Source organism: Panicum virgatum, chromosome 1N (genome assembly GCF_016808335.1).
Source record: "Panicum virgatum strain AP13 chromosome 1N, P.virgatum_v5, whole genome shotgun sequence".
Classification (NCBI taxonomy): domain Eukaryota; kingdom Viridiplantae; phylum Streptophyta; class Magnoliopsida; order Poales; family Poaceae; genus Panicum; species Panicum virgatum.
In genome coordinates, this window is record NC_053145.1 from 44,882,948 (window position 1) to 44,952,801 (window position 69,854).

At 47.9% G+C, this 69,854-nt stretch overlaps 5 protein-coding genes, 1 long non-coding RNA gene, 1 other non-coding gene and 3 pseudogenes across 8 annotated transcripts; 4 read left to right on the forward strand and 6 right to left on the reverse strand.

The window, feature by feature from the left end:
* The first annotated feature begins 3,579 nt into the window (after positions 1-3,579).
* On the forward strand, positions 3,580-4,790 carry LOC120653564. The gene is made up of 2 exons (XM_039931282.1): positions 3,580-4,434; positions 4,542-4,790. Exons 1-2 carry the CDS (start codon positions 3,580-3,582, stop codon positions 4,788-4,790), a joined length of 1,104 nt encoding a protein of 367 aa, XP_039787216.1.
* An 8,688-nt stretch (positions 4,791-13,478) lies between these two features.
* LOC120656032 (serine/threonine-protein kinase SAPK7-like) lies at positions 13,479-18,594 on the reverse strand. The gene is made up of 9 exons (XM_039934016.1): positions 18,299-18,594; positions 18,130-18,204; positions 17,884-17,985; positions 17,721-17,774; positions 17,523-17,615; positions 17,060-17,152; positions 14,351-14,455; positions 14,163-14,261; positions 13,479-14,074 (listed from the first exon to the last, which is right to left on the reverse strand). The coding sequence occupies exons 1-9, from the start codon at positions 18,416-18,418 to the stop codon at positions 13,721-13,723; spliced, it is 1,095 nt and encodes a 364-aa protein (XP_039789950.1). The 5' UTR covers positions 18,419-18,594; the 3' UTR covers positions 13,479-13,720.
* Positions 18,595-20,627: 2,033 nt separating this feature from the next.
* LOC120653565 lies at positions 20,628-21,745 on the reverse strand (annotated as a pseudogene).
* Positions 21,746-22,177: 432 nt separating this feature from the next.
* LOC120653566 lies at positions 22,178-23,398 on the reverse strand (annotated as a pseudogene).
* Positions 23,399-26,400: 3,002 nt separating this feature from the next.
* On the reverse strand, positions 26,401-32,019 carry LOC120656033 (protein PRRC2C-like). Its single transcript, XM_039934017.1, has 6 exons — positions 31,839-32,019; positions 31,503-31,698; positions 31,209-31,295; positions 29,041-29,409; positions 28,490-28,655; positions 26,401-28,346 (listed from the first exon to the last, which is right to left on the reverse strand). The coding sequence occupies exons 1-6, from the start codon at positions 31,928-31,930 to the stop codon at positions 26,692-26,694; spliced, it is 2,565 nt and encodes an 854-aa protein (XP_039789951.1). The 5' UTR covers positions 31,931-32,019; the 3' UTR covers positions 26,401-26,691.
* A 260-nt stretch (positions 32,020-32,279) lies between these two features.
* TRNAQ-UUG lies at positions 32,280-32,351 on the forward strand. The gene has a single exon. It is a non-coding gene; the product is annotated as a tRNA-Gln (tRNA).
* Positions 32,352-33,981: 1,630 nt separating this feature from the next.
* On the reverse strand, positions 33,982-36,680 carry LOC120656034 (annotated as a pseudogene). The gene is made up of 5 exons (XR_005667802.1): positions 36,359-36,680; positions 35,756-35,859; positions 35,304-35,680; positions 34,793-35,097; positions 33,982-34,549 (listed from the first exon to the last, which is right to left on the reverse strand). The product of XR_005667802.1 is annotated as a protein disulfide isomerase-like 5-3 (transcript).
* A 681-nt stretch (positions 36,681-37,361) lies between these two features.
* Positions 37,362-38,851, reverse strand: LOC120656035. Its single transcript, XM_039934018.1, has 2 exons — positions 38,684-38,851; positions 37,362-37,777 (listed from the first exon to the last, which is right to left on the reverse strand). Exons 1-2 carry the CDS (start codon positions 38,751-38,753, stop codon positions 37,563-37,565), a joined length of 285 nt encoding a protein of 94 aa, XP_039789952.1. The 5' UTR covers positions 38,754-38,851; the 3' UTR covers positions 37,362-37,562.
* Positions 38,852-41,644: 2,793 nt separating this feature from the next.
* Positions 41,645-53,209, forward strand: LOC120656037. The gene is made up of 2 exons (XR_005667803.1): positions 41,645-42,089; positions 52,695-53,209. It is a non-coding gene; the product is annotated as an uncharacterized LOC120656037 (long non-coding RNA).
* A 25-nt stretch (positions 53,210-53,234) lies between these two features.
* Positions 53,235-55,282, forward strand: LOC120653567 (cysteine-rich receptor-like protein kinase 10). Its single transcript, XM_039931283.1, has 3 exons — positions 53,235-53,255; positions 54,422-54,896; positions 55,227-55,282. The coding sequence occupies exons 1-3, from the start codon at positions 53,235-53,237 to the stop codon at positions 55,280-55,282; spliced, it is 552 nt and encodes a 183-aa protein (XP_039787217.1).
* The last annotated feature ends 14,572 nt before the right edge of the window (positions 55,283-69,854 follow it).

Genomic DNA, 69,854 nt, shown 5'->3' on the forward strand with positions numbered 1-69,854 from the left:
AGACAAGGGCGGTGGCGAGCGGGAGCAGAAAGGAAGGTGAATGCTGAAAGACGGCGGAGGAGAGGAGTCGGAGCTTGGCAAACGAGGAGGCAAAACCCCTCGCTCCGCGTATAAAGAGGCCAAAGGTTTCTGCCTGGCGGGCCCCGCCGACCAACGGGGGGCCCGGAGTGACACAACATCACACACGCCCGGAACACACCCCCGTCAGACGAAAGGCAAGCCGGGCCCCCACGGGCTAGCCACCCGTTACACACTGCCAAAGCCCGACCCCTCCCGACCTGCCCCCGAGCGTTGACAGATCTCACGGATCTTCGAAACCCGGGGGCGGTGGACGGAACAATGACGAAGGCAACGACTTTTCCTTTAAACCCATCACCCATGATGAGGGTGATCCTCGCCCAAGGCGATGCACGTTGGTCTGTCGTCAATACGGGAGTAACCATGCCGAGTCTGGTCATATAGGACGAATATACACCAATATTGATTCATCAAAACAATTGGCCAAAAGCCATTACAACAAACGAAAGCTAGTTGTCCTCGACTCGAGAAAACAGCAAGTACAATAGATCAAATCCGCTACATCCCTCAGGCGGGAAACCAAAAGAAAAAAGGCGGGAAGGCGCCTCAAGGATGCCTTCTCCGGCTAAGGCCTTGCCCCTCAGCTGCAGAAGACAAAGGCAACGATTGCGCCAGGCCGGAGGCCGAGGACATGCTCAAGAGAACCCGCAGGGTGTCCTCTGGAGCTCTCGCCTCCTCTATCCCCTGGGGCTCGTTCCACCAGGAGGTCTGCAACGGCGCGGGAAGACTCCGAAGCCGACGCGAGGTAAGGCGCTCCAAGAGCGCCACCTTCTGCTTGCAGCACCAAGCCCCTGGCCGGGCCGGCACCGAGGAATACCAAGGGAGCCACAAGGGAGATATGGTCGCTTAACACGCCCCTTGGAAAGGGAGCCGGTGGTCCAACTTGCCCAATCTCAGCCCATGGCGCCCCGATTCCTCAACGTCGGCACACGACTAGCGGAAGGAGCACAATAGCAGGTGCGTGCCTGAGGAAGATTCTCCGCCGTTCGCAAGCATTCTTCTAGCACTAGTAAAACAAGCCACGCCCACTCTCATCTGGAGGACGGGTGAGGGGTGTGAGGAAGAGAACTACCAAAGGGATTTTCATGATCCGTTTACTTGTGTGGAACCATGTATCCACAATACCTCTATTTATAGGCAAACGTGGGCACTAACGGTCCCAGCAGTCAGTGGGTCGGCCAAATGGGGCACACCAAAGGCCCTCACCTAAACCGAACCCCCTCTTAAATGCTGACGGAATGGCGCCAGCACGCCAAACAACTGCCACGCCACTCGGGGCACGACCGCCGCATGACCCACCAATGGGAGGCGACCCCGAGCGGGAGAAAACGAGGCGTCCGCAGCCCAGCGATAAGACGCGACGACTGGCCTCGAGATTCCATGACCCGTCAGCCGGCCATCAAGACGGGCCAGACCCCGTCACGCCACTACTGGCGCACACCGAAAGCTGAGGGCGCGGGCAGTTGGACGGGATGCCCCGGTCAGGTGTCATCAAGACAAAGTCCAGCGGCTCCACAATTATTTAAAATCACAGAGCCGCTCGGGGGCCTCTGAGGGGGGTACAAACCCAGGACCCCTAACGGGCCCGACTCATGTAATAGAAGGCCCAGCAGGCCTATTGGGCCAAAAACAGGACGGCCCGCTATGAGCCTGACCTCCCAGGACACGTGGCGGCCCCCCGACCTGGCACCCCGGGTCAAAGCCATGCCGGCGACCAGGGACGTGCGCTCCAAGGGCGCTGCGCCTCCTGACAGGCGTGCCGGCCAAGACAGGCTCCGTGCGAGCCCCGAGACGTCAGCCATCCTTATCTTGCGGCAAGGGCTAAGCCAACAGGACTCCTTGACAAGGGGATAGCGCCGCTCGAGCGGGCCCCGCAACACAACAGGAGGGGGTGTCCGCAAACGCTGCCTCCTCTCGCCGTAATGATGATTGCCTCTGTGCCTCACCTCATTACGCCAGCGAGTGTGACCGGACGCCACAGGGCAGGCCTCGGTAAGACACCCCTCACCAGGCGCGCCGTCCGGTGACAGAACTACGTAAGATAGCCCCGCGGGTAAGGAACACGGGCTCCGGCGGACAAGACCGGAAGAGACCCCCGAACGACCGCCCGAGTGGTCGCGCCGCCCCGACTGAGCCAAGATTGGACAACACCAGGGGAACGCACAGAAGATCGCCAGGATCAAGCCTGCCCACTCCCGACCGATCGAGTGGGCCCCGACGACTGATAAGGACGAATTGCACCCCGGCGGTGTCAAGACACAGTGCTAGATATCTGTAAATGGGGGCCCCACCTTGGACTATAAAAGGGAAAGCCCCCCACATAGGAAAGGGTTGGACTCACACGGGTTCGACACTGCTTGACCAGCTTGTAAGCTCCCCTCTGAACTTTGAGCAGCCGGGCTCGAGAGCAATAGAGCGAAAATACCACCCACCATACTGGACGTAGGGCATTTCAGGCCCAAACCAGTCTAAATCCTCGAGTCTTTGCGTGCTAGACCATATCCGATCAAGCGCACAACAAACGAGCAATCGAGTAGTTTTGTAGTCGCCCATTTCCCGCAGCGACATAAAGTTTTTAATGAGATAAAATCAACACAAAATTATGTCATATCATCCATTTTTCTCATAGAGGTTTTTGGTGGATGATATTGGAACATTCGATACATTGTACTCTTTTCTTTATGTGAGTTTTTCCTGTTGAGGTTTCTCATATAAAGTTTTTGATGCGGCAATGTTAACACAAAGTTATATGCTATGGCATCTAGTTTTTCCCACCGGAGTTTTTGGAAGATGATATTTGAAGCATATTGACCATATGGTCAAGGTGTTATTAGACTAAGACTTTGGATTTATCTCAAGGGTCTACTAACATTGATAGTTGTGTATTATGGTGTTTCTCCTTATTTTTTCCACTGGGTTTTAAGGAGTTTTGCTTAGTATATCGGTATTACTTTGGTTTTTCCCACATGATTTTTCAAAAATTCTCCTCACATTTTTCCTAAAAAGTTTTTGGGGGAGTTATATACTATATCGCATCTCTTGATTTTTCCCATAGAGTTTTCAAGGAGTTATTCGATTGATTACAAGACTACAAAAATGACAAATTAATCAAGGGGGAGTGTTATGAAGGAATTAGAAATTAGTGATCAATTTTGTAATTAAGTAATTAATTAGATTAATGACATCATTATGATGTCACTAGGAAGTTACTATTCATTAAGGTGTCATCCCAAAAGAACATGTCCCTTGGGCCCTTATCTCTTAGTCTTGTATATAAACATAACCAATCAATAGAGAGAACAACCTTTCACTTTCATTCACAACAGATTTTACCCCCAATTGTTCACGATTTGAAGCATGGAGCGAACCCAAGCTTGCGCCGCACGCCGAACCCTTCAAAAACCCAGCACCGGCCCAACCAACTGCCATTCCTGATTCCTCCCCCCAAAATCCAACCAAATCTCTCTCTCTCTCTCTCTCTCTCTCTCTCTCTCTCTAGAAATGCCGTCGTCTTCCTCGTCCGTGGAGCTGCCGGTGCCGCGGCCATCGTGGACCATCCTGAGCCGCGTCGCCCGGCACGTCGGCGACGAGCTCTCCCTCCCGCTCGCCAAGCGGCCGCGCCTCTCCAGCCTCACCATCCCCACGAGATTCGAGCAGTACCCCACCTACTACGGCGACGCCGAGCACCCCTCCCCTACGTCGTCGCCGCCAACGACGCCGGCGGCCGGCCTCCTCCTCCACGTGTCCCCGAACCCCTACGTCGGCTTCAACCTGGACCCCAACCCGGAAGGCAACCTCGTCGTGGCGTGGGACTTCTACCCGGTCGACGGCACCGGGCGCAACGAGTTGTCCACCACCACCGTGCGCGTCGCCGACCGCGCCGCCGAGCTGTCCCACTTCTCCGGCATCAAGAGCGTCGGCCTCCTCCCCCTCTCCCGTCCCGCCGGGTTCGTGGTCGCCGAGCTCCAGGTCGTCGAGCACCCCGGCCGGCGCGCCGCCAACCTCATCTGGGTCCACTCGGTCCAGAACTCGTGGAACGAGGTCGAGCTCACCTGTCCCGACGTCACCCCCGGGGCCAGCGCGGAGTGGATGCCCCACGACGTGATCGCCTACGACAGCAAGCTCTGGTGGGTCGACCTCTCGCGGGGGTTCCTCGTCTGCAACCCGGCGGACCCCATGCCGCATCTGAGCTTCGTCAGCCTCCCAGATCTGACCGGGGAGATGTTCGTCGGCCTCGAGGACAGGCACGAGGGGCTGGAGGGAATCGACAGCCACCACATCGTGAGGGTGAGCGGCGGCGAGCTGCGGTTCGTGGACGTCGTCCGAAGGCACGGCGAACCCCCGGAAGCAACGCGGGTGGTCGTCTGGACGCTGGACACAATGTTCGATCCGTCGACGGGCAGAGCCAGGTGGGAGCACCACCAGTGCATGACAACCTTAGCGGCGATCTGGGATCACCCCAGCTACGTGGAGTCCGGGATGCCGCGGGGGTTCCCGCGCTCGCGTTCCTGCACCCCGACAAGCACGCCGTCGTCTACTTCTTCCTGGACGAGTACCTCTTCTCCGTCAACGTGTACGACAGCGCCGTCGTGCAGTTCGCCGGCGAGCCCCGAGGAGACGTGGTCGAGGTGATCGACGGGCCGCAGCCGATCAACTGGCGCTACGTCCTCGCATGGGTGCCTCGCTTCAAAATGGTACGGTACAATAGCTAGTTTATTGTGCTTGGCGTTGCATACTTGCATGATGTGTCCTTTTGCCATCTTGGTGTCCTCGCTTTACATGCATTTTTCTTGAGCTGCCTGATGCCTGACGCCATTCTGAACCTCTGATCAATGGAACTCATGGTTGCATTGCATCTTAATTTTGTACTTCTATAATGACAATGTAGAGTAGATGCGTGATCACTTATGATTCCTTTCTAATTAGTTACCACACCGATATTGCCTAATTTCGATCTTTCGGCAATTACATGGAGTACAATGTTCATCTTCAGTTGGGAACTTGGGAACAGGGGAAAGTTGAGGGTGAATGTGTTTTGGACTGATGAAAGATATGAATGCTAATTATTAGATAAAGAGGGTAAAACATGGAGATTGGTGACAGATATTGCAATCAATATCGAAACAAGTGAGTAAAATCCTAATTGAAACCATGAGTATTCTGTTTTGTGCACAAATATCGTGTAGTACTTAAAACTCCAGTTCAACAGAGGCAAAATGCAGGCTATAAATGCGACTGCAGATACAGATTACAGTACTTACAGAGAAGGATACTAAAGCATTTTTTTAGATAATGTCTGAATTTTACAACCTGTTTTAGAGAGCATTCCATTAGTTTGACAGTGTTTATTCTTCTAGAACTTCCTATTGTAATTAACGATTTTCTTGTATTTTCACTGCCATTATGCAACACTGATATTATCATATTATGTCTTGACTGACTTAGTACGGTGCGTTACTTCTCTGAAGGGCAAGATGTCGATCATATAGCACCTGAAGACTCTGACAGCGAGGATGTGTACTGTGTTTCCTTCTGAAGGAGATTAGCAGCCATCGGCCCCATCTCCTGACCTGAGTGGAGAGAATGAAGGCACTGCATGAAGTAACACTCTTTTCACGGTGAGCTTATACTGCTCTTGTTTTGAACGCCTAGCTATATATTTGAACTGTATGTTTTCTAGCAGCAGGTGCAACAAATCACTCACAAAACTGCCCATCTTTTGTGCAGATAGACGGATAGTATGTGAAGGTTATGCGTGACGCCTTTGCTGCTGTTTCCTGTGTTGGGTGTGAGCAGACAGGAGTTTAGAATTGTAGACAGGGATTCAAGTCTTTTTCTGGTCACGCATGGTATCCAATTTTGTTAGCTCTGTCCATGATTTCTCCTTCTCTGAAGGAATAGTATGCAATTTTGTGATGGGTTTGCAGCTCTTGTGGATTCAGAGCTTGTAATTGCTCATATGATTGATTGAGTAATAGAACTGTCGATGGGCAAAGGAATTCGCCAGCCCAAACAGGACCGATATGCAACCCACGGGTTGGATTTTGCTAAGTGCCTTCGTCGTTTAATCATTTTCCCTTTTTCCTTCCCCCAAAGATACTTTTGGGAGCCGTGGCAAATGGACATCAAACTGTCTTCTAGGGAAATATAAAATCTGAAGGATAAATTGTTCAATTTTCTTTTTGCGGGAAATATCTGAAGGATAAATTGTTCAATTAGAGAGATTGTTTGTACATGCATGCATGCTATATATAAAGGACAACAGTCCATGGATAAACATGAGCACGATCGATCACTTTGTCTGTGTTTAAGAACACCCAATCGGATACCAACTTATTCTTCTGGGTATGTTCGCCGGCATTATGATGTAACGATATGATCATATACAGTATAGCAACTCCTGACTGATTACCACTGCTGTCTGACTTCTCTGAAGAAGCGCCTGATGAGGAGCGCCAGCCATCTGAACTGGTCGATAGCCATCAGGACAGCAAGAAGGATGATGATGCGGCTCCTGCTGAAGGATGCCCACCGCCACCCATCAGCGACAGCTTCTTTGCTGATTGTCTTTATGGAGATGATTCAGACACATGAAGCAACACGTTCTTCAAGCGGTGACTTCACCTATCTCTTTGGACAACAGGTTGTGAATGAAGACATGAAGTGTCACGATCCTCTCGGAGATCTCAAGATAATCGGAGCAGAACAAGGGAGAAACGGAAGATTCAGAGAGAGAGAGGGAGAAGAACAGAGCCAGAGGTAGACGAAGAAGACAGCAGAACAGAGGAGATGAATTCGGTTATTTTCCAACTGTCTTCTACTGTGCCGATCGGTGGACTTATATCATTTGCCACCGTCCTATTACATGGGCCAAGCCCGATACAACAATCCTGGCCCAAGGCCCACAAATACATTTGAATAACTCCAGAGTCACATGACCCGCTCAGCCATGGTTCATGACATTGCACCCCCCCCCCCCCCCCCCCCCCCCCCCCCCCGCTCGAATGGCGGCTTGTCCCCAAGCCGGCGCTGAGGGAAAACGACGACGAAGGTCCTGCTCATCTTCCCATGTGGCCAACGCAGGTGATGAAGCGGACCACTGGATCAGAGAGCGTGACGACGTGCCAGCACCATGAGGCACCCAAGCTTTGTCCAGAACAAGCACTGGTTCCACAACAGCCATAGGATCAGTATGAACAACAGATAAATCCTCACTAACCTGATGACCCGGTGGAATGTGGCGCTTCAATTGAGAAACGTGCACCACAGGATGAATCAAGCAAGTTGGTGGCAGCTGAAGTTTGTAAGCCACGTTACCGACACGTTGTAGAATTTTGAATGGTCCGAAAAAACGGAAGGCCAATTTCTGATTACTGCACAGAGCCACCGATGATTGAACATGTGGTTGCAGCTTAAGATAGACCAACTCCCCAATCTCAAATTGTCGCTCTGATCTGTTCTTGTCTGCTTGAGCCTTCATCCGTTGCTGAGCACGACAGAGTTGCTGCTGAATCAACTTGGCTAACAAATCCCGCTCCTTCAACCATGTTTCCAAATCTGGAACATTACAGTCTTGCAGATTAGAGATGCCCAGATGGCGTGGAGGGTAGCCATACAAAACCTCAAATGGGGTGCGGCCTATGGAAGATTGGAAAGCCGTGTTATACCAATACTCTACAATTGGTAACCATTTGTTCCATTGTCGCGGACAAGAATGAACAGTGCATCTCAGAAATGTATACATGGCCAAACGGGTCGCCCGGGCACGGCACGGCCCTAGCACGGCGAGGCACGGCACGGCGCGGCACAGCACGGCGCGGCACGGCGGCGCTGCCGTGCCGTGCCGCGTAGTGCCGCCGTGCCGGCCTCCCGGCCCAGGCACGGCCCTACGAGGACGCCGGCGTGCCGTGCCGTGCCCCTGGGCACGGGGCACGGCAGCACGACAGCAGCAGCCGGAGAGGCGACGACGGCGGTTGGGGAGGCGGGGACGGCGCCGGTGGTCGGGGAGGCAGGGACGAAGGTGACAGCTGCGGCCGGGGAGGCCGGGACGACGGCGGTGGCCGGGGAGGCGGGGAAGACGACGACCGCGGCACGGCAGGGAGGCAGGGACGACGGCGACGATGGCGGCCGGGGAGGCGGGGACGACGGCGGTGGCCGGGAGGCGAGGAAGACGGCGACGACGACGGCCGGGGAGGCGGGGACGACTGAAGGCGGCAGCGGACGCAGGCAGAAGCAGCGGCGACGGCGACGCGACACAAGCAGCGGCGGCGCGTGAAGATTAGGCGGCGGCGGCGCTGCTGGCTCTCAGCCGTGCGCCCGTGCCGCCGCCTTTAACAGGCCGTGCCCGTGCTCGGGCCGCGTGCCGCAATCGCGGCCCAGGCACGGCACTGGGCTTGGCACGGCCCAGGCCGGACCGTTCTCGGGCCGTGCTTTTCCGGACCGGGCCAGTGCCGGCCCGTCGGGCCTGGCCCGTTTGGCCAACTATACAGAAATGCTTCTAGGCACTGATTGAGCCGTTCCGTTTGGCCATCGGTTTGAGGATGGTAAGATGAGCTCATGAGCAGCTTGGTGTCGGACGAAAGAGTTCACGCCAAAGAGCACTAGTGAAAATGGGATCTCGATCTGAAACAATGGCTTGTGGCAGACCATGCAATCTGTAGATGTTATCTAGAAATAGCTGTGCAATAGTCAAAGCTGAATATGGGTGAGCTAAAGGAAGGAAATGTCCATACTTTGTGAATTTGTCAATCACCACCAAAATGACCGTGTAACTGCCAGACTTGGGCAGTCCTTCAATAAAATCCAGACTGACAGTACACCAAGCTTGTTTTGGAATTTCTAGAGGTTGCAACAGACATGGTGTCTTGACATGTTCAGTCTTGGCCTGTTGGCAAATACCACAAGTTTGTACAAAATGTTTTACTGTATCCTTCATCTTGGGCCAAGCAAATAATGACTTGACTCTATGATAAGTGGCATGAAAACCTGAGTGACCACCAATCCCACTATTATGCAAAGCTTCCAAAATGTGTTGTTGAGCCAAGGAGTTAGAACCAACCCAAACTCGGCCTTTATATTTGATAATGCCATTTACCAGCTGGAAACCCTTATCATTCTGACTGGAAAGGCTGAGTTCCACTAGTAGTTGTTGTGCTTGAGCATCATCTGCATAACCAGACTGTAGATTTTCTAACCAGCTAGGAGTGTTGACAGAAATAGCCATGACTGAAGATGAGTCAGGATATCTTGATAGAGCATCAGCTGCATTATTGGTTGAACCTTTCTTGTACTGAATTTTGAACTTGAGGTCCATCAGCTTAAGTAAAGCTTTCTGTTGCAATTTAGTGGAAGCTCGCTGATCAGTAAGATATAAAAGACTCTTGTGATCAGTTCGAATAAAAAACTCTTGGTGTTGCAAATATGCTCGCCACTTATCCACAGCAAGTAAAATAGCCATGCATTCTTTCTCATAAGTAGATAGTGCCTTATTCTTCTCACTGAATGCTTTGCTGAGATATGATATTGGGTGGCCATCTTGCATAAGTACTGCACCAATTCCTTGATCACTAGCTTCAGTCTCAAGTATGAACTGTTTTGAAAAATTAGGAACTGCTAAAAGAGGAGCTTGAGTCAGGGCCTGTTTCAGAAGAAGAAAGGCATCCTGAGCAACAGATGTCCACTGGAATTGTATTCCTTTCTTTAATAACTGGGTGAGAGGCCTACTGAGCATGCCATAATGTCGAATAAAACGTCTGTAGTAGCCAGTGAGACCTAGGAATCCCCTCAAATCTTTCAAGTTGGATGGTGTGGGCCAATTGAGCACAGCCTGAATTTTAGTAGGGTCAGTAGCCACCCCACTAGCAGATATGATATGACCTAGGTACTCCAGCTCTTGCTGAGCAAAAACGCACTTGGATCTCTTAATGAAAAACTTGTGTTCTTGTAAGATACCGAAAACCTGGGATAAGTGATCCAGATGCTCCTCCAGTGTTTTGCTATAGACCAAGATATCATCCATAAACACCAACACACTTTTTCTCAGTAGAGGTGCAAAAATTTTGTTCATCACACTTTGAAAGGAAGCTGGAGCATTAGTCAACCCAAATGGCATGACCTTGAACTCATACAAGCCACTATGTGTTTTGAATGCAGTCTTAAACTCTTCACTAGGAGTCATTCTAATTTGGTGATATCCAGCCCTGAAATCAAGCTTTGTAAACCAGCATGCACCTGCTAATTCATCTAGCAATTCATCCACCACAGGCATTGGGTGCTTGTTCTTGACAGTGATGTTGTTTAACTGTCTATAATCCACACAAAAACGCCATGTTCCATCCTTCTTCTTAACCAACAGTACTGGTGATGCAAAGGGGCTGTGGCTATGCTGAATTACCCCAGTTTTCAGCATTTCTCTGATTTGGCGTTCAATTTCAGATTTCTGAATGGGAGCATAACGGTAAGGCCTTATGTTGACAGGTTGAGCTCTTGGGATCAATGGAATGGAATGATCATATTCCCTAAGAGGGGGCAGATCAACAGGTTCATGAAATAATTCACTGAACTTGTCCAGTAAGGACTGAATGGAAGGAGCCAGTGAATCCTCTTGAGCAATAGCTAATATGCTGTTTGTTTCATCAGGATCTGAAGGAATTGGAGTTAGCTGAATACAATAAGAGACAGCTTGCCTGTTCAGTAACCCACGCAGCTTGTGACCACTAATTTTTGTGCACTGTGATAATTCATCCCGAATACCTGTCAACTGAATACGTTTGCCATTATGGGGCAGCCTGATCTTTTTCTGACGCCAGTGTATCCACATTGGGCTATGATCTTCTAACCAGTTAGCCCCCAAAATCATATCATAATCTTGTGATGGCAATATTCTGGTATCATAAGTGAAGGTATGGCCCTGCATAAACCACTGAAAGTTTGGAATGTGTGTGTCAGACAACATAGATCCACCATCAGCAGTTGTGAACTGAATTGGGGAACAAGAAACCACAGGATGTTGGATCTGCTGAATCAACTTAGGACTGACAAAAGTTCCTACACTCCCAGAGTCCGGCAATATCAGTAATTCCTGCTTGCCAATAAACCCCCTGAATCTCATAGTTCTTCTTTTCTTTGTGGATCCTTGTGTGGTTGGTGTAGAGACAGCCATGACCATTCCATCAGTAGTTTCTTCTTCATCACTGACCGAATCAGCATCAGACGGAGAGGGGGGGCTTTATCACTGGACCAACATTCCCCCTACGGCGAGCGAGCCGCGCCGCGCCTGTGGCTGCTGGTCTCAGCGAACTCCGCAGGGAAAATCGCGCAGCGGAAGAAATGCGTGGCCGGTGGGTTTCGAACCCGGGACTTGGCTTTGATACTAACTTAGACCACCCCCTCTAGCCACTCCGACCCTAAAACCCAGGTATTATAGTGGGAGGGGTGGGGACTTTTATTCTCAGTCCAACATTCCCCCTACTGCGTGCGAGCCGGGCGAGCCGCGGGGCTGTGCCACCTGTCCGGTCTCAACACTTCGGTCTCAGCAAACGCAGCCAGGGAAATCGCGCAGCGGAAATGCGTGGCCGGGAGGGATCGAACCCAGGACCTCGGCTCTGGTACCAAGTTAGAGCGCCCCACCTAGCCAACCCGACCATAAAACCCATGTGTTATAGTGGGAGGGGTGGGGGCTTTTATCCTCAGTCCAACAGGTCCAACGCGGCGGCGCAGCCGCCGGGCGCAGTGGAGGTGGAGGCATCAGGTTGTTGACGCGAACCACCGTGTGCTCCGACTGGGTGAGCAGCTGGTCCATGGACGCGCTCGCTGTCGACTTACAAACTTCGAGCGCGGTGAGCTTATCCAGCACTTTCGTCAATGGCCGCGTCAAACCCGTCGAACTTCTTCGCCAAATCCTCCATGGAGGTAGTGATCTAGGTTTCAAACCTCGTAGGCTTGCGAGGCGCCAGATCGAAGACACCCGCACCGGAGGTGGTCCAAGAGCCGGATCAGGCAGCCCCAAATCTAGACCTAAGCGGTGCGGTGAGGAGGTGGAGATGGCGCCGTACTGGCTAACCGTCGTTTTGCGGTGGCCGCCGCCGACTGGGAGTCGGTGGGCAGGGCGAGGACGCTGGGCTCGGGTTTGAGCCGGCGGAGCAGACCGAGAACGCCGAGGCGGCGAACGTGGCCGGGGCAGAAATCACGGCGATGCGCGGCTGCGGATACAGCAACGGCGCGACAAGGACCCGAAAAAAAATTGCGGTGATCGGAACGGGGCTCTGGATACCAAATGTCACGATCCTCTCGGAGATCTCAAGATAATCGGAGCAGAACAAGGGAGAATCGGAAGATTCAGAGAGAGAGGGAGAAGAACAGAGCCAGAGGTAGCCGAAGAAGACAGCAGAACAGGGGAGATGAATTCTGTTATTTTCCAACTGTCTTCTACTGTGCCGATCGGTGGACTTATATCATTTGCCACCGTCCTATTACATGGGCCAAGCCCGATACAATAATTCTGGCCCAAGGCCCACGAATACATTTGAATTACTCCACAGTCACATGACCCGCTCAGCCACGGTTCATGACATGAAGTGCGTGCGTTGACGCCTCCGTCGACAGAGTGTTTAGTTGGTGAAATTTTTTGGTCCAAGTGTAGTCAATAGTTTGACCAGATGTCGAGAGGGCTTTTCAGACACTAATTAAAAAATTAATTTCAGAACTCACTTGGAAACCGCGAGACGAATCTTTTGAGGCTTTTGACCGCATCATTAGCAAATGTGGGTTACTGTAGCACTTATGGCTAATTATACACTAATTAGGCTTAAAAGATTCGTCTCGTCGTGTGCATCCAAACTGTGTAATTAGTTTTGTTATTTAGTTACATCTAGTGCTTCATACATGTGTTTAAAGGGGAGGTGAAAATTTTTGGGAACTAAACGGCCCCAGAGTAGACAAGAACTGAGGTTTGGTCCTCATGCTTGACTGTAGAGTAATAGGGAGTTCAAGCCTTTTGCTGATACAGGCTATCCAATCCTGTTAGCCGCTCCCTGATTTCTCTCTTTCTTTGTGACGAGTTGCATGCGTGTACTCAAGTGTAATGTAGTGATGTTTTCTGTCAGCTGATGTTGCCCGTATTGGGTCATCCTGGTAATGTAATTGGTGTCAGACTTGGGAAAAATCCCAGTCCAAACCGGGCCAATCCACAGGGATAAATCTTGGACTTCGCTCGTTTGAATCCAAAACCGATTAAAACTCATCTATTCCCACCTCTCTCTAAAACATGTGAATTATGAATGAAGGCCCGTGTTTGGGGTAGTCAGGGTGATGTGGCAAGTTCAGTCAGGTGCTGGATTTTTAGTCATCTGTACTGTTGCCATATACTTCATCCAACGTAGTGAAACCGTGAAAAGTTCTACTACAAGACAAGTTTATTCCATAGAAAAATTATATTTCACCTTCTAGCTTAATCACTCAACAGTTCGTTGCAATTACATAGGCATTGAGGACGGTTTGATAATTTACAGAGTTATAACACAATACCAGGAAAAAAGGAGGATCCAGACAGAAGGAAACTACAGGCAAACACCGAGGGTGCAGCATCTCAACACCACAAACTACAACAAATACATCAGCTGAGAACTTGGCCTTGCCAGAAGCTTCATTTTATCAGATGTTGGAAATCCCCGCTGGCATGTACTTGCTTCACCTGCTTGTCGTACTCGTCCTCACCATCATATTCTTCCTCCTCCCCATCCTGGTCTTCATCCTCGGGTTTCTTTCCATCTTCTTGCTCGTCTTCCTCAGCCCAACCAAAACCAGCCACCGGAGTAGACAATTGGGGTGGTGTGCGGGCCTCCTCAACGATCTTCATGATCTCATCGACAGTTTGATCAGAGAAGGTGGGGGCGCTATTGTCCTTCTTGTAGTACTTCGCTTGCACAGCTTCTGTAAGCTCTCTGGGCAAGTTCTTCAGGAACCAGGGGTGGTTCCTAATCTCCCTAATCGTTATTCTCTGAAACAAAAGAGATGAAATGGCATTAATGTAATGGTAAACAATAGTAAAAGATTGACGCTTTGCAGGGTTCACGGTCCAACAGTACCTTCACAGGATTCGCAACGAAGATTCTAGAGAGGAGCTGTCTGCAATCTTGGGATATGTGTACAAACTCTGGTATTTGGTATTGAATTGACACTATTCTCTGAAAAAGGACAAGGATGCATATAATATTTATCATTACAAGGTGCAAGAGCTCCGTATTTAGGGTCTGGTGAACGAGTAAAAAATTACCCCAATCGTCTTTCTAAAATTCTTAGGATCATCAGGGTCCTCAAAAGGGTATGCACCAACCAGCATCACGTAAAGAGTCACTCCACAAGACCAAACATCTGCCATCTGCAATACATGTTACAAAATATATATAACTCCATTGCGGGAAGAAGAACGCAGGCAACAACAATTTCAACAAAGCAGGTGTCCTTACAGTAAGTCTACAAATCAAAACATGAGCTCAAAAAAGGAAAAACAAAGGAAGCATGCTACAAGACAACTGGCAGCCACTAGTGGTTTATATGTTACAACATGAATAAACCTATGTTATCTGTACTGTATTATTGACTGCAGCCTTTATTATTAAACAAGAAAATATTGTAAGGAGATTTCTCCTAAGCATGTGCTAACATGAGTGAAAAGCATATTTGTTGGTGAAGATATTGCTACCAATTACTTCAGTTGTTCAACTATTATAGAAGCAGCAGAACAACCACACATCACTTGGGACCTGGTAATACAAACCTTGCACAGATACAATAATACCAACAGATCAATGAAATAGTAAAGTGTAGTTTTCAATTTTCTGTCAATTCATAAGATCAGGCATGACAAACCATCTACAACAATTTCTTGCCAAAGTAAGCATGGGCATATAGTAAGACACTCAGAAGATGCAAATAGATTGGAAACTGGATAGGTGAAGATAAAGTAAATTCCACTACTGGAGAATACTAGAATTCTGGAGTAGCCAAAAAGCAAATCAGAGAAATAGGCACCTTCGGAAAGTGGTGGGGCTATCGAATCTTCGACAAAGCTTTCTAGAAACCAACAATACAAAAATACTGCGCGATGTCCACCGCTTAAACTAATCTCAGTGACATCCTATGGTTTCACTGGCAAAACACCTGTGCTGTAATCGTTCTGACGGTCTTTTTGTTTGCATTAAGACCGGTGTGGGCTTTATAACTCCAAAAAACATTCTACGGTCTCTCTTTCACACACAAAGCCAACAATTTTGTGCATGCTGGAAAGGAAATTTTGCAAGCAGTTGGGTATGACATCCCAAAAAGTAAGAAACAATGTACATTAATCATTGGTTAAACAGTATCTATATTGGGCAGGACATGTGATAGGTGACAAAAAGAAAGCAGAGGACAAAGGAAAACAGCTCTGAAGGAACCACAGGCAACCAACGGGATATTCAGTCTAACATGGTTACATGAAAAGATAAGGTGTGAGGGGCCTGAGACCAACAAGGACGGTTAGCTTTGCTGATTGGTGGAAAAAAGCTGAGAGGAAACTTCAGATACAACACAGGAAGGGGTTTAATTCTTTGTGCATCCTCGGAGCCTGGACCATTTGGAAGCATAGGAATGCATGTGTTTTCAAGGGAGCGTCTCCAAACCTACAGGTCGCGGTGCAAGCCTTCAAGGAGGAATCACACCTTTGGCAATTCTCAGGGGCTAAGAGGCTCGCTGCCCTAAGCCTTGAGTTGGGGGAAAGGCATGCCCATTAGCTGGTTTGGATGTGGTCTGGTCCCAACTTTATGTGTTTTTTTGTAATAGTCTTTTTTAGATCTGCACGCTCCTCACTCTGGTCCAAGGTGTGGAGTGTTCTATGTATTTGGACCACTCTTATTCTCTCTTAATACAAAGATACGCAGCTCTCCTGCGTGTTCGAGAAAAAAAAAAAGGGGCCTGAGATCATTGTACACATGAACTAGAGCAGGAAAAATGACAGGAAAATGGTCATGAAAGGGACATAAAGTATGGCACATGGGAACAAAATATGACTCACTAAACATGCCCACGGGCCACGGGACATCTACACAACACGGAGATCATCATGAGCAAGGATTTCATTTCCTTCTAATGATTTTCCTTTCATACATCCTCTAGAGAGATGAAAACGATATTTTGGAGTTTTGCCTCTTTTTTGAGAAAAGATTGCTGGGTCAAGAATGCACCAGAATACGAAGTCCACAAGAACTCTTTTATTAATCCTCACTTTAAGCAGATTGTTTAAATTAAGCATTGCAATATGAGTCTGCATTGACAGAATCTCATGCCTTTTCTCGATCAAATCAAACTGTGATCATAGGTCATTACTACACCAATGCGACAAGGACAAGACCCCAACATGTAATCGAGTATGAATCTGATCACGATTAGAATCCATGCATGCAAGAAAAGCAGGCATAACCCACTAGGGCAAAGTTTAACATCAGACAAGTTACGTGAAAAAAAAAATGTCCCAGTGACATAGAATGAAGATTTCTTTAGACAAGCTGTCCCCCATGCCCCATGCTTCTTTGACAAAATTGTCAACACAAATAATTGTACTTGGAAGTTGGAATTTGGAATCTCCCTACAGAGATAGGGATAACACACCAATCCTGGCGTGTGGGGCCAGGACCACTCCCTGCCTACTAGAGTACTAGACCTAAGGACAAAATTCCAAAATTCCAAAACCACTGATTTGGAAGGGTTCCAGTCCACAAGGCAGAAACTTAAGCAGCACTGGGGCCACATGCCAATGCAAGTGGGCCACACTGGGACTACTTCGGTACAGTCAGCGCCAGAGCCAGAGGGTATCAGACAGCAGACTGGCACAACACACAAGCATAGTCGATGCAAACAAAAGGTTTAAGAAGAGAGTGCAATAGATAGTTAGGTACCCTAGCTGCAGTGCTATAATTAAAAGAGATGAACATATCAGAGCACTGACCTTGCCGTCATATTCCCCACGTGAGAGCACCTCTGGAGCAATGTACGCTGGAGTTCCGACCGTCGACTTGGGCTTCGAGTGCAGCAGTGATGACTGTGACAAAGAAACGTTTTCAAAGAAAGGTGTTACCGTGTTAGCAGCTGGTTACACTGCTACAGTGAAGAGCACTTGTTTGTTTAAGAGCTGCCTTCTTCCCTTGTTGCAACATGTGGATTGAGCGATTTTTGTACAAAGCTAGACAAAGGGTTCAATTTCACCTATCTTTATTTTTTGAAAATTTTCACCTACCTTTTTTTAAAGCAATAAAAGGCACAAGTTCAATACGCAGTGTTGGCGTGAGAAAAGGCAGCACAGTTTCGTGTCAAAATTTTGGTCTTCCCAGCATGGCAAGTTAAGCAAGAAAGCGCTCTTTCTGTGTCCCTTTCAAAAGAAATCACATAAGGGGGAATTAAAAAAATGGTACCTTGGAGTAACCAAAGTCACAGATCTTCAGGCGCGGCGCCGGGCTGCCATCCAGCAGCGTGTTCTCCAGCTTCAAGTCCCGGTGGCAAATTTGCTGGCGAATCCGAACAAAATTTGCAGTTGCGCACAGCTCATCAGCATTTATTTTTATTTTGTTGCATAAGAAAACGCTTCGCTTTTACTTGGCTGCTGTTCTCACCATGAAGTGGCAGTAGCTGACACCGCAGATGAGCTGCTGGAAGAAATACCGCGCCTAGAGAAAAGAAAAGCAATTATCACGTCAAGCCCAAACGGTTTTGGGGGAAAAGAAAAGCATAAGAGATTCTTCCGAGCCGCCTAAATTCGAGGAGACGGATGATCACCTCATCCTCGCTGAACCTGCCGGCGCTGCAGATCCGGTCGAAGAGCTCACCGCCGGCGGCGTACTCCATGACGATGGCGAGGTGCGTGGGCGTGAGCACGACCTAGAAAAAAAAAAGAGAACACGGCCCCCAAATGAATGATGAACAAGCAGGAGGAGAACAAGGCGGGGAGAAATCCTTGGCTGCCGCCTGGAGGCAGCATGAATATCGAGCTCCGGGAAAATTCCCCCCTCCGCCCCGGCTCACCTCCTTGAAGCGGATGATGTTGGAGTGCCGCAGCGAGCGGTGGTTTATGATCTCCCTCGCCACATTCTCGTCAATCTGCGAAGCACAGAAAAAAACCAACCCGGCTCAGACCGGGAATTCCGCGGTGGGGGGCACGCACCCAGAGAGGCCGAAATCCCGGCGCCCGCACCTTGAGCCCCCTGGGGATGTACTTCATGGCGACGAGCTCCCTGGTCTCCTTGTTCCGCATGAGCCGCGCCACCCCGAAGTTGCCGGAGCCGATGTCCTTGAGCAGCTCGTACCTCTCCATCGGATCCCTGGCGCGCGGGGGGGGGGGGGGGGGGGGGGCTGTGGAGAGGAAGGAGATGGGGGAAGGGGGAAGGGACGATTCGAAGCTTGACGAGGAGGCTTCTCCTTGGCGTTCGGTTACTCTAGTAGTCAGCTGCAGCCAGCGCGGCCGGTTTGCTCTGTGCTCTGCTCGGCTCCGCTTCGCTTGGCTCGTGCGGTGCCTTCTCTCCGCGCCTGGGTTTGCGCGTGATTTATTAGTATATTATTATATTACTACATAATCATTGTGTTCGGCGGACTGGAGCTAGAGTGGTGTGAGAGAAAAATACTATTAGCTAACTAGTGACTGGAGGCTAGTGCTGTAGCGATGTGAGAGAGAAATACTGTAGGACTAGAGGCTGGTGCACTAGCCGAACACAGTGAATAATAATGTTATTAGGAGATGGATTAGTGGTAGTTTATGCGGTGATTAGGCGATGTGGCGCGCTGTGTGTGCATGCGCGGGGATGATGATGCGTTGATGCTCCCCAGATCTCGGTGCTTTACTTTTGCTGCGAGGCCCTTGGGTTTGCCGGTATTTGCGTTTGGGTCCTCGTCGAACTTGCCTTGGGTGCAAGGCCAGGCCATCGACGCCGAGAGCGCAGACCAAACCGCGGAATCCCTCCCAGTATGCAAAAAATGAGAAAAAGAAGGCAATTTAGGTTGGTATATAGGAGAATGAATGGAATGACAGATGGGTCCAAGTGCTAGTTGTGGCAATCGGTGATGCCGCGCAAGCAAGAGGCGGCGGCAAAAACTGATCGAGTCCACTTTAAGCGGCGTCTTTTGAGGATTCTAATCCCACTCCATTTTCCAATCTCGCTATATAGTACTGTATCTCAAGAAATCAACATGGCGCATCATCCATGAAAGCTTTCTTTCCTAATGCGTATCAACTAGCTGCAATTTAGGAAAAGCTCAACTAGAAATTCGCTTGAATGGGTATCAATCGATCGCCTATTGATTATTGCTACCTGTATATCGCCGTGTGACTTGGGAGGGTTTTTTTTTTTGAAGTTACCTAGGAGATCATTGTCAATTTATGGCCTGATTGGTTGTCTTCTCCCGTCAGCCTGGCTCGCATCGGAGAGCCAGGCCCCCAGTAGCCAGGCTGTGTGCATGCAAGAGGTGGTTGTTTGGTTGCATGCTGAGTCCAGTCAGGCCAGCCAGAGATGCTGTTTGGTTACATGCATGCACAGCCAAGTTTGAATTCAGATGCAAGTGCATAGTTGTTTGGTTGGCTGGATACAAGTTGGTTGAATAACCTCTTGCATGAAGTGGTGAGGTTACCAACAAGCAGTTCATGAAGTGCATAGGCAGTTTGAACACAATATTACATCAATTTTTAATTTCTTAATTAAATACACAATGGCTAGAGCTTGAACTACCAACATTGCACACAGGACTACTAATACAACATCTCTACGTGACAAAGGCATCAAGTTGAGATTCTTTACAGCAGACGCCACATTTGTTCCTGGTTGCCCATAGAAAGCTGAGAAGGCTTCTTCTTTAGTTCTGTATTTTTTTGTAGCAAGCACCACTGAAACCATCCACTTGAGCATGGCAATCGCCCCAACTTGAGAACACACCAGTTTGACGACCAACATGAACTACATACCATACCATTGATGCAAGCTATGTTGTTGCAAAAAAGAAGAAACATCATCATTGGCAATGGGCATATGCTCAGATTCATTTAAGGAAATCAATATAATTGCACATATGATCAAATTAATAGAACATCATCATTGGCAATGGGCATAAGCTCAGTTCAACAAATGAACACATCAAATGGTACTGGTTGATCCAGCAAAGTGTCCAATCCACATCATCAGCAAACTCATAGATGAACTACTCATCTCTAAGAACTACAAGTAGCAGCTATGACACTACCATCTAATCAATCACTAACTATATGGTATAGTTAGTAAAGAGAGAAGGTTAGCTGCACAAAAAAGTGCAGGATCAGATCAACTGCACAAGTGAAGGCAGGAGGAGATATGCACAGAACCAGCCACCATGAGTGCATCATCCTCTATGCTCAAGTTTAGCCACCACCAGAGCTCAAGGCTCACTGCACAAAAGAAGGCACTTGCAAATCAGCAGGCTAACTGCACAAAAGAAGCCACCATCTGATCAGCAGGCTCACTGCACAAAAGATGGATCAACCAGATGTAGAGGACCACCCTCTACATGTAGTAGTGCTTGGCCAAGTAGCTCCTGAGCCACATAACACGGTGAGAGTCATTCATCTTGACAAATGCAGAAACATGAGCCTTGTTGTCAAGCAGATGGCTGTAGGCAACCAGCAGTGCTTCATTAGTGAAGCCAGGCATAAACATGACAGCATAATACAAAGCAGGGTGAGAATCCTCAACCTTGGTCTCACGAATAGCAGAGGCAACATTGTTCACTGCATATGTCATGCCAGTTAGGACAACAATATCCCCCTCACTAAGCATGCACCTCTTTCTCTTGTTGTTTGCATCAGATTGGGTCCCACAACCACCACCACCAACAGCACCAGTCATACCAGTAGCAGCCTGTTGTGTCTTGGTTTGCTCAGCACTCCCACCAGCAGCCATACCAACATCAGCATCCACATAATTAAGGTTGCTGTCAGCAAAGTCAGATGGGGATCCCAAAGGCTCACTAGACACCATGGCAAACTTGCCAGTTGCCTGCCCATTGGCAAAAATGATCTGCATCTGGTGGTAGTTGTCTATGGGTTTGTTAAGTAAGTCAGCATTCTTAGGGTGTGCCTAAAATGTATTTTGGACAAGTCAGTTTATGAAAAAAATCTTGAATGCAGCAAATAACTTCTAAAATCTTGAATGCAGCAAATAACTTCTATAAGTTTAACTGGTCAACACACCTTGACATGGCCCTTGTAGTGCTCATCCTCCAAAGTGATTGCACAGGTGTCCTCATTCCACAAAGCACCACTAAGTTCTCTAAGTTTAACAACCCTTACCCACCTCTGCCTCCACTTCCTCAGGTGGTTGTACACCTGAGTGCCAGTGATCTCATTGCCTGAATACTCTTGCATAGCCTTAGCAACTTGATTCAGGTGTACTTCCTTGAACCCTTTGTCAGTTCTCACCCCACTTGAGATCAACTAGCACATGCGGTGAAGCATGAAGCTAGACATGGCATTGGTCCACCTCAATGCATTCCTAGCAGCACCAGCAGTCTGGGCACTAGCAGCACCAGCAGGCTGGGCACCAGCACCAACAGCAGCCTAGGCAGCAGCTTCAGCAGCCTCAAGCTCCTCCACCAAATCAAACTGAGGAAACTCTCGAGCCATCTCTGGTACAACCCAACTAACAGACTATTCAATCAAAGAGTAGTTTGAAAACAAGATTGAATAGTGATAAACATCATTGCATCATGCCCATTGCCTCAGGTTATAAAATAAAAATATCATCATTGCATAATACCCATTGCCTTAGGTTATAAAATAAAAATATCATCATTGCATAATACCCATTGCCTCAGGTTATAAAACATGATGGATCATCATTTCATGTTGCCCAATGCCTCAGATATACAAGGAAGCTAGTATATAAAGTAGTTAATCAACACAACAACTTGTCCAATGCCTCAGGTAAAAAAGAATTAGAAGGGGTACATGAATTACTTAATCAACATAGCAACTTGTCCATGATTCAAACAACATAAAAGCAAACCACAAAGGGCATTGTTCAGAAAACAAATGAAAACAACCTAGTATAGAAATCTAAGTGCGTGAGTGACCCCTATTAGCCCACATGCTATTAGCCCATTCATCCCTCTTCTGGGCCCAAGCTGCATTGTCATCCATAGGAACACCATGCCCATGATCATAAAGTCTGTTGGGCTCCCAAGTAGACTCAACAGGTATAACCTCATCTCCCCCAAAACCAAGTATCCAGTTGTGTATAATGCAGCATGCAAGCACCAATTTGACTTGTGTCTTGAATGGGTGAAAGGGTTTGTTGTCAATAATACGGAATCGATTTTTCAAAGCCCCAAATGCCCTCTCAACAGTTACACGCAAACTTGAATGCCTCAAATTAAATAACTCTCTTGCATTGGTTGGATAGTGTCGACCACTATACTCATTAAGATGGTATCTAGTGCCCCTGTAAGGAGAAAGAAATCCAGGGCGACATGCATATCTAGCATCTACTAGATAGAAATTACCTAGAACAAGTATATATAAACATGCATTAGTCTTATTGTTATGCATATTCTGATTCAAGTAAGATAGCCAATTTAGTTATTTACCTTCTGCAACCCTTAACCCATCATCCCTCTCTAGTGCATCAGCAAGAATTGTAGCATCATGTGCAGATCCCTCCCAACCAGCCAGCACATATGTGAATTTCAAATCAAAGTCAACTGCAGCTAGCACATTCTGTGTGGGGTAGTTCTTCCTACCCTAAAGGATGCTTGCATCTTGGCTGGCACTCTAGCATGTATATGAGTTCCATCTATTGCCCCAACACAATCCTACATGGCACCCAATAATTTTTGTTACATGCTATGCACCAAATTATGCAAGATTTATTATTAATTCTACTAATTGTTCATTACCTTAAAATATGGATACCATCTGTGGCTGTTCCTGACCTTAAGTGGTGTCTCATTAGATGGAGGTTTAATCAGGTCATGCCTAAGTTCCCCTATAGCATAGAGCACCTCCTTAAAATATCTATGCACTGTCTCAACAGACCTCCTCCAATTTTGGTGTATCACTCTAAAACGTTGGTTGTGGCCGACAACATGCAAAAACATTGCAACTTGCTCTTCTACACTGCTATGTATGCTGTCTCTAAGCAGATTTTTTTCCCCTAAGCAAATTGCAAAGCTGAAAGAAAGGAGCTCTTCTCATGCGAAGCATGTTTACACACTCTACATCATTGCAGTTATAGATTTTGTCCAGGTTCTTTTGCCGTTCCTCATCCATAACACTCATTGGGGCATAAGTAATACTAGGTTGAGACAATTGACCCATTCTAATCCTACCGATGAAAAATGCATACATAGCAGTGACTAGAGCAGCTGCATGAACAATAAGCATTTTGTCTCTGGTCTTTCAGGGCCATATAAAAAATTAGAATAAGGAGCTTAAGTGTTTGCACAAAATATGAAGTCAAGTCTGCTCATATTACAACAGAGAGGCAACATTGGCATGGACAAGTGTACTCAGATTTGCAAAGAATGGATCATTAACATGGACAAGTTTACTCAGAATAATAAAAATGCATCATTGGCATGGACAAGTTTGCTCAGATAAACAAAACAAGCATTATTGGCATGGACAAATTTGCTCAGATTAACACAGTCTACATCATTGGCATTGACAAGTTTGCTCAGATTAACAAAACAAGCATCATTGGCATGGACAAGTTTGCTCAGATTAACACAGTCTACATCATTGACATGGACAACAATGCTCATATTCACAACATAAAGCACCACTAACATGATCAAATGCTCAGTTTCTTCGCACAAAAATTGCATCCATGGCACAGCAAAGCACAAAAGAAATTAGGAGGAGGGGTTTGTGCTTTCGTTATCACAACAGGAGTAGCAGCAAGCCAATCGACAACCAGATCAGAGGGAAGGAGAAGAAGGACCAGCAGATCTGAAGTCCTACACAAAAAGAAACTCGATTTCACCATGCAGCATACCAATCTTTATTGGAACATAACCAAAATCGAAATAAATGCAAGAAAGATAGATCTTTACTTCTACACAAGCAAAGAACTTAGATCTAGTGAGAGGCTGCACCTTTGAGATCACAATTTGGAGAATCTAGGGTTAGGAAAATCCAAGAAATCGGCACCAACCAGAAAAGAAATGGGCTAGGGTTTCGAAATCACTTGCCTCGCAGTTCGGATTCCTCACTAATCTCACCTACAAATCGAAGCACAGAGAAGAGAGGAGGGATTAGATCTGCTTGTGCAAGAGCAAGAGGGGAGCGGGAACAAATCTCAGAGGGCGGGGGGAGACGATGAACCTGCTGGACGGCGGTGAGGACCAGAGAAGCGAGTGGGAGGTAGGAGGATGAGCGGTGAAGAATGGCGCGAAATCGCGGCAGTAACCCTAGTCCTTCCCGCCTGCACGCGCACAGCCATTTTCGTCGCCCGCGCGCTCGCCCGTGCGCTCGCCGCCGCACCGAGCGAGCCTGGCTCCGGGGAAACGAGGGTTTCGGCCGTTTCCCGCGAGCCAGGCCCGGAGGCCCCTTTTGCATCTGCCGGCCTGGCCCAAGACCTAATGCAGGTAACCAAACAACCCAAGGTTGCACCCCGCGGGCCTGGATGAGGGGTCATGCGACCAACCAATCACGCCCTTAGGGGATTTTCTTTGTAGCAACATGAGTACTGACAGCAACATGAGTACTGGACATATCGTATGTGGAACTGTGGAAAGATGTAGACTTTTTCCAGGGGACAGTATCCATTGTACCTAAGTTTTTGAGATATTATGTTCCCTACAAGACAGGGGAAATTATCCAATGATAAAATAGCATCTCAGCTTGCAATAGGGCAAAAACTTAGCAGCTTCACTTCGCAATGTTTTATCTTCGCTGCGCCCAGATGGTGGAATGGAATGCACACCACCATCGACGACCGACGAGCAGCGGGCCTCAGCGGCGGAGCCCGCCGGAGGAGGGCTGGGAGTCCAATTCCAGTGAAGAACGAGGGGCCGTTCCGCAAGACGGGAGAGCGCGGGGTCACGTGGCCGTGGGGTGGGGGAGGACGGAGGAGCGCGTCGCGAGGGAGAGCGGCGTACGTACGATGTTTGCGTTGCTTGCACCCGCTGCCCGGCAATCGGCAGCTCTGACTTTTCCAGGCCGGGCTGACGGCGACGGCTGCTCGCCGGCCACTCTGATCTTGCATCTTCTTCTGTTCATTCCTCTTTTTTTTTGCTGTTTTTCTTCCTTGCGAGAATCCCATCTTCTTTGACGCATTTAATTTAGCTTGCGTACATAGCGAAGATGAAGTTTCAGGGAGGCAATTCGTTTCTTTTTGGGAGCCATGGAAAGAGGCAGTTCGTTTCTTTTTTTGTGACCGCATCTGTTTCGGTATTTGAAAACACTTGCTGATCAATTTTCATGATAGTGATTTAGTGAAACTTGGAAAGAGTACTGCTACCGCAGCGACAAGATATTTGTGCTCTGTCCTGTTCCCGTCGGGTGGAGAATACGCTCATCCGGTCAAAGAAAGTGCAGATTTGGTCATCAATTTCTACTTATTTGCTTTTCCTCACTACGAACCATGTGTTCATATCCAAATTCCAATCACCCATTCTAAAATCTGTCACCAGCCTATTACCGTGACGGAAAACGAGACTTGTTCTGTTCAGCTGCATCGGGTCAATTCTTATCTTATTCAAATAGAAAAGCCAACATTGGGCAATCAAGGTCGCCCATGTGTCGCCGTGGCAAAACATGAAAGCTGCACAGTTCAATGGTTCATGACCTGACAAAAAGGCAAAAAAAAAAAAAGAGAAAGAGAAAAACGCTCGCTCAACTGTGTCGATTCGCCGGGTGACCGAAACGTCAACTACTCCAATACACGTGGGTACCCGAGGGTCCAGGTTTTACAGGCACCGTATGTGACGGTTGCACCAAACCAAGTCCCATCCATACACTGATTTTCATCTGATTTGATGATTTTATGCGGCCCCCGGTGCTTACCACACCATTCTGATTCTTCTGTCACATGAACACCGCTCGCTCTACCACAGGCTGTCAAATCAGTTCATCGCTGTGTTCGCTTGCTTGTCAGCCAACCAACTAGCAGTACTATTCTCTCATATTAAATCAGCACCAGCCACCAACTAACAACCAGACACTAACTACCAACCAGTATACAGTACTGTTCTCTTATAACAAATCAGCATCAGCCATCAGCCACCATAACCAAACGAACACAGCGTATGTACATGCAGTGTCAGCGAAGAAAAATCTTCAGAACAAACGACTCACGGACTCAGCTTTCAGTGCCATCCATCCATCACGCTGATGGAACGGCGTGATGGTGCCGCGCCATCGTCACCATATATCAACAGACCCTCGAGGTCCAACAGCACAACAAAAAAAGAAAAAACACTCCAATCTAGTGGTCTCTACAACTGCAAATGAAAGGTGAAAAGAATTACATGGTATCTGTCTATAATGCCCTATTCACATTTCTGGGTACAATCGACGCGCAAAAGTCCTACGAGGATTATTACAACATTTACTATGTTAGAGCATAACTATTGCTTGGGTGCAGCTGGTGGATTCGCCTTGTTCGCAGCACCACTCAAGGCTGCGCTAGCCTTGCCGCTGGAAGGTGTATTGGCCGCTCTGTTAGCACCATTCACCACCACACTAGCCTGGCCGCTGGATGGTGGATTTGCCTTGCTACCAATATTCACCACTGCGCTAGCCTGGCCACTGGATGGTGGGTTCGCTCTGCTACCAATATTCACCACCGAACTCGCCTGGCCGCTGCTGGATGGCGGATTCACCTTGCTAGCACCATTCACGGCCACGCTAGCCTGGCTGCTGGCCGGTGGTACTCCATTGCCAGTGTTGGGTTGCATCACTTGGGTGCCTTTTCCGTTCGTGGCATGCTTCTTCAGCAGAGGGGCTTGAACACCAGCAGGAACAAGAATAGTTGCCTTCCTTACTAGTGTCTTATTCGGTGCATTCGCATTGACTGTGCCAACAATGCCACGGGGGCTCCCAGCTGGGACTGGGTTCACTAAATGTGGGACAGAAGTTTTGGTTCTCTTCACGGTTGTTGGCACACCAGCTGATACAGGGTTGCCTTTCCCTACGGCGGGCACCAGTTTCGCTTGCTTCTTCTGGCTGCCAACAAGGCCTTGGGGTTGCGAAGAACTTCTGCCAGTCTTGCTTTTATCCAAATGATCTGTGTTTACAGCTCCTTGAGAAGCAACATATTGATCAAACTCAAGCATGTCTTTATCCTTGGGATCTACTATCTCAACCTTGGGATTTAATGTATCTAGCTGCTTGGCCTTGGGATCCGCAGTTTCCAGCTGCTTTGCCTTGGGATCTGCAGTTTCTGGCTGCTTTGCCTTGGGATCTGCAGCTTCTGGCTGCTTTGCCTTGGGATCCACAGGATCCACAGTTTCCGGCTGCTTTGCCTCCTGATGGGCAATTTCTGGCTTTGCCTCGAGATCCACTGTTTCTAGCTGCATTGCATCTTCAGGGAACAAGTCATCTATAGTAATAACACAAAATGTGGAGTCGCCCTCCTTTTCCTCGCTGTCACATGAGACAGGCACTGGTGTGGTACTCAATGCTTTATTAGTTTCCAACGGATGTGCCACGGCAGATGGCCCTGCAGGATTAACGACGGCAACCTCTGAAGCACCATGAACTTGCTCAGTTGCATGTGTGGTCAAAACTGAAGGACCAGACTTAGGGGCACTAGTGTTAAGAGGTTCTAGATGCAGAGTGCTGCCCGTTTCTGTACCAGGTTCAACAACCACACTCGGTGCTTTAGTGCTTGCACAAGGTTTTGAAGACGCTGTTACTTGAGATCTTATGTGCACAGACTGTGCGACTTTTAAGAAGTTTGCGGCCGCTAAGGCTGGGGCGATTCGTCCACCAGCAGCAATAGCTGCTGCTTGTATTGAGGAAGGACCAATGATCGGACTTGGTTGGGGAGATTGCTTCTTACGAGTCTTATTTGAAGCATTTGCCGATTTTGGAGGTGCACGTTGCACAGGTGCTTGTTGCTCCTGAGGAAGTGGCGACTTGACTGGTACTTTCACAGGCATGGGAACTGGCACTGGGACCGGCAGTGCCAGTGCTGGTGAAGGGGCTGCTGCGGATCTTACTTTAGGTATCTTAGGAGCAAACACTGCAGACTTATGCTGAATGCCTAGTTGCTGAGCTCCTGCATGTACAGTTTGAGTAAGAACCACAAGGCCAGGACTCTAAAGAAAGGTTCAGAACAATGCTTGAGTTTGATAGTAAAGCATTGAAACATTATTATAAAAGACCAGCTTTCTTGGCAAAGCATTAAAATTCTGTAAATACCTGGTCTTAGCATAGATGATCTACGCATAGGACCAACAGCAATTGAAAGTGCCTTAAGAGCATCCTGTCTAGCAATTGAAAGTGCCTCTGAGCTAGCGATAGTGGCATGTTTAGTGCTAGCAGGCTTGGTTGATCCTCCTGGACGCTTGCAAATTAGTGCCCATCTCTGAAAAGAACAGTATATATTTTAAAACATAATATAACGGCGCATAGGAATTCTCAGGGCGTCACCCTTATAAAATTGAAACTCAAAGATGCATCAAAGAAGCAAACCAATTGGACCCATTAAGGATGGCAATAAACTCTTGGATATAAAAGGCAGAGAAAGTTTTAATGGTGGGTCTGTGATTGGAACCCTGGTGTAAAAGATTCTCCGACAAAACACCAGATGCATGCATACCTGCCTTCTAACATCTAAGCATATTCAGTAAGTATGTACCCATAAGTTAAGATGCCTTCATGAATATAGTCCCAACACATGTAAACATGGATAAGCTGTGACAGAATAGCGGACAGTTAATCACAACTGACGAGGAGAACATAAATCTTACCTGAGACAACTGATCAGGTGTCCTTGTATTATCAAATTTACATTTATGTAAAATATAATCCCAATTTCCTTCACCATACTTCTGTACACCAGTTGCTAGGTCTGCATCCTCCTCTTTAGACCATGCTTTAGGCTTCTTTTTCTTTTTCGAAGGTCCATTTGGATCCAAAGAACCAGGAGAGGGCCCTAAATGGGATGCCTGTTTTGAGTTGGAAACAGGACCAGTAACGTTTGTTATACGATGATTCTGAGCAAGCTGTTTCTCAGATGGAATCCGCACTGTCTTTTCATTTGGGGCGTTCAGCACAGGAGCATCCAAATTAACACGTTGACCAGAGGCTTGCTCACGTGAAGATCCGGATATTAGTGCCTGCAATATGTATTACATGATCAAGTGCCATTGTATGTATCTAATGTAACAAGAAATTAAGAGTACAGATAACAGAACAAAGCATGATTGCACAATACTTAACAAGTTAACATTGCAAAATGACATAAAATACTAATGAATCTTGAGGTTATGTGATCCTGTCGAGCACCACCCGTCATTGTTTTAAAGGCGACAAGGTGACCCAAGGCGAGCTGGGTACATCTGGACGCCTAGGCGACACCTTTAAAACACTGCCACCCATACAAGGAAACCAATTTTTTTTCCAATAAACCAAACACAATAGTCATTTCATGTTATCCATGTTTACAGACTTCTGGTTACAGTCCGTGCTGGCCTCCCCATCTCTCAACTGGTGTGCTGCTGGATGGATCACAGACTCGGATGAGGTGTAGGCATGTGATTTCCAACCGTGCGCATCCTGGCATGCTTTTTTCCTGTGCGCGCAATAGCCTTTTTCGCTATTGCAGCTTCCGTTCGACGCCTAGGCGACACCTTAAAAAGCTTGGTTAAATATATTTGTTAGTTTGTTATAAAAAGCAATTTGCATTTTTTTGTGAATAAAAAATGAGTTCTTGTGGTAGCTCTGTGAGCTTTGCTTCTCCTTTTCGTTATGTATGGACTTCCATTTTATTTACAGAATGGTTCTCATATAATGCCTCAGCAATTTCACTCGGTTTAAGTTCCATTAACTTGAAAGTGTTTACTGATTGACTGAGTGCTTGCGTATGTCTTCGATGCTGAGCAGGGAAAAAGACGGGAGCTGCCCGTGTGGGAAATCGTGTGCCTACACCTCCTGCAAGATCATGACCTGTTTGTGCAGTGCGCCAATCAAGAGAGAGGGAGGGAAAGAGACGAGAGAGAGGAAAGAAGAGGTCGGCAGGGCAGCAGGACCTGGAATCCTTGCCGGTGGCATGCTGCCTTACTGCTTCTGGTTAGTTTATTTATCTGTGCTTGCATTAAGGATTGTGATTTCTGCACATGTTTTCCGCTGTTCCATCATAAGTTAAGATCCAGGCCAAGTGCTAGAGGGGCTGAAGCATCAGACGACCATTTGGTCTTTAGTAAGTATATGTAACAGCATCCCACCTCCGACCTTGCTCCTTTCAGAGGCTCACATCCCATGCCAACAAAAACCAGGAACCCACATGTGTTGCAAGCAGCACCATGTCCTGCCTGCGCCTCACCGTAATCCCCTAACATGGCATGCTACCTGCAAACCAACCTCTTGCCGCCACTGTCGAGCAGCCGCTCCCACACTGATTGTCTAGCCTGTGTCTGCTTACCTGAGTATGATGTGTGCCCACTCGTGACTGCCTCTCATGGGATGCAATCCTGCTATATACCATGCTGCCAACTACTGGGTGTAACTGACCAGTGCATTCCACTCCACTCAATATATTCCAATCCAATTAACTACCACAAATACGCCTCTAGACTTCAGATTTGTTCTTGATATATGAATTTCAAAATTTGCATTTAATTTGATAGCAATAAAGTCGGGCTTCTAGATAGAGATTGTAGTAAAATATATGTTTGAGCAAGCTAATCGCTATAGCACAAACACTTTATGAATTGGATAGTTGATCACGGAAAAGTAAAGCATAGACAAATGCCAATCCAAATGTAACAAACAGGCACCTCACCCTCATCCTGGACATTTTGTAGCAATGAATTCAAATGAAAAAAATGTAGAGCAAAAATACAAAACAATGTTTGACATCTTAGATTCAAAAGGGCCATCCTATTGTATGTTTTTTTTTCAAAAAGAAAAATGATACCTTGGCTAATGCAGAGGCCTCAGATAAAGCTTCCTTGGTCGGGTTAGGAACTGGTTCAAGCTCCAATTCCAGGTCACTGTCATCTCCCTACAATGGTCAAGCAGGTGAACATAAGAACCATAGTAGCACTAGGAAAGGAGTACAACCAACACTAGTACAGACTGAATTCCTGGGCATGCTACCTTAAAATCCCAACAGTCGCTACAAGAATCCTAGCTCTATCATGGGCACCTTACAGGCCAATCGAAGGGGGCAGCAGAATTTAGTCTTGGAGGAGCGGGTACGATTACGAACCAGAGGCTGGTCGCCGGCGCCGACGGTCTCGTCGAGGTCGTGGTTGTAAGCGAAGTGGCGCCAGAGCATCTGGTACTCGCGCGCGGAGGTGATCCCCGTGGCGGACTTCCTCACCACCGCCCTCCAGTCGATGCGCCTGCCCTCCGCGTGCTGCGCCACCTCCTGCAGCGCCGTCAGGATCGTCCCGGGCGCGTACCTGCGGGGCGAAGAAGGATTGCGTGCGGCGCTGTGAAATAAAACCCTAGCCCGGAGCGAGCCGCCCGGCGGGGGGAGCGGGGGGACGGGCCGAGGAGGGGGAGGAGGAGGAGGAGGCCGAGGGAGGGAGGGAGGACGGACCTGTGGAGGAGGAGGTAGACGTCGTCCTCGGAGAGAGCGCGCTTCCGCTTCCCCTTCCCCGTCCCCGCCGCCGGCGCCGCCGCAGCCGCCATCCCCGACAGGTCGGCGCTTGGTGGGGTCTGCTGCTGTTCTCTTCCTTTTCTCCTCACTTCCCGTTTTAATCTGTTTTGGGATTAGTTGAGATTCAAGGGGGGGGGGGGGGGGGGGGGGGGGGGGGGGGGGGGGGGGGGGGGGGGGGGGGGGGGGGGGGGGGGGGGGGGGGGGGGCGCTCGTTACGTTAGCGAGGAAAGAGATTCACGACCATTTTAATTTAACACAAAAAGAAAAAGGGAAAATATTCATGGGCTCCGGTAGTCCGAGGCGTATTAAGCCCAGACCGGCCCATACGACCCCAAAATAAATTGAAATAAATAATACTTCAGGAGGATCCAATCATCCATTGGTTCCGTAGTGTAGTGGTTAGCACTCCAGACTTTGAATCTGGCGACCTGGGTTCGAATCCCGGCGGGACCTCTTTTTTGTAATTTGCTTTTTAGTACTAGTTTTAACTCTTTGACAGTTCAGACTTACCCAGCTCGTTTTTCTCGAATACAATGCCGCTTTATCCCTCTTTTGTAATTTGTTTTTTAGTACTAGTTTTAACTCTTTGACAGTTCAGACTTACCCAGCTCGTTTTTCTCGAATACAATGCCGCTTTATCGATTTTGTTACTTCCGATTCACAAGATATAGGCTACACGTAACACCGATAAGTCAAAGATATATACTATGCTACAGTCCATTGAAACAACTTTATACATACAACAATTACCAGAAATCTATATGAATGGAACTGTCCTGTGAAATACCTAAACCCTCATGGGAAGATGGTTAAAGCACAGAACAGGGCTAAGTCAGGGTGGCCATTTGTCACCCATGCTGTTTATAATCGTAGCCAAGTCGCCGACAAAGCAACCAGGGGCAGGGTTTGCTAACACCGATCTGTAATAGGAGAGCCGACCTGAGCATAAGCATGTTTGCCGATAGGGAATATATCAGGTGCAATACTTCTTAATCCGGTCAAGTAGGGGTTCAGCACTGTCAAAGAGATACTATACTAACCACCATTAGGAAGGCACCTGGCCTCATCACAAACTCTGACAAAAAAAAATAGTGTACTTAATTCGGTGTGAGGGTCTTTCTTTGCAACACAACATGGAATTCTTCGGTGCTCGGCTTAAACCTTCCCGTGCACGTATCTGGGACTGCCTTTGCATACAAGAAAACTAAGAAGAGTTGATATACAGCTCTTGATTGACAAAGTGGAACCAAATTGCCGGCATGGAAGTGGAACCAAATTGCCGATGAATAAAGCCGGTAGACTGCGCCTAATTAACTCAGTCCTTTTATCAATATATCGACTGGATACTTGACCATGCTAAAGTAAAGTATAGACAAATGCCAATCCAAATGTTAAACAAACAGCCACCTTACATTCATCCTGGACATTTTGCAGCAATGGATTCAAGTGTAAATTAGGAGAAAATAAAAATAAAAAAACATTGTTTGACATCTTAGATTCAAAAGGACCATCCTACTGTAACTTCGGTTAGGAACTGGTTCAAGCTCCAATTCCAGGTCACTGTCATTGCTCTACAATGGTCAAGAAGGTGAGCATAAGAACCACAGTAGCAGTAGGAAAGGAACTGCACTTGTCAAATGATCAGGATCGCATCACTTGGCGATGGACTTCAAATGGAGAGTACAGTGCCAATTCGGCTTAGCAGATTCAGCACACGGGATCATCAAGTTGGAAGGCTCATGCAGAGGGCAAGGACAAATTCTTCGCACGGTTACTTGTGCAGTGCAAACTACTTGCGGAAGATAGGTTAAGCACAAGACAATTGCCTTGTAGCCCGGTGTGTGTTCTGTGCAACCAAAGGCAAGAAACAGAATCAAGAGCAAGAGACAGCAACACATCTTGTCCTTCACTGCAGTTTTGGCAAAGAGGTCTGGGAAAGAATTCGAGCACGGCCAGCACAGGACTCATTGAAGTGCCGGACCAGGAACAGAGGGTTATGGAATGGTGGCAGGAGTTGGCAAAACTCCCAAGGAAGACAAGGCACACCAACACGGTTGTTCTGATGTTCAATCCCTGGAAGTCATTTTTTACAGATAAAATATTCAATCTCCAGAAGTTGTTTCTCTTAAGGTCTCAAATATAAAAGATACAAATAATTACAGGAACCGAGCATTCAGCATTGTACATTTGTACTAGGTTGCAACGGATGGTAATTTGACCAAACTGGATTCTCAAGTGCAAGTCAAAAAAACTTCTATGGCACAACAGAAATACAGGGAGCTCACAACTCTACAGCAACATCTAAAACTGATCCTCCTCAATACATGTTAGATGATAATCTGGAAATTTTCCTCAAAATAACCCTGCAGCCGCAGGAACAAAGACCTTTAACATTGCCATGGTGTCCATTGCACTCAGTCTTGATGCGTCCTTCTTGGCTGCTGCTCCTCCTCGCCTTGCCCAGAAAAATACATCAAAGCAACAAGAATGGCGACCAAGAAGATGAGAATGTAGATCGCATTTAGACCGAGCAGTGATGGGGAGCCACGGCCCACATTCTTCTTTATTGTTTTTCCTGACCTATATCCCTCTAGAAAACGACTAACTTGAGATCCATAGTCACCTTCTTCGAGCCTCTCTGAACCCTCAACCTTAAAGAAAAAGCATTTCAATCAATCACATATCACAACTAAACAGACAAGCAAGATTGAGTAGTCAAATTTATCTATGGCTGAACATTTGGGTTGCAAGTTGTAACTTGTGAATGAAAAAAAAACAACATAGCATGTAGACTATGTGCAAGAACAGATAAAATTACCTTTTCTATATGTGGTGAAATAAATTATAATTAAAAATAATCAACAGAAGCAAAAGGAAAACAATAATCTACTTACTACTTCGTACTCGTCTTTTGTGTCCCAGACAATAATCTTTGGCAGCTGAGAGCCCTTCACATCAAAAGTCTCAGTGAATTCCTCCCACTGCTTGACTCCCACAAATCCGAACACTAAATCATGGTTTGCATTGGCTGCAGACCTCAACACTTTTATCAACTGCGGTGCATTTTCATCCAACTCATCCTCCAAAATTGTAAGAACAACTTTCCTCCCATCATCTTTCAATAGCTTCACAGTCTCTCTATTGGTGGGCACGGTTAAAGGCAGTAGGGACTGCCTTATAAAATCTTCCAGAAAGGTTCCTGCAACCAAAATAAACTATTTGTAATGTACCATAAAGCTGGAAAAGTATGCACTACAAACACACAAGTATCTATGTTACCACATCAGTGACCCATTTACATCATTAGAAATCATAGAATATAGAATGAATAGTAGGCAACAAAGGAATTTTCCCTTGAACCACACATATCAAGAAAGTGAATAGAGAGTGTTATCCCAATCATACCTTCAAATGGACCATAGAATACACTCTGCTCATTATATTTTGGGTTAACAGAAACCAATGCCGGAAACTTGTCAAAATCATACAAGACCATCATATCCTCGGAGAAATCCTTTGCTGTAGAAAACCATGCTTTCTTCTTGTATTTTGCTCCATATTCAGCAATCAACGACTCATCCACCCCAAACCCGATAAACAATGGAAAATTGATGCCAGCGGCCTCAACAAAACTTTTGATCGATGAGTCTGACTCGAGAACAGAGACATCAGGCGCCACAAGCTTCTTAAGATTCTCAATGAGCGAATCAGCCTTCCTTGAATCCGTGTACTCAGATGGTAGTGGTACTCCATGGTCAAAGAGCATCAAAGTTGGGAACCCACTGCATCCAGAAAACACAAAATGAACTCTTTGGCTGTCTGGTAATCGAAGTACTCAAGTGAAGCAGGTGGCTTACTCGACTCCATATTTAGACCCGAGCTTCCTGTACTTGTCGGCATTTACTTTCGCAATTATGATGGGCGTGGTCAGTCCAGCCAACACCGGAGCAGCTTCATCCAACTGTAGAAGATAAGCCAAGCGAATGCTCATCAGTTCACTTATATTTCAACCTAAGTGGCCATCACAGCACAGAAAGATAGCATTGACACGCCTCTACGACTGTGTTACATGCAAAGTGCTGTTCCAGTTTGACAATCCAGGGAATGGGATATGGTTGTATGAATGCGCTAGTGCCAGTATGACCCACATCCTCACATGGAGTCCAGCTCCCTAAATCACTTGCTAATTTGAAGGGGAAGTCATCCAGTGATCTGCATTTCCCGGCTCTAATCTGCTCGAATTGTGGACCAAATCCAGTGATCCTTCGTGCAAGCTCCATCCACTTGACTTAAGCCGAGCAGACACACCTCAGGTATGTAATCCTAACAGTTTCTATCAACGCAGAAGATTCAAATGGTACCGAGAGGCGATACCCCTCACTTCCATTCGATTTCCTAGTGAACCACTAAGCAAGCAGCTGATGATTCGACAGCAGACACGCCGGGAGGGGATCGGTTACCTGCGGGGCGAGGCGCTTGCAGTGGCCGCACCAGGGGGCGTAGAAGTCGACGAAGAAGTAGTCCACGGCGCGCACCGCCGTATCGAAGTTGCTCTCGTCCAGCTCCACCACCGTCCCGTCCCGGGGGATCTCGAACTCCGCCGGCTCCCTCCATCACCGCCCGCGCTGGCCACGCGGCTCGGCGGCAGCAGAGCGAAGAGGAGGACGAAGGGAAGCAGCAGCCGACGCAGCGCCATAGTTGCGCTCCGCTCCCGCTCCGGTTGATTCGATCTCGCCGCCCCTGCCTGGAGCGGAGGCGCACGTGGATGGAGTCCCTTTTGAACCGAGCTGCGCCCTCGAAGGCTAGACCACACAGTTGACTGTGCCACGCAGCAGGCGCCTCCAGATGGAGAAGGCGTAACATTGTGGTCGCTGAAAAGCACAAACGCGAAGCGAAGACGGGAACTCATGAGCATGATGCTGCACTAGATTAAGAGTTGTTACAGAATGCTACTCCCTCCGTTCCAAATTATAAATCATTCCAAAAATCTTGGAGGGTCAAACCATCTCAAAATTTAACCAAAATTATAGAGAGAAACACAAAAATTTATGACATCAAATAGATATACTATGAAAATATAGCTAACAAAGAATCTAATGATACTTAATTAGTATCATAAATATTATTATCTTATTATATAAATTTGATCAAACTTGAAAAATTTTGACTCTCCAAAATTCTTGGAATGACTTATAATTTGGAACAGAGGGAGTAATTGCTAACCCAAGACCACCACCAAAAGTGTTGCGAATACAATAGCCAACAAACATCTTGCAAACTAAAACTGTATCTTCTGCACTCCCAATCTTTATGCAAAGCACTCTGCACCAAAACTACAAATGAGATCTGGCCATTTGGGAGCTCACGACTCACGAGGCAGCTCATCCATAGAGCAACTCAGCCAACACGGGCAGCTGTGACCCGGCCACGGTACATCCAAAGTGCAAATCAGAGCACACCAGCAGAAGTAACATTTGATTCATGTAAGAATATATGGGAAACCGGATAAGAAAAATTAGAATTGTATTACAATATGGCTTCTGTCATTTCCACATCTTGGCAAAAAGTTCAGGCCACAGTATTATTAAAAGGGACAGCTGTTCCTACGTCAAAATCCAATAAGCAAAGGGTTATTTTAAGCTGTGCTGTCTCTGTTATTTCAAACTATGCAGAGGCAGTCTTCTTCTGCTGGAAAACAACTGCGTACACAGGGACTCCAACACCAGTGCCCACGGCAGCCAGCACGGCGAGGGAAACCTTAAGCTGCTGGTGCTTCATCCTGTGCAGGTTGTACATGTGCTTGGCATGGACGTAGTATGGCTCATCATGTGCGTGCGCGCCCATCCGCCTCACTCCAGTGGAATGAAATCCAGGAGAAGCTGAGAGAGAAGACAATGGGTCAGATACGTAAAACAAAAGCAGCTCGTATGAGTATGACACAGCCACACGGGAAGACTAAACTCTGCATGATAAATTTGATAATATGGAAACTTCAAGGGTATAATTAGTGATTAGTCAAATGAACATATATCATTGCCAACTGATTACCAACAAGCAAGGGAATAACAAAATGGTAGCAATCATTAGTATTTTTTTGAGGGAAACTACGGCACACCCATGGAGGGAATGCCTGAACTTTATTGCATTATAGAGACAAAGTTACAATGAGATTTACAAGGAGCAGCAAAGGCTCCAGAAACAGGAGAGAAAAGAAAAACAAAGGGAGCTAAACAAGGAGCAGCAAACATCTATAGCAAGCATTAGTATACAGGCAGTAGATGTCAGAACCAATCAAACACCACATTCATTTTGGCAGTAGCATTTGCCACCACTTTTAACAGGCAAGGACACAATGTTGGCACCCTCCAATGCAACTAGAAAACAGAAGAGCTCGAGCAGTTCGATTCTGAACTGAAACGAATTGCAATCTAGACCGATGTAGAGGAATCAAACGTCTACCTCCGTGGCAGAAACAAAAAGGACTTTATAAACTCCGTAAGTGGACGCAATCTTTTTCTTTTTTCAGCGTGCCTATACTGTTAAGATCAAAATGCAGGCTAACTACAGTTGGATCCGCGCTTCGCGAATAATCATATCATATTTTCGTCAAAAGTTAAGCAGACATTTGAAGCTTTGCCACACAAATCGCGCACCACGGGAAATGGAATGCTCGCAAAAACCATACCCCTCCCAGGGACGAATGCGTCAGATCTAAGAGGGAAACGAGACAATCGGATCGCGTGACAGAGGGAACCCCGATCGGATCGCGGGTGGGCGAGTCTTACCGGGGGCGGCGGCGCCCTCGGCGCTGGAGACGAGGAAGCGGAGGCTGGCCCGTACCCCGTTGAGCGCCATCGCCGTCGTCGTTTCCCTCTCTTCCGGTGGTCGCCGGCGGTGCTGTTCGAGGCCTCCGGGGACGAGCGCGTGCGCAAGGAAAAGGGAAAGGGAAAATTGGTTGCGTAGCATTGAAAGATGATGACTTCCATAAAATATCATCAAAATCTTTCGGCCCCGCAAAATACCATCGAAACTTGCAAACGTTATCGAAAAGTAGCACTCCGTCACGATTCCGCTAACTCGTCCGTTAGTGTCCTTCACTCCTTCATCCTCTGACGGCGCGCGCAGCGGCGGCCGCTGGCCCGAGCTCCCCCACCCCGCCGCTCAGTTGCGGTCTCACCGTGCGCCTGCTGCCAGCCCGAGCGCTCTCGCCCTCGCCCAGCTCGTCGGCGACCTTGCTTTGCCAAGCTCGTCATCTCCACGCCGCCCCGGGGCTCGCGCTCGCCTGCCAAGTGTTCCTCCGCACGCGCCACCACGCCCCGGCGACAAACACCATCTTCGGTGGCGGTGCGCACCACGGCCATCAACGGCCAGCTACGGCAGCGCTCCTCCTCGCCGGCCCATGGCTCCGCCAATGGTTCCTCTCCACGCGCCACCACGCCCCGGCGACGAACACCATCTCCGGTGGCAGCGCGCACCACGGCCATCGACGGTCGGTCACGGCAACGCTCCCCCTCGCCGGCCTGTTGCTCAGGGAGCACCACTCCCACCCCACGGGTGGGTCACGTCCTCCAGCTAGGCCTTGGGGCAACCGGAGCACATATCGACATCGACGGTGACACCCATAGCCACAGCCCGGCCATGGCAACGCCGCGCGTTCTGGGCGCCCGATGCTCGGAACAGGCCAGAAAACCACTCAAGCACGATCTACCAACCGCTCTCACCCTTCCAGGCTACCCAGAACAGACCCAAAGGATCGGAAGGACTTCGCTCACTGACAGCCCGATCTTCCTGCTCGACGGCGGCCCGAGGAAGAAGACAACCGTGAATTCGGAGCTCCGGTGGTGCATTCAACTTGGAAAGGGCTCAAATTGAATGTTGGGAGCTCGGTAGTGCTATGGTTCTAAGGAATTGAACTGGGATGAAGGGATGTTGGCGAATTTGGCGGCAAAGGAGAGCTCGGCTATGAAGGGGTTAAACTGATCGTGATGGGGATGAACTGATCCGGGGCCTATGAAGGAACGACCGAGCCATGCGAGGGTGTTGAGGCGCGGTGGTGGCAAGCGCGCAATGGCCGGAAGAAGCAAGAGCCGCGTCGCGTGGGTGCGTGCAGGTGGCCAGGGAAACCATCGAGACAACAGGAGCTGCGCGGCACAGCCATGGTGAGGACAGCAAGAAGGGAGGAGGACGATGCAACTCACGACGTTAACAGGTAACCTGACAGAATGCTAGATGAATGTAACTGTTCTTTCTTTTGATGGTATTTTACGGAACGGTAAATCTTTAATGGTATTTTCAAGATACGATGATTTTTTGGTGGTATGAGACCAATTTTCCCAAAGGGAAAAGGAGGTCAGAGTTGAACGAACTGAGTCCTTGGGTTGTAGCCTGCTTCGTGGGCCGTGTGGGCTTTCTACATTTGCCAGACCGCAACCGCAACAATCTAGAGCCATGATGGGCTCCGGCTAACTATGGCTAGATGTGTATGGGCTCCGGCAGATAGAACCAACTGAAACGTCACCCCCTAAAAAAAAAAAACTGAAACGTATCAGCAACTGGGCAGTTCTGAAACAAGCGTGTTGTTTATTCATCATTAAAACTGTGTTCCTACCTTTCAAAAAAAAAGACTATGTTCCTACTCTAAAAAAAATGTGTCACTGTACCTTTTTTATGAACAATAATACAGAATAAACCCCCTCCTCCTTAAAAGAAAGCTAGACTGCTGGTTTGCAATCGATTAATGGCTCCGATGCATGTGTCAGCAACATTAGTGGGCGCGAGTGACACAAACTGTTTTGCAGTTTTTTTTGTATACTCTTGTTACTGTTGAAACACAAGCTCATCACGGATTCTCCCTTTTCCTTTTTGGTGTTACATGATATTCTGGTTGACAGTTAATATAAACAAACGTTCCGGTTCATCACAAGTAACAGTAGGAGTTTACATATGAATGATAGCTCAACATTCATTTAATTTATAATCACTAGCTAGCCCATCATAGGTGAATAAATGATCCTAAGCCTAGCCCTAGCTTGTACCACCACATTACCTTTGGATCCATAATGCCAAGTATTATTTCTTCAGTTCCGTGCGCTCTGGGTTCTTCAGGTTGACACTGACTGTACATGTATACCCTGTCATGACCGGCAGCGCATCGAGCAACTGAGATCATCTGAGAGGACATGTACTTTGAGCAATTGAGCTGTTGCCACTTCATATGATGCATGTACCATGTCCTTTGCAAGTCAGATGAGCTGTTGCTTTGTTGCTTCTTCTATGCTGATGATCCAACACTGTTCTGGACCGTGCCAACTGTATTTACGTGACATGTTGTTGAGCAAAGCTAACCACGTGGGTTTATGTAACTCCATAAATTTCTGCCATACATTTACCGATTTACGACAGTGATGGCACACACCTGAGAACCCTACTCGTCAATAAGCAGATGGTCCCCTCTTGAGCTGAGCACCCAGCTGGCCAGCTGGCTTTCTTTCCTTAATCTAAAAAAAAAATTAGGTGCTTAAGAGAAAGAGCGCCCCGATCCCACTTGAGACGCATCGGTGCACGTACGTGTTAGAGCAACTCCAACAGCTTGATTTTTCCATATCTCCTTTCTCATCGTATAGGAGAATTCCCTTCCCAACGGGGAGAAGTGCTCCAACAGTTACATTTTCCCCTTTCCCGTTCCCTCTCCTGTCACGTGAGGTAAACTTATCAGTCACATATTTTCTTCACTTCCTTTCCCCTCCCCTCCTCTCCCCTCGTGTTCCTTTCCCGAGCAGCTGCAGCTCAGCGCCCTGCCCCTGCCTGCCCGCGGCGCACAGTAGGCAGCTGCAGCGGCGCCCTCGGCTGCTCCCTTGTGGCGAGCGGTGCCTGCCGCGCGAGCGCCCAGGAGCCGAGGCGCGGACTCACAGCAAGAACCAGGCCAGCCACGCAGCGGCCGGCAGCAAGCCGTGGCGCTCTCGCGCAGCAAGCAGGCAGAGCAGCTGGTAGCAGTAGCAAGAGCTCTTGACGCCAGCAGCAAGCAGTAGCAAGAGCGTAGCAGCACAGGTGTGCGCCCACAAGGTGTTCGACGTTTTGCTGCGTACATGCTAGCAGCCCGGCAGCACCTGCACACGGCCCGGCAAGGTGTCCACACGCAAGAAGGCAGCCCAGCACTCAGCAGCAGCACGATCTCAGGTCCAAGCACACGAGGTTTGCATTCAAGCCGATGGTTATTTCATTTGAGATGTTAGTTTCATGCTACAGTGATAAATGACTAGGAAATTGAGGAACGAGAGTACTCTATTCTGCTTGTGATGAGTGAATTGTCAACCGTGCGGTGTGATCGTGCGCTTGGTCTTTGGATTGCAGGTACACGGGCGTCGAGTGTCGACTGGGGAGCTGCCGTGGAGGTGCTGTGGCCGATGGACCGTGTGGTGGACAGCGGTGAAGGGCAGCCGGGACCAGAGCTCGGACCGGGCGGCAGCTGTGGCGTCCACTCCTGGGTCGAGGATGCAAGCGGCGACGGAAGGCGGGTTTTTTGGTTTGCGCCACAAAACCAGGAGGCGGACGGCGGTTGAAGACGCCGAGTCGTGGAGGAACGGGCGTCGGTCTCGGGACTGACGGAGGCGACTGGCGTCGACGGCGTCTAGGGCCTCGCTGCGGGCGAGGAGGTGACGGGCGTCGGGCGGCGTCTAGGGCCGTCAGAAGGCCGAGGCGGGAACGGCGTCTAGGGCCACGGCGTGGAGGCGGGAATCTTCCCGCGCGTGAGGTTTTGACGGTTTTCTCAAAACCGGCCACCTACCCGGGTTTCGCGGACCCTCCAAAACCGCGGACTGGATCGTGTACAGGGGGTGCTGCAGGCCAACCGGTCTGACCGGTCCCTGGCACCGGTCTGACCGGTCTGACCGGTCCAGCGTACCGGTCTGACCGGTCCCGCGGGTATAAATACCCCTTCACTTGTGTTAGGTCAAGGGCGGCTTTTGTAACTCGTCCGTGAATTCTCTGTTTCCCCAGGCCGCCGCCCCTGTGTTCCTCTTCCTTAGTTCATCTCTTTAGTGTAGATTCGAATGTTGTTTGTGTGAGAACTCTTGTGGATTTGATTGGGAAAGGAGGCCCTAACCTCCTCGTGCCCTCTGGGCGATTTGAATCAATCCATCTCCTCGTTTTGTGCCTTGTTTTATGAAATTTCGATTTCAGTTTTTGGTGCACTTGATTGCGAGGAGTCCATGAGTTCTTTGCTGTGATTCCCGTGCTCCCAACTCTGACCTAATCTCTCTGGAATCACTGGCGTGTTCGAATTCGAGTTCTTGAGTGTTTGAGAAAACCCCAATCCCTTTTGATCTCCCCCATAATTCTCACGATTCGTTGATCTTTGGGACGAGATCTTTTGGGGATATATTCACGGGGTAGGGGCGAAGCAATCCCCCAAGTTTCATCGATTTTCATGGTCGTTTGATCGAGATTCACCATTTGAATCTAAGTTTTCGGGGGTTTTCTGGGTTCCATCGGTCAGGCCGGTAGGCACGACCGGTCAGACCGGTCTGCTCTCTTTTGCACAGCCCCGACCAGTCAGACCGGTCCAGTGCACCGGTCAGACCGGTCCTGGCTGTTCAGATCAGCTGTTTTCCCGAATCGCTTCCGAATTGCTTTGGGTTTTCACTCGCTCGTTCAAGGCCTTTTGTGTTGGTTTAGCTTTTCAATAGCTATTCCAAACTTTGGCCAGAACACTTGAGGGCTTAGGTGATTTTCGGGATATAGGCCGATGGTTTGAATTTCGGAAGAAATTTTGATCGGCTCCCATTCACCCCCCTCTGGTCGCCGGCTTCGGTCCCACAATTGGTATCAGAGCTCGGTTGAGGTTTTCAGTGCCTTAACTGGTTCGAAAACCACTCGGCGACCATGACGAGTCTTGGTAAGATCCCGGTGTTTTCCGGCGAGGACTATGCCTACTGTAAGGTTCACATGAGAGCCTTCCTGCAGAGCATGGGAGCCGATGTTTGGGAGATTACCACGAACCACCTTTACGAGGTGCTTGCTGTTCGGACCACGCCTCTTCAGGTGACCCAGCACGAGGCTAACGCCAAGGCCGTCAATGCCTTGTTCGCTGGCATTTCTCGTGCAGAGTTCTCACGCGTCCAGGGTTTTCAGGAAGCCCACAAAATTTGGACGTGTCTTGAGAACTACCACGAGGGTACACCTCAGGTGAAGGCCAGACTGTTCGAGACTCACCGGCGTGAGTATGAGAACTTCGCACAGGAGCCAGGTGAGAGCATTGACCTGATGTTCAGTCGTTTTCAGTCGATTGTGAACAAGGTCAATGCGAACAGATCTGCTGGTGCACTTGAGTACACAGAGCATGAGAAGGCCCTTAAATTGCTTTACGCACTTGATCGCTCTGTGTGGGATCTCAAGGTGAACACCATCATTGAGTCTGCTGGATATGAGACTCTGACGGTGAACGAGCTTTTCAGCAAGCTCAAGGCCACGGAGGATGGATAACCAGACACGAGCCAAGCTCAATGGTGCCCCTCCTTCCAAGAGCGTCGCTCTTGTGACTGGCCCAGGTGGATCGAGCTCTAACGCTAACTCTGCTCTTGGCTTTTCTCTTGCCTCTTTGCCTTCTATTTCAGATGAGCAGCTGGAGACGCTGGGCGACGACGACTTGTGCCTCCTCATCAGCAAGTTCCAGCGCGTCTACCACAATAGGCAGAGGAAGAAGAACCCCGGGTGCTACAACTGCGGCGATCTGAATCACTTCGTCGCCGATTGCCCCAAGAAGTCTGGCGGTGGCCAGAACAAGTCCTTCGACTACTACCGCCACCGTGACCGCGACGAGGGAGGCTCCAACAAGGAGCGTCGGCGCCACAAGCACCGCAGTCGTGACCGGGGAGGACGCTTCGACAAGGAGTCGCTCAAGAAGCGCTTCCAGTACAAGGCCAAGAAGCGGGAGAAGGCTTTCCTGGCGCAGCTCAGCGACCTCGATAAGAGCTCCGACACCGACCGCTCTTCTTCACCGACCTCCGACGATGATGACAAGAAGAAGAAGAAGCGGGACAAGGAAGCCACCGGCTTCATCGGCCTTTGCTTGGCGGCCGGTCGGCGCAAGAGCTTCTGCACCATGGCGGGCGAAGCCAATGGTGCTCGTGCGTCTTCGGGTGGACACGCTACACCGACGCACTCCGGCTCTTCTCCTGGATCCGAGAACGTCGCGAACTTAGATGTTGCTAAGATTTCGCTTGCTGACGTGTCTCATGAGCTCGCTAAGGCCAAGCATGAACTAGAACTGGTTAAGGATGCTCCTATTGTTAGCGATGTGCTTGAATGTGAGGAGTGTCCTATCTTCAAGTCTGATCTAGCTTCTTTGCAGTCCAAGTTTGCTACTGTTGTGTGCGAGCTAGAGGAGATGAAGTCTAGGCCAGTTTTGCTTGGTGCTTGTAAGCTTTGTCCCACGCTTAGGTTGGAGCTAGAGGAGAAGAACGCTTTGATCAAAGCTTTTGGAAAGACTAAGGTCATAGAGTCTAGCCCACCTATTGACTGCTCTGTTTGCCCTGGTTTGATCTCTGATTTGGATAATCTTGCGGTAGAGAAAGCCAACCTGGAGAATGAGAATACCTATCTTAGGGCGATTCTTAGTTGGGTTTTTGCTAGCGAGCCGCAGTTGGGCATGATGATTAAGCAGTTCAAGCGTGGTGATGGGTTTGGGGTCGGTTACACATACACGAAGTCAGACTTTGACAGGTTGTATGGTAAGATTGGCAAGGCTGCTGGAAACACAGCTAGCACGAGCACACAGCCTTCGCTTGTTGACCCCGCGGATGGTGTGCTTAAAGAACCACCGAAAGCACCTCCGCAGAAGCAGGTTTGGGTTCCAAAGCCCAATGAGCTGAGGAACCCCCTCGACACGCTCCCTGCTGCCACAAGCCCAGGTTGCCCAGAAGAAGAGGGCCGCTCCTCCCCGTCCGCAGGCTAGGCCTCCACCTCCCAAGCGTGAGGTGAGGTACCACTGCGAGTTCTGTGACAGAGAAGGTCACCTGGAGGAGTTTTGTTTCAGGAGGAAGCGGGCTGTGAGGAGAGAGCAGGAGAGATGGAACGCGGACATGTACTCTGCTCGGGTGCATGGTCCTTCTCGGCGTGGTGATAGGCGAGATGCTAGGGCGCGCCGTGTAGGTGGAGGTCAGGGAGATGGTGGTGGTTACCGTGCTCCAGCGGGTGGTCGCTTTGCCGGCCGTGCTCCTGGTTGTTTTCAGTACGGCTATGGACCACGGGACCGAGGCTTTGGAGGAGGTTTTGAGGCTCCACGCCTTCCTCGCGGTGGTGTTCGTCAGTCACGCGGTAGACGGGATGGGGGATACGCTTTGTCTGTTTTTGCTAACCCTTCTGTAGAACAAATGGCTCGACACTGATTTGCTTCTCACTTTGCTAACCCCAGTGTTGAGACATTTGCTCACCCCTTGTCTCACTACTGATGTGCAGGTCGGAGGCTTGGAGAACAGGTGGATCATGGACTCCGGTTGTTCGCGCCACATGACCGGAAATGACAAATGGTTCTCCAGCCTCACCCCGATGCGCTCAAAGGAGTACATTGTGTTCGGGGATAATGGAAGAGGAAAGGTACGTGGACTTGGCGCTGTTCGAGTTTCTGATCACTTTACCCTGAGAGAAGTTGCTTTGGTTTCGAATCTTGGCTTTAATTTGCTCTCTGTTTCGCAACTTCTTAATGAGGGGTTTGAGGTTCGCTTCAAAGAGGGTTGTTCGCGTGTTTTGGATTCCAGAGGAGATTTGGTTTGCCGGATTACACCTCGCGATCGAGTTTTCTTAGTTGACTTCTCTGGAACTCCTTTTGGCCCTTCTCATTGCTTGATGGCTGGTCCTTCTTCTGATTTGTGGAAGTGGCATAGGAGACTTGGACATTTGAGCTTCGATTTGTTGTCGAGACTGAGCTCACTTGGCCTGATCCGAGGATTGCCCAAGTTGAAGTATGAAAATGACCTTGTTTGCCATCCGCGTCGCCACGCGAAGATGATTGCCGCTTCTCATCCGCTTGTTAATCAGGTGATGACTGGTCACCCTAGAGAGTTGCTACACATGGACACTGTCGGTCCTTCTCGGGTGATGTCTGTTGGTGGGAAGTGGTACGTTCTTGTGATTGTGGATGACTTTTCTCGCTATTCTTGGGTCTTTTTTATGAGAACCAAGGATGAGGCTTTCGAGTTTGTTCGAGACTTGATCTTGAGGTTGAAAAACGAGTTACCCCAGGCCATGCGAGCGATCCGCAGTGACAATGGCACAGAATTCAAAAACGCTCGTTTTGACGCCTTTTGCAGTGATCAAGGGCTCGAACACCAGTATTCTTCTCCCTACACTCCACAGCAGAATGGAGTTGTAGAGCGGAAGAATCGGACGCTGGTTGAGATGGCGAGGACGATGCTCGATGAGCATAGGACTCCTCGCAAATACTGGGCTGAGGCGGTTAACACCGCTTGTTACGTGTCCAACCGCATTTTCTTGCGTGCTTTCATGCACAGGACTTCTTATGAGTTGCGGTTTGGACGCCAGCCCCGTATTGACCATCTCAGAGTTTTCGGTTGTCGGTGCTTTGTGCTAAAAGATGGAAATCTTGATAAGTTTGAGTCTCGCTCGTCTGATGGTATTTTTCTCGGTTATGCTTCTCACTCTAGAGCATACCGTGTGCTGATTATTGATACTAACATCGTCAGAGAGACTTGTGAAGTCACTTTCGACGAGACTGCACCGTGCAATTCTTCTGTCTTTGAAGTTGCAGGAGATGATGAGCTCGGCACCTCCATCTTTGAAGATGAGGAGGAAGAAGCTGCAGATGGCGAGGCTATGGCTGCCACGCGTGCTGTGGACCCAGCTATCTCTGCTACGAGCTCGGACGATGACGACGGCCCCGATCCGACTACGTCTACTTCACGGGGGCTGTTCGAGGAGGTGACCCAGGCTTCACCAGCTGCACCTGAGGAGGCACCAGCTTTGGTTGAGGAGGAGGCGACTTCGACACGGGAAGCACCGCGACACATTCAGCGCCGCCATCCACCTCAACAGATGCTAGGTGATCTCAACGAGCGAGTCACCAGGTCCAAGGTAACAAGTATTACCGGCTTTGCTCATTCAGCGTTTGTTGCCTCTTTTGAGCCCAAGGATATTGGACACGCTCTTTCTGATTCTAATTGGGTCAATGTCATGCATGAGGAACTTGAAAATTTTGAAAGAAACCAAGTTTGGGTTTTAGTCGAGCCTCCACCTGCTTGTAATCCCATCGGAACGAAGTGGGTTTTCAAAAACAAGCAGGGTGAGAATGGTTTGGTTGTTCGGAACAAGGCTCGTCTTGTTGCCCAGGGGTTTTGCCAAAAAGAGGGTATTGATTTTGAGGAAACTTTTGCTCCTGTTGCTCGTTTGGAAGCTATTCAAATCTTTCTTGCATTTGCTGCTTCCAAGGGTTTTAAGGTTTTCCAAATGGATGTTAAATCTGCCTTCTTGAATGGTTTTATCGAAGAAGAGGTTTATGTGAAGCAACCCCCTGGTTTCGAAAATCCCAAGTTTCCAAACTGTGTTTACAAACTTCAGAAAGCTCTTTACGGTTTGAAACAAGCACCTAGCGCCTGGTATGATAGATTGAAAACCTTTTTGCTGGCTCAGGGTTTTAAAATGGGATGTGTTGATAAAACTTTGTTCCTCATGCGATCTGGCAATGACTTTCTATTAGTTCAGATATACGTGGATGATATTATCTTTGGTGGCTCTTCTCACGCTCTTGTCTCCAAGTTTTCTGAGCAGATGTCCAGGGAGTTCGAGATGAGCATGATGGGTGAGTTGTAGTTCTTCCTCGGGCTGCAGATCAAGCAAACTCCTTAGGGCACTTTTGTCCATCAAGCCAAGTACACTAGAGACTTGCAGCGGAAGTTCGACATGAGTGACTTGTCTCCTCAGCCGACTCCGATCAGCACATCTACGGCGCTTGATGAGGACTTGGACGGCGAGGCGGTGGACCAGAAGGAGTACAGGAGCATGATCGGCTCTCTCCTGTACCTGACGGCGACGCGACAGGACATCCAGTTCGGCGTCTGCCTCTGCCCGCGGTATCAGGCTTCGCCGTGCACCTCCCACAGGCAGGTGGTGAAAAGCATCTTCAGGTATCTGAAATTCACCCCTGAATTTGGTCTTTGGTATTCTGCGGATTCTTCTCTGGTTTTGGTGGGCTTTTCTGATGCCGATTTCGGTGGGTGCCGGTTGAATCGCAAGTCGACATCCGGCACTTGTCAATTTCTCGGTACATCTTTGGTGTCTTGGTCCTCTCGCAAGCAGGCTAGCGTAGCGCTTTCTTCCACAGAAGCTGAGTATGTTGCCGCTGCTAGCTGCTGCTCCCAGATACTTTGGATGAAACAAACCTTGCAGGATTATGGATTGAGTTTTGGTAGGGTTCCCAACTTTTTAGACAACATGTCCACTATTAGCATTGCAAAGAACTCTGTCCTACACTCCAGAACTAAGCACATAGACATCCGATTCCATTTCCTGCGAGATAACCATGAGAGAGGACAGATAGACCTGATCCATGTCCCTTCAGAGAGGCAAACCGCAGATATCCTCACCAAACCGCTAGAGCAGGACACCTTTGCTCGCTTGCGAGGGGAGCTTGGGGTTTGCTACCCCTTTTGATTGCTGACTTTTCTTTGGTTAGCTTTGTAGATTTTATTTGCTTCTCTTTGTTTTCTAAGTTTGGTAGTTGCATTGTGCATATACATTGTACATGTTTGCATTTTGCATTGTCTCACTTGCACTAGCATTCTTGTATACATTGCTATGATCTTCTAGTGCCTGCTAGTGTGAGTTAATAAGCTTGATCATGTATAGTTTGCTCCACTGTGTATATGACATCATCTGAGTTAAGCTATTTTGATTTGAAAATCTGAAAACATGATCACCTTGTCTTGGCTACTAGCATGTTAGGGCATGTTGATATTCTTTGCTATCTTATTCATGCTAGTGTGACCTTTCGTTCAGCAATTCATATTTGAAATGATCTAAATCTGATAAAATTACTTGAACTGTTCTGGAAATGGATGGAAAAGATTCAGGTGGGATTGCTTGTCGCACTGATCGAGCTTTCGGGACGGCTCACTTTGCACTTGTGAGAACCCGGGCAAGGACTGTGCATGACTGAAACGAGTGCTTTAAGCTTCTGATTGTCTTTTGGCATAGGCTTGGCCTCGTTGCTAAGTAAAGCATGACAAGCTTTGAACCCCTAGCACTTAGAATTGCATGATATAAAACTTGATTGAAAAATGAATCTTGGCAACCTGTTTTGGCTGTTTTGGCTCACCTGTATGAGTATGAGTAGCACTGCTTTTCATTCCCTACTTGTTAGTGCTAGATCATGGGTGATACTTTTATTTCTCATAAACTGAACTTGACTAGCTCTAGACTGATATGATATACCCTGTTGAGCTAGATGCAGGTCTCGTTTATGTATGCACACGTGCTTATGACTAGATGTTGCTCATATCCTTGTATCCCTGAATGCTTTCACTTACACCTCCTGCATTGCATTCATTGCATAGCATCTGTTCAGGGAGAGTCTCTGCTTCAGATGGAGCTTTAGGTCTTTTTAGGCTTGATGTGTGCATATGCCAACAAGGGGGAGAATTTTGAGAGAAGTGATCGAACAAGGGGGAGACTTGTTTGATTTTTGAAAAACTTGTTGTGCACAGGGCTTTGAGAGTGCATCATTTTGGGAGATTTGCACTTTTGAGAGGGAAAAATTTTGCTTGGGGAGTTTCTGGCTCCTGGTTTTCCTCGTTTTCCCTCTGCTTCTTGCATGACTGCGTCGAGCGTTACCTCTGTCTTTGAGGGGGATCGATTTCTGCTTGAGTAAGTGACTGTTTCTACTTTTCTGAGATTTGTGTCACTTGCTTGAGTTCTTCACTTTTTTGTTTCTCTTTGGTTTCACTTCTCTTGGTTTGTTTGTGGTGTGTTGACAATGCACTCATCAAGGGGGAGATTGAGGAACGAGAGTACTCTATCCTGCTTGTGATGAGTGAATTATCAACCGTGCGGTGTGATCGTGCGCTTGGTCTTTGGATTGCAGGTACACGGGCGTCGAGTGTCGACGGGGAGCTGCCGTGGAGGTGCTGTGGCCGATGGACCGTGCGGTGGACGGCGGTGAAGGGCAGCCGGGACCGGAGCTCGGACTGGGCGGCAGCCGTGGCGTCCACTCCTGGGTCGAGGGCGCAAGCGGTGACGGAAGGCGGGTTTCTTGGTTTGTGCCACAAAATCAAGGAGGCGGACGGCGGTTGAAGACGCCGAGTCGTGGAGGCACGGGCGTCGGTCTCGGGACTGACGGAGGCGACGGGCGTCGACGGCGTCTAGGGCCTTGCTGCGGGCGAGGAGGTGACGGGCGTCGGGCGGCGTCTAGGGCCGTCAGAAGGCCGAGGCGGTAACGGCGTCTAGGGCCACGGCGTGGAGGCGGGAATCTTCCCGCGCGTGAGGTTTTGGCAGGTTTTCTCAAAACCGGCCACCTACCCGGGTTTCGCGGACCCTCCAAAACCGCGGACTGGATCTTCATCAATACGGCGGCATCGTGGAGAAGACTTCAGTTCCGAAGAAAGAACCTCGTCCGTCGGATGAGATCGTGTACAGGGGGTGCTGCAGGCCAACCGGTCTGACCGGTCCCTGGCACCGGTCTGACCGGTCTAACCAACCGGTCTGACCGGTCCAGCGTACCGGTCTGACCGGTCCCGCGGGTATAAATACCCCTTCACTTGTGTTAGGTCAAGGGCGGCTTTTGTAACTCGTCCGTGAATTCTTTGTTTCCCCAGGCCGCCGCCCCTGTGTTCCTCTTCCTCAGTTCATCTCTTTAGGGTAGATTCGAATGTTGTTTGTGTGAGAACTCTTGTGGATTTGATTGGGAAAGGAGGCCCTAACCTCCTCGTGCCCTCTGGGCGATTTGAATCAATCCATCTCCTCATTTTGTGCCTTGTTAGATGAAATTTCGATTTCATTTTTGGTGCACTTGATTGCGAGGAGTCCATGAGTTCTTTGCTGTGATTCCCGTGCTCCCAACTCTGACCTAATCTCTCTGGAATCACTGGCGTGTTCGAATTCGAGTTCTTGAGTGTTTGATAAAACCCCAATCCCTTTTGATCTCCCCCATAATTCTCACGATTCGTTGATCTTTGGGATGAGATCTTTTGGGGATATGTTCACGGGGTAGGGGCGAAGCAATCCCCCAAGTTTCATCGATTTTCATGGTCGTTTGATCGAGATTCACCATTTGAATCAAAGTTTTCGGGGGTTTTCTGGGTTCCATCGGTCAGGCCGGTAGGCACGACCGGTCAGACCGGTCTGCTCTCTTTTGCACAGCCACGACCGGTCAGACCGGTCCAGTGCACCGGTCAGACCGGTCCTGGCTGTTCAGATCAGCTGTTTTCCCGAATCGCTTCCGAATTGCTTTGGGTTTTCACTCGCTCGTTCAAGGCCTTTTGTGTTGGTTTAGCTTTTCAATAGCTATTCCAAACTTTGGCCAGAACGCTTGAGGGCTTAGGTGATTTTCGGGATATAGGCCGACGGTTTGAATTTCGGAAGAAATTTTGATCGGCCCCCATTCACCCCCCCTCTGGTCGCCGGCTTCGGTCCCACAGAAATCATTGCAAGATCTTTTATTTTATTATTTAAGCTTTAGCTTGTGTCGATCAGCAACTTTCTTGTTTGCATGGGCAGCACTGTGATTCTTGTTTAAGCAATAGTTAAATAGCTCCTTTTTTATTCTTATCACTGTTGGTTCTTTTTTGCAAGATGGACTCATTGCTCCGGAGGTTGCTTGAAGATGACTCGTCTTCGGATGAGAACTATGATGTGGCGGCTATAATGCTCGCTAATCTTGCAAAGAATGAGCAGCCCAAACATGGTGATTCTGTGCAAGGGCATGAGGTGGTTCGTCGGAACAAGCAGAAAGGAGATGCAAAGCTCTTTGATGAAAAGGGTCAACCTGAAAATTTTGTGTACGACCATGTGGGAACACCTGTGGAACCCGAACAAGATGAAGACCGAGTCTACAATTTTCTAGAAATGCATCGAAAGATCGAAGACCCCGTGGCACATAGCCAGCTTCGTGATGACCTTGTTGAGCATTTGTGGCAAATACATGGGCAATTAAAATTACTCTTGTAGCTGAACTACTCTTGTAGCAATTTTATTTGAATGTATATATGGAGTATGGAAATTCAGAGTATTCTGAATTTTGAATTCTTTCACTTGTCTGTGCATAACATTCTGAATTCAGAGTATGTATAAACTGACCTTTTTCCCTCTTTCAAGAATTTCCCGTATGAGGCCATGTGCAGCAGTAATGCACAGGTTCTGCAAAATAGGAAGGAAATAGAACAGGAAACAAATAATCTAAATAAAATACCTCTGTTGCAACAGCTTTAGCAAGTAGCATTGTTTCAGCTTAATTCAGGAGTACAGGATATGAAACACATGAAAAATCATTTTGCAAGGAAACAAAAAGCCTATAAATACCCCAAAATAATCAGGTGAAACCAGCTAATGGCAACATGCATGATGCCCATTCCAAAATGCAGCACTGAAAGTGAAAGGCAAAAAGCATGACACTCATTCTGTGCACTTCTCTGAATGACCTGCAGTTCTGAAAGTGTAGAAGGGCTTCCATCTTAGAAGTGCAGGCTGTCAGCTGACAGGCCCAGAGTAAGGGGAGGATAACTGGTCTGCACCCTCATGTTGAACTCAGAGCTACCAGTTTATGCTGGTTCAGGTTATCATGTTATTTTTATAGGAAAAGCATATTCTTTCAGAATACTAGGCAGCACATTATCGTTTAGTCAAAACCCAGTGATCACAGATATTTTTCCTGTTAAAATCACCTCTGAATTCCAGCAAGGTGTCCATCTGAACTCCGAAACCATCACTTACAAAATCTGAACTCAAAAACTTCCAACCTGGATACTGAATGGCCTCCAACTCTTGAGGGCTCCAACTATTGCAAAACTGAAATCATACACGCCCATATTTGTAACCTTTAGAGGATAACATCTGAACTGACAATCTATTTTTGTACAAGCTAAATGTGTAGAAGACTCATACATGAGTTGACTACATTCTGGAAAAAGACTCAGGCATCTGACTGACAATCTATTTTTGTACAAGAGGTCATCAGACTGTACCATTTTTTCAGAAAAAAAATTGGTATTATGTCTGTGAAGGCAATGCACCTGTTCCTAGAAAATGGTATTATGTTTGTGACCATCCCTATGTATGTAGCAGGATATCATACCACTCTGCTTCAGAAAAGCAAGAAAAAGGACCATGATTCAGACCATGAACTGAACCTGAAATGAACCTTTGTTCAGCATGACACTCACGCTGAAAATTCAGAGAACTAATGCATATATAATTTGATTTGCAAAGAGAGATCATAACACAAAGCATAGATAATTTACTGCTTTCCATTTCTGATTCAGACCATGATAGAATACAAATCTGAATGACCAAAGAAGCACTAGACACTAGACACCTACCGTGACCTCCTCGTGCCGGCCAATAACACCGTCACGCAAGACACCGGCACGCTCTTCCAGTTCTTCAACCCGGGGAGCCTCGCCGGCGACGCCACCCTGGTGGGCGCCGGCGTCCGCGAACTGCTGGCGCAGACCGCCCAGGAGGCCGCCAACAGCAGCAAGCAGCCGGCGCGGTTCGCCACCGCCGTCATGGACGCCTCCAGCAGCGTCCCCCAGGCACTCTACTCCTTGGCGCAGTGCATGCCGGACCTCTCCGCCGGCGACTGCCTCGCGTGCCTCCGGTGGATCATCGGCAAGATCAACGACACCGCGTCCGTGCGCAACGGGGAGCGGATCCTCGTGCTCCGGTGCAACGTCAGGTTCGAGACGTTCTTGTTCTACGACGGCGCACCCATGAAGCGGATCACGTCGTCGTCCGGCCCTCCGGCGCCGCCCGTCCCGGCTCCGGCGACAAATACGAGTATGACTGTCATGAATGCTCTGGCCGGTCGGTCGGGAAAGGGATCCGCTGCAGTTCGGCAGCCTACAGTTGGGCCACTAACAGGTGGGCCTGCGTGTATGGGGCCCACATGTCAGGGACATCACTGCAGGGCACTCAACTGCAGCGGATCTCGTTCCGGTCGGGAGGAAAGGGAGCTGACGGTTTGTTTTTTTTCAAAAAATAAAAGGGAAAGGGAGATGGAAAATTAATTTGTTGGAATGAGTTTTTTCACCATCAATTTTCAATATTGAGAAAAAGTGAAAAGAGGAAAATCAAATTGTTGGAGTTGCTCTTAGGTGACCTTTGCAGATGTCAGCATGACGACCAACGTATGGATCGCGCATTCGCGCTACCAGAGAGCGTGACTAAGATAAACGTTGACGCGGCAATCTCCAAAAATACTGGAAGAGCGGCTGTCGCAGCTATAGCGAGAGATGGAGTAGGCATTTTCCAGGGAGCTTCAGTACTGATTATCCAGGGTGCGATAGATCCAGAATCGATGGAAGCCATAGCTTGCAGAGAGGGTCTTGCTCTTGCTAGTGATCTTGCAGTCAGAAATAGGGCCGGAAAAAAAGCTCGCGGCTCGCGAGCCGGCTCGGCTCGGCTCGGAGCTGCTTGCGAGCCTAGAACGAGCCGAGCCGGCTCGCTAAAATACCGAGCCGAACCGAGCCGGCTCGCGAGTTGAGCCACCTATGGACCACTTGTCAATTGTTATGTAATTTAAAATGTTTTCTCTTCATTTTACCTTGTTGTGGCTATAGTATTGTTAAAATCTTGGTATAGTACTGTTAAAATCTTTATGTGGTACTGTTAAAATCTTGATGTTGTTGCACTCTTATATGTGATATGTGAATCTGTGAACTGTGATGCAAATATGCAATAACTAGCTGTGGCTCGTGAGCCGGCTCGAGCCGGCTCGCGAGCCGATAACGAGCCGAGCCGAGCCTCTTTCAACGGCTCGTGAAATTACCGAGCCGAGCCAGGCTCGACTCGCTGGATGACCGAGCCTGGCTCGACTCGTTTCCAGCCCTAGTCAGAAAGTTCCGACTTGCTACTGACAACATCAGCGTCGTAAATAATATATCAAGAGTCGGAGCAAGAGAGTCTATGCACACATGTAGGGAAACGGGTAGGCTACGCTAGCATCACTACCGCATAAACCCAAGATACTTGCGAGTAGAAGATCATAGATCGTTACCACTAGACGCGCAGCGCAGCGGAAGAAGTCGCGCGTCGATGTAGAGGAAGTAGTCGATCACGTCCCACGAACCGAGCTCCTCGTACTTGATCCCAGCAGCCGATCAGCGCAGCAGTCGCAGCAGCGCCTCCACGGAGTCCACACGTACGGGGATGAAACGCCGGGCGTCGGTGTGCTAGCACCGCACACACGGCAAGGGCGGCAGCCGAGAGAGAGGGAGGGGCGGCGGCTAGGGAGGTGGCGCGGCTCAGGTCATCGCCCCCCTAGCCCCTCCCTCATATATATAGGGCGTACTAATGGGCTTCTATCTCATAGGCCCATTAGTAACCCTAATCCCTCTTGGATCAATATCCACTTGGGCCTTTAAACCGTATTGTGATGATGGGCTCTTGGGCATATCACCAACAATCTCCCACTTGCACTAGAGACAATCATACATGCAAGCTTTCCAACATTTCAAACCCCTTAAGTGTGTGACCCGTTAGGTTCATGTGTAGGTGGTCGTGATCGGAAATCATTTCCGAATCACAAGTCAATAGCGGCACCTAGCAGGGCATAGTGACTCACAAATACACATAAAGATCATATCGGCCGAACCATAGATATACTCATACACCGATCCCTTTGCCACACGATACCAGTCAAGCTCAAAGCGAGATGCGTGCCACCTTTGTGATAGCTCGACCATTCTCTCGATCTAATAGTGGATTCTATTCATAACTAACCTTTAGTCATCATGATTAACTCTTTAATCACTTTGGCATGGCCATGCACTTTCAAATCCAACTATCTCGAGGGGCCCAGAGATATCTCTCCCGTTATCTAGGAGGGGCAAATTCCATCTTGATCCGCTCACATCCCATTCCATGTTTCATGACATACCTGTAAGCTGCTTTTGTAACTACCCAGTCACGGAGTAGCGTTTAGCAGCCCCAAGATGCACCACTACACACAGTGAGAAACAATGGCGATCTCAGGTCTAAGGATTCAGTAGGTATAACACTCAAGAACAACTGATGGCACATACAAAATAACAATCCCAACATTGTCTTGGCGTGGGTCAATCCAACACCATGTTCACCAACATGTGTCCACATCATTAATCCGATATCTCCATATCCATGATCCGTGAAACATGATCATCAATTAATGCATGTGCTAGTCTCAACGTCGTTGTTGTCCCACACAACGACATAAACTAGGGATAATTTAGAATCATATCATTTTCAACAAAGAGTTTCACGAACAAGTCACATACTTGATAATCAATGTAAAATAATCATCCATGGAACAAATAACAATTATTTATCATTACATAAACATACTCATGACACAAAATCTCCCACGCACACTAGAATCACTGATGTAAGTATCTAATACCCATAGATCTCATGTGCGCCTCATGCTTTGGTTGTGGGAGAGGCTTCGTCAACGGATCAGCAACGTTTGAATCCGTGTGCACCTTGCAAACCTTCACATCACCTCTCTCAACAAAGTTACGGATGAGGTGATACTTTCGCAGTATATGTCTGGACTTCTTAGTTGTTCTAGGCTCCTTTGCTAGTGCAACGGCACCACTATTATCACAATAGAGGTCCACTGGACTGGACGCACTAGGAACAACACCCAAGTCAGAAACAAACTTTCTCATCCAAACAGCTTCTTTTGCAGCTTCGGAAGCTGCAATATACTCGGCCTCTGTCGTCGAATCAGCCACCGTATCTTGCTTGGAACTCTTCCAGCTCACTGCCCCACCATTGAGGCAGAAAATAAAACCGGATTGCGATTTGGAGTCATCTTTGTCTGTTTGAAAACTAGCATCGGTGTAACCCTTTACAAGGAGCTCATCTTCGCCTCCAAATATTAGGAACATATCCTTAGTTCTTCTCAAGTACTTAAGGATACTCTTTACAATTGTCCAGTGAGGTTCACCGAAATCTGACTGATACCTGCTCGTAACACTTAGAGCAAAGGAAACATCTGGGCGCGTGCAAAGCATAGCATACATGATCGACCCTATGGCTGAAGCATAAGGAATCGTACTCATCCTCTTTTGCTCATCAGGTGTCGTAGCACACTGACTCTTGCTTAGAGTAATGCCATGTGACATTGGCAAGAAACCTTTCTTGGAATCTTGCATATTGAACCGATTCAATATCTTGTCAATGTACGTGTCTTGGCTCAATCCAATTAGCCTTTTTGATCTATCTCTATAGATCCTAATACCCAGAATATAAGCCGCCTCTCCTAAATCCTTCATCAAAAAACTCTTTTTCAATGAGGTTTTAACGGCTTCAAGCATTGGAATATCATTTCCGATCAGTAATATGTCATCCACATATAGGACCAGAAACACAAGTGCGCTCCCACTAGCCTTTTTGTAAACACAAGGCTCATCTTCATTCTTGATGAAGCCAAACCCTTTGACTACTTCATCAAAACGAATATTCCAACTCCGAGATGCTTGCTTCAATCCATAGATGGACCTCTGAAGCTTACATATTTTCCCAGCATTTTTAGGATCGACAAAACCTTCAGGCTGTGTCATATACACATCCTCACTTAGATGTCCATTAAGAAAAGCGGTTTTGACATCCATTTGCCATATCTCATAGTCATAATATGCGGCAATTGCTAGGAGAATCCGAACAGACTTTAGCATTGCGACGGGCGAAAAGGTTTCCTCATAGTCAACACCTTGAATTTGTCGGAAACCTTTCGCCACCAATCGTGCCTTATAGATGTGAACATTTCCATCCATGTCTAATTTTTTCTTTAAAATCCACTTACAGTCGACAGGTCTTACACTGTCAATCTGATCGACCAAGTTCCAAACTTGATTATCATGCATGGATTTTAACTCGGATTCCATGGCTTCAAGCCATTTGTCGGAGTCGGGTCCCAACATTGCTTCTTTGTAGGTCAAGGGCTCATCATTTTCCATCAATAATACATGGCGCTCCTCCGTAATAAGGAGGTTGAGCTTGTCAGTAGCGCGACGTGCCCTTATAGACCTTCGTGGGGCTGGTGCCTCAACTACGGGTTGTGCAACATCTTGCACATCCCGTGGATCTTCAGTGGGTGCTGAAACAGTTTCGGGTGTTTCCTGAATTTCTTCAAGTTGCACCTTGCTCCCACTAAATCCTTTTGAGAGAAACTCCTTTTCTAAGAAAACACCATTGCGAGCGACAAACACTTTGTCTTCCGCCTTATTGTAAAAATAATATCCTTTGGTTTCCCTAGGATACCCCACAAAGAAACATTTGTCTGACTTTGGAGTGAGCTTATCTGACATCAAACGTTTGACATAAGCCTCACATCCCCAAACTTTGAGAAAAGATAATCCGGGACGCTTCCTAGTCCATATCTCATATGGTGTCTTCTCAACAGACTTACTTGGAACCCTATTCAGTGTGAACGCAGCAGTTTCAAGAGCATAACCCCAAAATGACAATGGAAGATCAGCTTGGCTCATCATGGACCTAACCATGTCCAACAAGGTTCGGTTCCTCCGTTCGGATACCCCATTCCATTGAGGCGTTTCGGGCGGAGTTAGCTGCGGAATAATTCCACATTGCTTCAAATGATCACCAAATTCAAGGCTCAAATATTCTCCTCCACGATCAGATCACAGAAATTTAATTGTCTTGCCTAATTGATTTTGTACTTCATTCTGAAATTCTTTGAACTTTTCAAACGATTCAGACTTGTGCCTCATTAAGTAGATATAGCCATATCTACTAAAGTCATCAGTGAAAGTAATGAAGTACTGAAAACCACCTCTGGCTATTGAGCTCATTGGTCCACATACATCGGTATGTACAAGTCCCAACAAGTCACTCGCCCTCTCACTCTGACCAGTGAAAGGCGCTTTGGTCATCTTTCCAAGCAAACAAGACTCACATGTGTCAAATGATTCAAAATCAAATGAGCTTAACAATTCATCTTTATGGAGTTGTTCAATGCGCTTCTCATTTATATGACCTAAGCGACAATGCCAAATAAAAGTGGGATTCAAATCATTTGGTCTAAGCCTCTTAGTATTAATGTTACAGACAGATTTATCCTCAAGATCAAGAACATATAATCCATTCACCAATGGACAATGAGCATAAAAAATACCATTGCAAAAGATAGAACAACGTTTGTTCGCAATTACAATCTTAAAATCACCAACTTCTTCCAAACATGAAGAAGAAATAATGTTCTTGCTCAAAGCAGGAATGCAATAACAATTATTTAATTCCAAAACTAATCCGGAGGGTAGAGACAAGTGGTAGGTGCCGACCGCCAACACCGCAACCTTTGCGCCATTGCCGACCCGAACGTCCAACTCGCCTCTTGCAAATCTTCTAGTCTCACTTAGACCCTGCAACGATTTGCAAGTGTGAATCATCGATCCAGTATCAAATACTCATGATTCACTAGAAGATAATGCAATATTTATTTCTATAACATTTATACCTGAAGTGGAAGTCTCACTTCCCTTCTTCTTCTTTTCTTCCAAGTACTTCTTGCAGTTCCTAGACCAATGTCCCTTTTCATGACAGTGGAAGCATTCATCTTCAGAAGTAGGGCCAGATTTGGCCTTAGGTGCTGGCTTTAGCTTAGAGCCTGAGGACTCACCACCGGAACTCTTTTCCTTACCTTTACCTTTGGGATTAGGAGGCGTCCAATGCTTCCTCTTTTTGTTCCCCTTCTGAATCATCATCACATGATTGGGATTCTTCTTAATGCTCTCCTCTGCTGTTTTTAGCATCCCATGCAACTCACTCAATGTTTTATCCAAGCCATTCATCTGAAAGTTCATGATAAAAGGCTCATAGCTCGCCGGGAGCGACTGGAGAATAGCATCAGTAGCCAAGTCTTGGTGAAGTTCAGAACCAAGTCTATCCAAAGTCTCAATGTAACCAATCATTTTGATCACATGAGGACTGACTGGGCTACCTTCTGCCAGCTTGCACGCAAACAAGGATTTTGAGATATTGAACCTCTCAGTCCTGGCTTGGTTCTGAAACATCCCACGCAGCCCCTCGATCATGGTATGAGCATCCGCATGCTCATACTGCTTCTGCAGATCAGGGGACATGGTGGTGAGCATCAGACAACTGACATCAAGTGAGTCATTGCAGTGCTTCTCATAAGCTCTGCGATCAGCAGCAGTTGCATTGTCAGGGAGATCATCAGGATATGGCTGCTCAAGAACATACTCCTTTTTCTCTTGCCTGAGAACAATTCTCAGGTTGCGGTACCAATCAATAAAGTTTGTTCCATTCAACTTTTCTTTCTCAAGAACAGAACGCAAATTGAAAGCGGAATTGTTACTGACAGACATGATCTACAACATTAAAGTAAAGCAAGATTTCAGCACTAAGTTTATGTAAAGACTTTCATTAACTGATTTAACAAAAGACAACCTACTATATCAAAGTCATCTTCCCTCTAATGACATATAGTGGTTCAAGATCCATAATCACTGAAATTCTAGTGAGCTTTAGCATCACGGCTAGAAAAGTAGTGATACAGGTAAGTAACAAATTACTAATCACATCTCTATGCGACTCTTGTTTGTTGGGTGGCATCCAATGCCCCGGCCCCAACCCTATGCCTTAAAGCCCAAAACTGTTTTGATAGCTTTGCTGAGTAAACCAATACTATGCTTGTGAATGTCCGACATCCACCCTATACAAAAGTGATAGCTGAGGGTACTCTACTTTGGTAAACCTACTACACAATGATCAAAATTTATAGGTGCAGCTATTGGTAAAAGGCATCAAAAACTCAACCTTTTCTGAGGGAAGCTATTCTATCATGATTAAAGCATCCACCATATGTAAAAGCATGAAAGAATAGTATGACAGGAAAATAAACATCACAAGCATATAATCATATTATATTGTGAATAGTATGGCCTCTTGCATCACAATGGGCACCATCGCCATGGCTCCAAGGTGACCTCCATTGCCATCCGTCCTGTCTTGTGGTGATCATCATCGCCATCATGATTGAAGCCTCCATGAAAAGATACTAAGCTACTACATCTAATAGCTAGTGAAATAATTACATGAGGATTCAAACATCACAAGTCGACACGCAGGTCGTTATACAATAATGGTGCAACCTCAACCCGGTTGTGTTAACTTGCGACACGCAGGCCGCACAAATCATCACATACATCATCACATGACATTGAGGCCATACCATTCACATCACACCCTGCAAAAACAAGTTAGGCGTACGACGTGTTCTACCAAAGTAGCGCTTGAGAAGCCGCTACAGCGAGAAAGCAACGGCGGTCCCTATGAAAACCTCACGGAATTACACAGATCGCATCTATGGAATCCCTATGAAAATCTCATCAGAGTGATCGCATCACCTCAAATCCGAGCCATTCATAATGCCTCAATTTTCACTAGGTCAATCACCTTGACCGTGCAAACTTTGCACTTGAGAAGACTGCATCTACACATGACCTTGATCTGTTGGTTCAATCTGCTGACTATGCACACAGTTAGTCCCGATGGTGATTCCAGCCGGTAGGGACATGTCGTATGCATAACAGAGAAAGAACACAAACTAATCTTTTGTCATATGCCGCGCAATCAACTCGCTCCAGTTTTAACCCCTTATGACCAATTGATCTAATCAAACCGTGCAAAAGTAATAGATCCAATCTACTACAACAACATATCACCTATATGCAAAAGATCCAGACCAAAAACTACACAAGATGGCTCTGGTACCACTGTAGGTAAACGGGTAGGCTACGCTAGCATCACTACCGCATAAACCCAAGATACTTGCAAGTAGAAGATCATAGATCGTTACCACTAGACGCGCAGCGCAGCGGAAGAAGTCGCGCGTCGATGTAGAGGAAGTAGTCGATCACGTCCCACGAACCGAGCTCCTCGTACTTGATCCCAGCAGCCGATCAGCGCAGCAGTCGCAGCAGCGCCTCCACGGAGTCCACACGTACGGGGATGAAATGCCGAGCGTCGGTGTGCTAGCACCGCACGCACGGCAAGGGCGGTGGCCGAGAGAGAGGGAGGGGCGGCGGCTAGGGAGGTGGCGCGGCTCAGGTCATCGCCCCCCTAGCCCCTCCCTCATATATATAGGGCGTACTAATGGGCTTCTATCTCATAGGCCCATTAGTAACCCTAATCCCTCTTGGATCAATATCCACTTGGGCCTTTAAACCGTATTGTGATGATGGGCTCTTGGGCATATCACCAACAGTGTCATCCTCCAGTCATCGCCTTGACTGTGTTCCCATCCGGTCAGTGTACCGACTGGTCCAGTAAGCTGTACTAGGATGAGCTGCGCGCTTTGCTGCGCCCGTAAAGTTATGTATGAAGAGTAATTAGGTTTAAACTACAATGACAACTGAAAGATAGGATTAGGATTGGTCTAATCTCAGAATGACATTATAGTCACAGGTATATATGAATTCAACTAAGACCTTGTTTAGTTACGCTGATTTATTATAAATCACCCCCTCTTTAAGTCCGTTTAAGTTAGTTGAGATCCAAATAGACCTGACTTATAGAGACTAAAAATGGACTGGAGGGACTTAAATCCATGGTTAGCTTAAAGGGACTTAAAGGGACTTATTTGGTCTCTTTCCCCACCTACCCCTGCGCCAGGGGTACCAGATTAGCATTAGGGGCATAATAGTTCTTATTTTACAGCATTAAAGCACTTTAGTCACTACAACTAAACAGAAGGTGACTCAAGGGAAGTGACTTAAAATAAGTCACTAACATAAGTCAAGAACTGACTTATGGTAACCAAACATGACCTAAGACTATTGAGCATGCACATAATTTATTTTAGATGAAAATAACTTACACTTTTACTATGTCCGAAGATCCCTTTGTAGAGGGTACTTACACCTTGGGTAGTATCATATATTGCTTCTTAGCAAGAAATAAAAAGGTAAAAATAAACAGGACGCTCCCTATTTGTAGTTACATACATAATTGAAATATACTATTTTAAAGTTGATGCATTATATTTTAGAGTCAATCTTCATGTTGTTCAATTTGTAAAATGATGCAAACATCGTAGTAGGAATGATTGGTCTCCCACTTGAAAGGATTACCTTTCCACGTGAGAAATACTGGCAAGGCATCATAGGGACAATAACCAACTAATTATTTATATGATGTTTAGATCAATCTTCAGTGGAAATTTCATAAGAAGTTTCATATGTAACATTAACTTTTATGTCATATCTGCAAATTTGCTGATATGGTAGGGTTACGATGAAGAGAGAGGAGGGAGCGTTTTATGAGATGAGATAAGAGTTGTATCTTGATAAACATGCCATAAAACTATACACTGAAACTTGCCTCGAAGACAAATCAATACCATGATAGCGGTGTAAAAGGTCTTCTACCACCTGTCTGGCTCTCTTACTTACCGCTAGGGGTAGTGAAGGGTTTTAAATTTGACTTTGATTATCTAAGAGTCGGACTCTAAAAAAACTGGACTCTAATTTTATACAATTTCAATCTAAAAATATATATAAGAGCCAACTTAGATCGTAAAGAAGTACGAGAGCATGGCGTGTTACCCTACTTAGGCCATGTTTAGATCCCAATATTTTACACCCAAAAACATCACATCGAATGTTTGGATACATGCATAGAGTACTAAATGAATTCTATTTACAATTTTTTTTGCACGAATGAGTTGTAAATTGCGAGATGAATCTAATGATCCTACTTAATCCATGATTTGCAACAATGATGCTACAGTAATTGTTCGCTAATTGTGAATTAATCATGAATTAGTTAGGCTCATTAGATTGATTTTGCGATTTACAATCCATCCATGCAAAAAATTATATAAATATACTTTATTTACTGCTCCAAAATAGCAAAATTTCGTTTAAAATTTTTTAGCATAAGGATCTAAGTACGGCCTTGCCGCAGACTTCATACTACGCAAGCGGCAGCGATACAAAATTACACAGATCGCATCTGTGTAATCCCTATAAAAATCTCATCAGAGTGATCGCATCACCTCAAATCCGAGCCATTCATAATGCCTCAATTTTCACTAGGTCAATCACCTTGACCGTGCAAACTTTGCACTTGAGAAGACTGCATCTACACATGACCTTGATCTGTTGGTTCAATCTGCTGACTATGCACACAGTTAGTCCCGATGGTGATTCCAGCCGGTAGGGTCATGTCGTATGCATAACAGAGAAAGAACACAAACTAATCTTTTGTCATATGCCGCGCAATCAACTCGCTCCAGTTTTAACCCCTTATGACCAATTGATCTAATCAAACCGTGCAAAAATAATAGATCCAATCTACTACAACAACATATCACCTATATGCAAAAGATCCAGACAAAAAACTATGCAAGATGGCTCTGGTACCACTGTAGGGAAACGGGTAGGCTACGCTAGCATCACTACCGCATAAACCCAAGATACTTGCGAGTAGAAGATCATAGATCGTTACCACTAGACGCGCAGCGCAACGGAAGAAGTCGCGCGTCGATGTAGAGGAAGTAGTCGATCACGTCCCACGAACCGAGCTCCTCGTACTTGATCCCAGCAGCCGATCAGCGCAGCAGTCGCAGCAGCGCCTCCACGGAGTCCACACGTACGGGGATGAAACGCCGGGCGTCGGTGTGCTAGCACCGCACACACGGCAAAGGCGGCGGCCGAGAGAGAGGGAGGGGCGGCGGCTAGGGAGGTGGCGCGGCTCAGGTCATCACCCCCCTAGCCCCTCCCTCATATATATAGGGCGTACTAATGGGCTTCTATCTCATAGGCCCATTAGTAACCCTAATCCCTCTTGGATCAATATCCACTTGGGCCTTTAAACCGTATTGTGATGATGGGCTCTCGGGCATATCACCAACAACACATTGTCGAGGAGATCAGGGCCAGGGTAGGAGCCCTTATGTCCGCAGAGTTTGTTCATGAAGGTCGAGCGAATGCTCATAACTTAGCTAGTTTGGTTTATTGTGTGTTAGGTAGAATGGTGTGGTTGCTGTCACCGTCTGAAGGCATTTGTATCTCGGTTCTAGAGTCATCAATCAATATAGAGTGATGATTTCCCTAAAAAAATCTAACTATCACTATTACAAAAACAATTTGTAGGAACGCCTCAATTTTTTTAGCAACAGACCAAAATTTCACCCGTTTCTACAAATGGTGCATGGTTACTGTAGCAACAGACCCGTCCCTAAAAATGCATTTGTAGGGGTGGGTCACCCCTTCGTCCGCCCCTAAAAATGGACTATTTTTTAGGGGCGAGTGAGATGGTGACCCGCCCCTACAAATCATATTTTTAGGGGCGGGTCATCTCCCCACCCGCCCCTAGAAATGGAGGCAGGAACATAGCAGTGGTGCGATCTGTCAAACCATTGGCCGGACTGAGTTGGACGAGGATCGATGGGCCCACCCCTCCCCTCCCTGCGAGAGCACTGGCTCTATCTTGCTTATCTCTTCTCTTCCGCCACACACCAACTATCCTCCCTCTCTCTCTCTTTCTTTTTCTTTCTCCCACCCGCCGCGCACATGTCCGCCCTTCCCCTTATTTCCCTGCAGGACATGGTCCTCCTTTCCCCTTCCTTCCCTGCAGAACATGGCCACGCGCGGGCCATGCTTGGCCTTCGTGCTGGACGCGCAGGCACTCCGGGTGGCGGCGCGCGGCGTGGAAGCAAGGCGGCGGCGCAGGCCTGGACGCCCGCAGCCCCGGATTGGCAGCTCGCGGCGGCCCGCGGCCCCGGATTGGCAGCTCGCGGCGGCCCGCGGCCTGGGCGTGGAGCAGCAGCCCACAGCGCAGCGCGCGGCGGCCGGCCCTCGGCGCGGCGACCCCGGTCGGCGGCGGATCTGGCCGGCGGCCCTTGGACGGCGGCGGCGGCGGATCTGGGCGGCCCTTGGCGCGGCGACCACGGTCGGCGGCCCTTGGATGGCGGATCTGGACGGACCTTGGCGTGGCAGATGGCCCTCGGCCAGCGAGCGGCGACCGACCACGGCCGGCGGCGGACCACGGTGACCGGCGGGCTGCGACGGAGCGCGCGGCGTGCGGGCGCGCGCTACAGGCGGCGGCGGCGCGGACACGGCCTGCTGCAGGCGGCGCCCGCGGACGCGTCGGCGACGCGTGCGCGGCCTGCAGGCCGCTTTTTTAATTTTTTATTCTATTTGTAGGGGCGGGTGACCTCCTCACCCGTCCCTACAAATCCCTTTCTGGGGACGGGCAGGGGCGTTACCCGCCCCTAGAAATGGGTTTGTAGGGGCAGGTGAGGGGGTAACCCACCCCTGCAAATGCATTTTCCGGGGCGGGTATGTTAACATACCCGCCCCTGCAAACAACTATTTTTAGCTACGAAAACTAGGGACGGGTGAGAGTGAGACATCCGCTCCTAAAATTGTGTTTTTACCCGCCCCTAAAAACCGTTTTCGTAGTAATGTATGGCTCAATGTATATGGGCTCCGGTGGATAGAACAAGAGTTAATTCCCTGAATGCCATTGAAATTTTCGCCAATCCCTTGAATGCCACTAAATGTCATTGAAGGGATTTTTTTTATGTCTATGACTTGTGGAGTCAATGGCAATCAAGAGATTTGCTAAAATTTTAATGGTATTGAGGGAATTGGCTCATAAAACAAACTGAAACGTATCAGCAGGCAGTTCTGAAACAAGCGTTGGTTCCTTAAACAAAAAAAAACATTCTTTCTACCCTAAAAATACTGTGTTCCTGAACCTTTTTTATGAACATTAATGCAGTACAGAGTAAACCCCCTCCTCCTAAAAAAAAGGGATTAATTGGATCCCTGCCATTACAAATTTGCAACTTCTGAGTTCTACCACTACAATTCGTCTATTCCGAATGATGCCATTACAATTCGTTTTAACTCTCCAATATACCATTTTATACATTTTTGACGACCTTGGACCCACATACAGACATATGTATTATCGTATAGACCAAAATACCCATGCTATAATCCTCTCTCTCCACTCATTGACATTAGAGCCCCACATGTCATCCCTTCATCCGTCCCTTCTTGTTTCCTCTGCTCTTCTTCATCTCGTCACAGTCGCCGCCGGTCATGGCCGGACGCCTCCGAGCCTGCTCCAGAACCCCAGCCCCTCCCAGTCTCCCGAGCTCCTCTCCCCCACGCCTTCCCCTCCCGGCTCCGATAGCTGTCACTTAGGCCATGCACTAGCTCAAGGGGTGCTGCTGCAGCGTCAGGCTCAAGGGGCGGGGCCACTGCAACCTCAAGGCGGCGGCCGCTGCAAGGTTAGGGGCAAATCCGCCGGCAATACAAATTGAAGGGAACAATCATTGTGCCTAAAGTTCAAATCGAAGTCCTGCTGTCCAGATCGAAGCACAAATCAACGCACAAACACGAGCATGGGACGGATTCTGGACGGCGCGAATCACGTGAGAAAGACGAAGCTTGCAGCATCAGCAAGTTGCAGGCTCTGCACTCGCCGTACTCCGCGCCGCTCGCGGCCATGCCGTGCACTCGTCTCCGTCCAGCCACGCTCATTGCGTCCATGTGCAAACGTGCTAGTGCCACATAGCGGGAGCTCAATTTCGCGGCAATGGAGGATATGGGGCGGCAAGGCGAGGAACGCAGCCGTGGCAAAGAGAGACGCGGCGGCGATGAGGGTCCACCTGCGCGTCATGCCAGCGCTGTCGTGCCGCGCTTCGACGCCGGCACCGCCATGCCCCAAACGTGCCACCGCCCCGCACACGCGCCGCCATGCATGTGAGGCCTATGCCACGCCGCACCTCCGTGCCGCCAGCGATGCTGCGCCGCACTGCCGCCGCGGAGAGATGGGGGGTGGGTGGGGGGCGCAGAAGAGAGGGGTGGGGAGGGGTGGGGGGAGGAGTCACCGGTGTTAGAGAAGAGGAGGGGGCAGAGAGGAGTCGCCGGCGCTAAAGGAGGGGAGGGGAAGGAGGAAGAAGATGACAGGTCGGACCCACATATTAGTCAGCTTGTAGCAGGGGCATTTCAGGCTATACAAAAATATGTTGGTCTGTTGTATGGTCTAAGAGCATCAAATACGTATAAAATGGCATGTCTCAGAGAAGATAAGAATTGTAATGGCATCATTCCAATTAACCCTAAAAAAAGCTAGACTGCTGGTTTGCAATCGTTTGATGGCTCTAATGCATGTGTCAGCAACATTAGTGTGCGCGAGTGACACAAACTGTTTTGCAGCTGTTTATATACTCCTGTTACTGTTGATGCAATAGTCTCTTGTGAATCTTACTATTACTAATTGGAGACTCCTTTAGAGCCTTCACGTGAAGCCACCTAGGATACTAGGTGGACACTCTGAAAAAAATAGAGAAATCCTATAAATTCTCAAAAAAATCAGAATTATCCGGCCATTAATCCAACAACTCTAATTATAATAACCATCACCTCTGCCATTATAAAAATAGACTAAAGTAAATCCCTAAATATATATCTAAATTACCCACCTCTGCCATTATAAAAAATCTAAAATAACCCCTTAATTTTTGTGTAAATTACCCACCTATACCATTATAAAAATAATACAAATACCATCCTAAATTTGCATATAAATTATCCAATTTTGTTATTATTATTACAAGTTAAATTACTCATAAATCTGAATCCAAATTATATAATTATAATAATATATTAAAATGTACCAATATAAAATTCTAAAATTACTATTTATATCATTATGAATATATTATTTATATAAAAATATTACCATGAT

Excerpts from the sequence above, each read along its gene's own strand:
- LOC120656032 (XM_039934016.1), bottom strand. The coding sequence starts at position 18,418 with ATGGAGAGGTACGAGCTGCTCAAGGACATCGGCTCCGGCAACTTCGGG. Across the intron at positions 18,205-18,298 it reads ACATCCCCAGGGGGCTCAAG|ATTGACGAGAATGTGGCGAG; the intron begins GTGCGGGCGCCG and ends TGTGCTTCGCAG. Across the intron at positions 17,616-17,720 it reads TCAGCTACTGCCACTTCATG|CAAATTTGCCACCGGGACTT; the intron begins GTGAGAACAGCA and ends CGGATTCGCCAG.
- LOC120656033 (XM_039934017.1), bottom strand. The coding sequence starts at position 31,930 with ATGGCGGCTGCGGCGGCGCCGGCGGCGGGGACGGGGAAGGGGAAGCGG. Across the intron at positions 31,699-31,838 it reads GTCTACCTCCTCCTCCACAG|GTACGCGCCCGGGACGATCC; the intron begins GTCCGTCCTCCC and ends TTCGCCCCGCAG. Across the intron at positions 31,296-31,502 it reads GCGCCGGCGACCAGCCTCTG|GGAGATGACAGTGACCTGGA; the intron begins GTTCGTAATCGT and ends TGACCATTGTAG.
- LOC120656035 (XM_039934018.1), bottom strand. The coding sequence starts at position 38,753 with ATGGCGCTCAACGGGGTACGGGCCAGCCTCCGCTTCCTCGTCTCCAGC. Across the intron at positions 37,778-38,683 it reads CGAGGGCGCCGCCGCCCCCG|CTTCTCCTGGATTTCATTCC; the intron begins GTAAGACTCGCC and ends CTTCTCTCTCAG.
- LOC120653564 (XM_039931282.1), top strand. The coding sequence starts at position 3,580 with ATGCCGTCGTCTTCCTCGTCCGTGGAGCTGCCGGTGCCGCGGCCATCG. Across the intron at positions 4,435-4,541 it reads AACCCCCGGAAGCAACGCGG|CTACGTGGAGTCCGGGATGC; the intron begins GTGGTCGTCTGG and ends GGATCACCCCAG.
- LOC120653567 (XM_039931283.1), top strand. The coding sequence starts at position 53,235 with ATGTGCAGCAGTAATGCACAG. Across the intron at positions 53,256-54,421 it reads TGTGCAGCAGTAATGCACAG|ACACTAGACACCTACCGTGA; the intron begins GTTCTGCAAAAT and ends AAGAAGCACTAG. Across the intron at positions 54,897-55,226 it reads GGCTCCGGCGACAAATACGA|ATGTCAGCATGACGACCAAC; the intron begins GTATGACTGTCA and ends TGACCTTTGCAG.